This window comes from Peromyscus californicus, unplaced genomic scaffold, assembly GCF_007827085.1.
Source record: "Peromyscus californicus insignis strain IS unplaced genomic scaffold, ASM782708v3 Scaffold_20__1_contigs__length_68692818, whole genome shotgun sequence".
NCBI classification, from domain to species: Eukaryota; Metazoa; Chordata; class Mammalia; order Rodentia; family Cricetidae; genus Peromyscus; species Peromyscus californicus.
In genome coordinates, this window is record NW_026294503.1 from 62,495,957 (window position 1) to 62,565,327 (window position 69,371).

The 69,371-nt window shown below is 53.6% G+C and overlaps 2 protein-coding genes and 1 long non-coding RNA gene across 12 annotated transcripts; 2 read left to right on the top strand and 1 right to left on the bottom strand.

Moving 5' to 3' along the window:
* Positions 1-1,760: 1,760 nt before the first annotated feature.
* Slc48a1 (solute carrier family 48 member 1) lies at positions 1,761-10,657 on the top strand. The gene is made up of 3 exons (XM_052748809.1): positions 1,761-2,014; positions 8,648-8,815; positions 9,446-10,657. Exons 1-3 carry the CDS (start codon positions 1,879-1,881, stop codon positions 9,580-9,582), a joined length of 441 nt encoding a protein of 146 aa, XP_052604769.1. The 5' UTR covers positions 1,761-1,878; the 3' UTR covers positions 9,583-10,657.
* Positions 10,658-10,677: 20 nt separating this feature from the next.
* Positions 10,678-48,492, bottom strand: Hdac7 (histone deacetylase 7). 10 transcript variants are annotated; one of them, XM_052748799.1, is made up of 25 exons: positions 48,279-48,492; positions 28,378-28,568; positions 28,198-28,288; positions 27,791-27,902; positions 27,151-27,266; positions 26,664-26,789; positions 26,188-26,279; positions 25,887-25,997; positions 25,577-25,757; positions 25,191-25,387; positions 24,799-24,993; positions 23,596-23,797; positions 21,443-21,576; positions 21,192-21,312; positions 20,883-20,932; positions 19,495-19,602; positions 18,683-18,738; positions 18,480-18,567; positions 17,176-17,295; positions 16,895-16,992; positions 15,796-15,914; positions 15,039-15,172; positions 14,728-14,812; positions 12,839-12,974; positions 10,678-12,647 (listed from the first exon to the last, which is right to left on the bottom strand). In XM_052748799.1, exons 1-25 carry the CDS (start codon positions 48,295-48,297, stop codon positions 12,602-12,604), a joined length of 2,928 nt encoding a protein of 975 aa, XP_052604759.1. In that variant the 5' UTR covers positions 48,298-48,492; the 3' UTR covers positions 10,678-12,601. The 10 variants fall into 10 exon arrangements, with proteins under 10 accessions (XP_052604759.1, XP_052604760.1, XP_052604767.1 ...); XM_052748800.1 differs by having other exon boundaries at positions 24,799-24,972; positions 48,279-48,491; XM_052748807.1 differs by lacking the exon at positions 48,279-48,492 and adding an exon at positions 47,866-48,168.
* Positions 40,707-44,378, top strand: LOC128117025 (uncharacterized). The gene is made up of 2 exons (XR_008220684.1): positions 40,707-42,484; positions 44,048-44,378. It is a non-coding gene; the product is annotated as an uncharacterized LOC128117025 (long non-coding RNA).
* Positions 48,493-69,371: the final 20,879 nt, after the last annotated feature.

The window sequence follows — 69,371 nt, forward strand, 5'->3', positions numbered from 1 at the left end:
CATGAAACTGGCACCACTGCTGGTCATGGACTTGATATTCTAGAAGGGCGAATCAGGCAGAACAGCAGTCCTGAAGACGTCCGCATCTGAGTCCCTACAAGCTCCTGCGAGCAGGGAGTACCTTGCAGGAGTTTTGCTGAAGTGAGGAAATTAAGGATCTTGAGATGGAGAGATTAGCTTGGATTACTGTTGTCCTTACAAGAGAAAGGGCGGGGGGGGGGGGGGGGGGGGGGAGGGCAGGGAGTCTCAGCAAGAGGGAGGGGGAGAGGACAGGGAGTCTCAGCGTGTCTGCACTGCCCAGAAGCTGGAATAGCAGGCAAACAGCTGCTCCCTGCCACCTCCCTGGGGAGGCTGCTCTGGAGTCTCCTTACTTTTAGTACAATGACACTTCTCTTTGGACCCTTGACCTCTGGTCTGTAATACATTTGTGTTGCTTTAGACCACAACGTTTGTAGTAACTGTTGCAGTGAGAGGAAATGTTTGCAAGGAATTCTAGTTTCTTACACTGAGGGGGATGTGGGAGTGTGGTTGGACCCGCCAGAGGATTCTGGGTCCTGGGGTGCAGAGCGCGGCTTCTGCTTTGACTTTTCCTGTTAGCAGTACACATTTATGAAGCTGGGCTAGTGGGAACCGTGGAATTCTGCCATGGATGCCCTGCAGAGGCCAAGACAAGCTCGCAAGGAATTTGGGAGTGAAAGTTGTGAAGACGAAAGGGAAAAGTGACGAGCGTGTGGAGCAATCTTGTGTGATGTATGTGACTCTTCGGGGAGAGGACTCACGGCTTAGGAATATGGGTAGAAAGAATTTTTTGTTTTGTTTTGTTTTGTTTGAGACAGGGTTTTTCTGTGTATCTCTGGCTGTCCTAGAACTCATTCTATAGACCAGGCTGGCCTTGAACTCCCAGAATGCCCAGAGATCCACCTGCCTCTGCCTCTTGAGTGCTGGGATTAAAGGCGTGCACCACCACCTCCTAGTTCGTGGAAAGAATTTAGGTTTTTTTTTTTAAATTTTACTTATTAATTTAGGGGCAGCCAGGGAATCAAACCAGCTGTCCAGGTTGGTTTTGTGCCCCCGGCCCCCACCCACCCATCCCCGACAGAGTTTCCCTTGCCTTGGTCACTTTTTTCCCCAAGTGCCCGGATTATATGTATGGGCCATCACACCCAGCTGATGTTTTTTCCTTGTTGTTTGTTTTGGGTTTGTGACTGGATCTCATTGTCTAGCTCTAGCTGCCCTCGAACTCACAGAGATCTGCCTGCCTCTCTGCCTCTGCTCCTGCCGGTTTAAAGGCATGTGCCAGTATACCTGGCTAGTTTCTACAGTCGCAACTAGAAATTTTAATCTTAAATCTTATATGCTGTTGAGTTTCCCATTCAAAATTTAATCTCAGAACTCAGGAGGCAGAGGCAGGGGGGGGTCTCTGTGAGTTCCAAGCCAGCCTGGTCTACATAGAGAATTCCAAGACAGCCAAGGCTCCGTAGAGGGACCCTATCTCAAAAGATTTCAAAACCTATTTTAGAATTTAAAAAGTAACCATTGCAGCTGGCTCGGGTAAAGCCTTATTTCCAGGCCCGCCAAGGACCCGCTAGGTAGCTGGGGTCTGGGGATGAGCTCAGGACCCTGCTCTTCCACCAGGGGTCGCCGGCCTTTGCCAAGCCGCGGTGGCCGGGTCAAGCTTGTGTCGCGAGCGGCCTCCGGCCGGGGAGGGCGCTGTGCCGGCGGCACCGGGGGGCGGGCTGGGGGCGGAGCGCCGGGCGCCGGCGGCTCAGGCTCGGGCTCGGGCTGGGGCTGGGGCTGGGGCTCCAGCTCGGGCCCTGCTGCACCTGTGACTCGGCGACGCTGCTCCTCCGCCGCTGCCCCGCGCGCGCGCGCTGCCCCATGGCCCCGTCCCGGCTGCAGCTCGGCCTCCGCGCCGCCTACTCCGGCTTCAGCTCGGTGGCCGGCTTCTCCATCTTCTTCGTCTGGACGGTGGTCTACCGACAGCCGGGGACTGCGGCAATGGGGGGTCTGGCAGGTATCTCGGGGGGCCGCGGGGCGGGCAGGGGGTGGGGTGGGGTGGAACTGTCAGCCGCTGCGCCGCGGCGGCTGGGGCGGCGCTGTCCCTGGGGCGGGAGCGTTGTTTACCCCAAAGAGGCCAGTGGCAGCGCAGGCCCGGGTTCCTGGGCATTGCCGGGGCCTCTGGGACCTGGTGCCTTCTGAACGTGGCGCGACCTAGGGTGCCGACTGCCGGACGCTGTCGTCTGCACGGCTCTGCCGCGCTGGGGTTGTCGCGTCCCGGCACCCTGTCGGTCTACCCTCCGCCCAGGGGCCACTACCACGTCCTCCGCGCGCCCACTCCCTGGCCACCCTCGCTCCGGCAACACACACACACACACCGCTTCTGCGGGATTCCCGCGTCTCTTATACTAAGTGGGGGCTCGCGGGGAAGCCCATCAGCCGGCCCCAGAGGCCCTCAGCGGAGACCAGGACCGTGCTGTGGGATCTAGTGTTAGTGGACATTCCCTTTGCATCCGCGTCCGTCTGCTGTGGATCCTCAGTGGGAATTTGCTAATCTCCCAAGGAGGGGACAGGAGGCACCAGCGGTGAAGGCCCACTGTTCAGCTGTACTCTGTACTTGATGTGCAGTTTTGGTCACGCCGTTTAATCTCTGTGCCAAAGAAGTGGCGTGAAGGCCAAATGTATTAGTTGTACTTAATTAGCATAATTTAATACTTTATGCTGTGCTAAGCAATCTACTCCCCTTATTTCATCTAATCCGTATATCAGCCCTCTGAAGGTAGGCATCGTTGTGCCCATTTTACCGTTAGAAAAAGAGAGGCTTAGGGTAAATAGTTTGTCCAGGGTTACAACAGTCACAAGATGGCCCAGCCTTGAAAGCCTGGCGGACCTGAGTTCCATCCTTAGAACTCAGGAGAGGTTGGGTTCTTGAGAGTTGTAAAATTCAGATTAGCATACTAAAGGCATTAAAATTCCTGCTAAGAACATTAACCCGATTGTACAATAGCTGCATGAAACAATATGTATGGGGAGAAGTATGGGTAAGGATAAAATTTTAATATACAATGATCTTATTCCATGACTAACATCCTTGGCCAAAAGATCCGTAAATGGAGTAACTAAAAATAACGAATTCACACTGGGCACAGCGGTACTCCCCTTTAATCCCAGCACTTGGGAGGCAGATGGCAGGCGGATCTCTGAGTTCAAGGCCAGCCTGGTCTACAGAGTGAGTTCCAGGACAGCCAGGGCTACACGGAGAAACCCTGTCTTGGAAAAACAAAACAAAACAAAGAACCAAAAAACCAACCAAACAAAACAACAAAACAACAACAACAAAAAAAACAAAAAAAGGAAAAAAACACTCATTGCCACGGAATGCACTGAGTGCCACCCTGAGGTGGAGAAGGAGCCATAGGTGTTTCTGTCCTATCAAAGGGCATGCATGGCTCCTAAACCAAAGCCGTGCCAAGCAAGGTCCTGGGGTCACCAAGAAGGTTCAGTGTGATGCCCTGGCTGGGAGTTCTCAGGCCTGCCACCTGTGGACTCCTGACCTTGCTGGGACAGCCAGCACTGACGGCTGGTTTGTGCTCAGAGCCTTCCTCCTGGACGCCCTCCTCCACACTTCCTATTGGCCCCGTTGCCTCTGGGTTGGAAGGCACTGCCAGGGCCCAAGGCTGGATGCTGAGACTTGAGATAAGCGCTTTGGCTTCAGGGAGGAGGGAGGGCATGCCTGGGATCAGCTGGCTAAGAGTCTGCCCTGTGGAAGTAGAGGTGATCTCTGCCTAGCTGTGCGAGGCATGGCAATCAACTAGGCGTCAGCTTCCTCTTCTAGAAGGAGTGGGAGGAAGGAGATGCCGCTTCTCCTCTAGGTCTGCAGGGCTGTGTGCTACTGTCCACTCTCCCCGGCTCTGTGTCTAGCTGTTTCCTAAAGAGCAGGGGAAGGTCCCAGCCCCCACTCCAGGCAGCCACCGGGGCCTCCCTCCAACCCATTCTCTGCCTTTTCTTTCCTTGATGGCCTTGCTTGGCCAGAGGCAGGCTAGCTGTGGAGCTACCTTGAGAGACGGGCACTAGGTTAGCTAGAGCAGGGGTTCATCTTCCAGCTAGTCTGGTCTCTGGCAACCATGGCCATGGAAGAGCCATAACTGCTCGGTGGTGGTAGCTGGTGGGCAAAGAGTTGTCAGGCCAAGGCCACACTCTTTCCCCATCCAGCATGGGTTGTAACAAGGGGTCCACAGCCAGCCACCCTGCCCTTCTTCCTCTTTTGGGGTGAAGTGTCAGCAGCCTTCTGATTTGCAAGCACCCCGCTACTGACTCAGCATTTCGTAGTTCAGAAATTGCTGAGTCACAGAGGTCGTCCCATCGGGTTTTGTACATGTTGGTCAGCTGTGGCTGTTGGGCATGCTAGCTTCTGGAACAGGGTATGTATGGGCGTTTGAGGTGGGGACACCCTCTTATCCTGGCAGGAATCTGGGAGGAAGTGACTTTGCAGAAAGGCAGTGACCTAAAAAAAAAAAAAAGGGTGGGTTCAGCAGAGAGGCCTCATTGGAACCCCACTCTGGCTCTGCACTGGGAGCCCTCGTTAACATGCCTGCTCCATGTTTAGAACACCATGGATAGTAATGCGTTTGTACCCCCCGTCCAAACAGCTCCATACTCTTCACAGTTGAGCTTTGATAGAGGAACTCTGGCACCCTGGGTCTTCTGTGTCCTCTGGGCTGGGCAACAGGGCTGGAGTGTGTCCTCAGAGCCACATACGAAGTGTCTGTATTACTCCACAGGCTCCCTTGGGTAACTCCAAGCCGCCTATCAAGCCCAGCATCTATCTGGAGGTGCTTTCCCTATTCAGGCCTATGAACCCAGAGGCTAGGCAGGCCTAGCCTTGGAGCAGTAGAGTGGAGCCAGGATGAGGTCGGGCTTGCTCCTGTAACCCGATGGAGCAGGGGACTCGTCCATATTGCCCTGAGTTGTATAGACCAGGCATCCTGGAGTCCTTGAGTATCCTAGGAAAGGGAACAGAGCAAGACAGGGAATTGCTTTCCTCGAGTATAGGAAGGGACCAGGGAGGGACACTTCCTTGGTGACCACTTGTGGAGGAAGCATCTCTCCAAGGAGGGCCAGGGTGGGAAATGGCCTCCAGCCTGAGCGCGTTTCCGTAGCATGAATACTGGACTGGGTTCAGGGGAAGTGCTTGGCTACAACCTGGAGCACCTCCAGCCACCCTCCTCCTCCTCTTCTTGTTCCCAGCACTTCTGCGCATATGTGGGGGTGAGAGTTTGGGGGAACCCCTGGGTCATGCTGGTGGTCTGAGATGACATCTTTATACTTCCTAGTTCAGCATTTTCTAACCCAGACATTGCTGAGTCACGGAAGAATTGCTCTGACCTTCTTTCTCCACTTTAAGCCAGCTTCCAGAGTCTTCCAGTGGGAAAGGGTCTTAGAACTCAGCTATTGCACCCCCTTTTGTGAGAAGAGGAGGGACAAGTCACTGGAAGGATCTGGTCTGTCCCCGAAATGCTCAGTGACAAAGGCTTCATCTCTTGGGGCCATTTAAGAAACCAGATGCAGCCGGGCAGTGGTGGCACACGCCTTTAATCCCAGCACTCGGTAGGCAGAGCCAGGCGGATCTCTGTGAGTTCGAGGCCAGCCTGGTCTACAGAGTGAGTTCCAGGACAGGCTCCAAAGCTACACAGAGAAACGCTGTCTCGAAAAACCAAAAAGAAAAAAAAAAGAAAGAAAGAAAAGAAGCCACATGCAAGTCTTAGGGGTGGAGCTCCCTGTGGTAAAGCAAAGATTGTGCACAGTACCCTGGGTTTGATTCTCAGTGCCCCTAACAAGAGAATCCAACCAACTCCCTGCTGGTGAAAACTTCAGGAGGTTTCTGAGATAAAAATCCAGATCATGGAGGCTAGAGCAGAGATTAGTATTCTGTCTACCTCTGGCCTGCTGCAGCTTCCTGCCAAGACAGAGATGGGAACATGTTTGTTTTCATCCGCCCACAGCCCAGGGGTAATGGGCACCCATTCCAAGGAGGAAGACTGAAGGCCAGCTAGGGCTGAACCGAGAGAGAAAGGGGGTGGGGAAGTGGGGTGACAGACTGGCAGGTGGGGAGAGCTGCGTGAGGTGGGTGGGTTGGTGGGCTCATGCCCACACAGGGAGGAGTCCAGGTTTCCCTGCTTATCCAGGCTGGCGGGGCCTCAGGACTGGACCATTGTTACATTTGGCAGCACACCGGTGCCCGGCCCCAAGTTTCCTGGTTTGTATTACCCCTGTTTTGATTTTGCCCTGAGTGTGATCATGAAGCCGGTCACCATAGCCTCCCGATAACTAGATTCTTCTGCTTGCCACCCCACCCTTCTGTCTTATAACTTTAAAAAGTATGAAACATTTCAGGCGTGTCAAGAGGAGGAACAATTTAACAAATGCTTGTGCTCATTCCCCAGCCTAAGAAATAAAATGTTTGGTGGCTTTCAGAGGGTCCCTTTGCTTCCCCCTGTCCCTGAGACCTCCTTCCCAGCCAGATGGATGTCTGTCATTCTGAGAGGTCACAGCACTTTTACTGTATGCAACAGAGGATGTGAAAGGGCTCCCACCTCCTGGGTGCTGGCAGCCTGGGGGATCTGCCTGCGACCCGTGGCTGCACTGAAAATACTTCCAGCTGGCCATCCCTCATCTCTTATTCTTCGCTCACCTGGCTTCATGACCCTGCTCTAGGTCCTTGCCAACGGAACTGGTGTTTGCTTCATTATGGGATCCACACCAGCAGGCACTGCCTGGCACTGAGGGTTGTTTTGTGTTCTATTGTGTTGGCTGAGAACATCCTAGGAGAAGCGCCCACCAGGCGCCAAGAGGGCAGGCCCAGAAGGGTCTGGGATGGTAGCCTGCCCTTTGCCTCACACTGGAGGGATGGCATGAGGCCTAGCCCAAAGCAAGTAGGCCACGTGGGTGCTGGGTGCTGGGTGCCCTTGGGGGCCTCATGACAAGGCTCTGTTTTTCAGCAAGACCAGTGTAGAATTGAGAAGAGCCCTGCTGCCCAAGAATTCAGCTGCGGGCTCCAGGACCCAGAGGACCAGGCAGAGGAGGAGTGTGGGAGGGGCATGCTCCTCCACCTCTATGGCTTTGGATAGGCATCAGGAAGTCTCATTTCAGGAGCGTTGTATGTAAAGTTCTCAGAGTGAAATGCCAAACAAATTCTGTTTAGGTAGAGGCTATCTGTGGACATGTGCCATATTAGAAACTAAAACTGAGACCCTTTTAAGCATTTTACTTGTATACATATTTAACCTTTTATTTATTTATTTAGATTTTTCAAGACCTCTGTGTAGCCTTGGTTTCTCTGTGTAGCCCTGGCTGTCCTAGAACTCACTCTGTAGACCAGGCTGGCCTCGAACTCAGAGATCCACCTGCCTCTGCCTCCCAACTGCTGGGATTAAAGGTGAGCTCCACTGCCCAGATAACACAGTATTTTCAAGGTGGATGTGGTGGCACATGCTTGTAATCCTAGCACTTGGGAGGCTGAGGCAGAAGGATCACAAATTCAAGGCTAGCATGGGCTATATAGGACTTTGTCTCAGCCTTTTGATGGCTCATGCCTTTAATCCCAGCACTACAGGAGACAGAGGCAGGTGGATCTCTGAGTTTGAGGCCAGCCTCGTCTACAGAGTTAGCCAGGACAGCCAAGACTATACAAAGGAAACCCCGTCTCCAAAAACCAAAAAGAAAAAAGAAAGAAAGAAAGAGAGAGAGAGAGAGAAAAAAAAAGAAAGGAAGGAAGAAAGAAAGAAAAGAAGTGTTGTTGGTATTTTACCCTTTTTAGGGGGCCCGCCACCCAGCTCCCAAATAAATCCATACACAGAGGCTTATTATTACTTATGAATGTCTGGCCTTAGCTTGGTTTAGTTTCTTGCCAGCTTTTCTTAACTTTAAATTATCCCATCTACCTTTTGCCTCTGGGCTTTTTCTATTCCTGTATACCTTTCTTTGTTTCTTACTCCGTGGCTTGCTGTGTACCTGGGTTGCTGGCCCCTGGGGTCCTCCTCCTGCTCTGGCTCTTCTCTCTCCACTCCTCCATCTCTTTCCTCCCCTCTTACCCAGATTTCTACTTTGATTTATCCTCTCTGCCTGCCAGCCCTGCCTGTTTCTCTCTCCTGCCTCACCATTGGCCTTTTAGTTCCTTATTAGACCATCAGGTGTTTTAGACAGGCACAGTAACACAGCTTCACAGAGTTCAACAAATGCAGCAGAAACGAAAGTAACACCCCTTACAATGTTATTCTACAACAGAAAAGGACCTTGTCTCTGTCAAAAGAAGTAGAAGAGGAGGAGAAGGGGGAAAGGAGGAGAAAGTTGGTGAAAGTAAAAATTACCAAGAATGGCATGGTTTTGTTCTCCACAAATCTCTTTAATGCTTGGCTTTCTGGAAGGCAGCTGAACTCCCATGCTTCCATGTTAAAGTGGTAACATCCCATCCCATAGACATCACGCCACTGTCATAAGGGCCAGTCTTCTTAGTGTCACTGTGTGAGTAGATCTGGCCGAGTGGACTTAAGGGCCCTAGTATCGGGGCCCCTGGGTCTCTAGGCCGAGTGAGAGGGGGCTACAACATGGCAGGCAAGTGCCTGGGTCGTGCTGACTGAGTCTGTCCCGGCAGGTGTCCTGGCATTGTGGGTCCTGGTGACTCATGTGATGTACATGCAGGACTACTGGAGGACCTGGCTCAAAGGGCTGCGGGGCTTCTTCCTCGTGGGTATTCTCTTCTCAGCCGTCTCCGTCTCTGCCTTCTGCACCTTCCTGGCACTGGCCATCACCCAGCACCAGAGTAAGGACCGTCCAGGGAAAGGAGGAAGAGGGGAGGGCTCCGGGGTACGGAGCAACCTGGGACTATACCCTGGGACTCCTGTCCAGTTTCTGTAAGTGCTATTCTAGGGACTGAATGTATCACTTGACCTCCCCTGCCGGGGTTCCTGACTGTTAAAATCGGGAGGACGGGAGCCCACACCTCCTCAGGGACAGGAGGATTCCAGACTGGTGGGAAGTATTAGGGACAAGCGTGGCCCACATGATCACCTCCCACCCCAGAGTTGCTGGGGTCCTTTATTCTCTGCCTAGCTCCAGGAGGGCAGCACCCTCTGGTGGCTCTAATAAGAAGTAGCCAGAGGCCGTCCCCTGTCTGATGCAGGTTGGAAGTGGCCTGTGTGTGCCACAAAAGGGGAGTGGATGGTACAGACCTTCAGGCGAACTCTGACCTCCTCTCATGCCCCAGCTTTGTGACTACACATGCAGGGGTGCCCTAAACCTGCGCTAAGCACCAGTCTTTCATTTGCATTGGTTCAGAGGCCCGGAGGCTATAGGGATGTGGAGTGGGAAGGAAGGGGGGTCCTGGCCTTGTGGCCGGCTGTGTGGTATGGGTAGATCTCTCAAGTTACCATCTGGCGCCTCTCCCCTGCAGGTCTCAAAGACCCAACCAGCTACTACCTCTCCTGCGTCTGGAGCTTCATCTCCTTCAAGTGGGCCTTCCTCCTCAGCCTCTACGCCCACCGCTACCGGGCTGACTTCGCTGACATCAGCATCCTCAGTGATTTCTGACCCAGGGAATGAGGTCACCCCAGCCTGGGGTCCCTCAGGACTGGTACTCAGCTTCTGAGTCATCAAGTGAGCCTGGGGGACTCCAGAACCATGGCAGAGCATATCCAGCAGGGCCAGTTCAGTTTCCCAGAAAGCTGTCTGGTCCCCTTTTTGGGGAGACAGAACTGTTGAAGGGGCACTGCCAATCTGCCCATTAGCCAGGCTAATGGGCAGCTTAGACCTTTCCAAATGGATCTATTTTCTTAGCACTCTGAGAAATCTTTGTAAGTAGGGACACAATAATGAACTCAAGGTGTCAAGGGGTAGGACTGTGAGGTCTGAACGTCTGGTGAGTGGCAGGGTTGGAGATAGGCTTCCTTGCTGCCTAGACTTCATTGAAGCCGCGTGTGTGGGAGGCATCTGGAAAGGTTTGACCAAGTAAGGAATCTCCAGTAGAGATCTCCAAATCCCACCCCAGCACCTCCATCCTGTTGTCCTCAAGGGTCAGGTAGCTGAATCCATCAGTCCCTAGGGAAGTGACAGTTGGCTCTGTCCCCAAGCTGCAAGACTGAACAGAACCCAGTGTCTCTCCCCCTACCCTTCCCTCCAGAGTTTTGTTTCCCACGAGGGTGCTAGAGCCAGCCAACCATTCCTGTGTCACACACATGCACAGGTGACCACACGTTACCAGAGCTGGACTCCGCCGATGAGGCTGGACCTGAGGACCACAGGAAACACACCCATGCACCTAGAAGGGCTTTGGGATAAGAGGGCAAGCTGGTGGGGGCCAGAGAGAGCACTACACCTCTACTCCTGAGTCTCCAGCCTTGCACGCTCACCTGACCCTCACTGCACCAGACCACCCCGACCACGAGGACCTCTCCCTGCACCGAACCCCAACATTGACGCTCATCTCTCTCCTGAATGGACATGGGCCCAAGGCCTTACCTAAGTAGAGAGGGAGGGCAGGGGCTGCCACATTTATCCTTTCTTGTTAGGTTGCCATTTTGCACGTCCATTTTTCCACCAGGGTCCTGCCCCTCGCTCTCTGCCTTACACTGTCACTTTAGCAGAAATACAGCGGCCATTTTTATCAGCCTCAGGGTGTTTCTTTGGGGGGGGGGGCGTCTTGAGAGGGGACTGTATGAGTGGGCGAGGTGGGGGCTCTACCTGTCTGATTATATCTCTAAGGTAAGCTCTGGGCAAGCGGGCAGCCTGCCCTCTTGGCATGAGGAGACCACTAACTCAGACCTCCTTTGCTCCCCCAGCCCTGCCCTATGGGGCTAGGATGCTCACAGCCTCAGCATCCCCTGCAGATTCCATGTCCACCCCCTAGGTCAGAGAAAGGGAATCTTTTTTTGTTCCCCCCTCCTACTCCAAACAGACTGCTTGGGGCTCCAAGGTATATGGTGACCAGGCTGGGCAGACTTAGAACCAGAAAGACAGGAGCTGGCAATACCTCCCTACCCCCCGACCCCTGGTTATTCTGGGCACGTTTTTTCTGGCCTCTTGTCTCATCCATCCTTTTACTTTACAATATATGCTTAAAACGTCATGGTAAGGAACCAGAAGCCATGTCCACATCTAGGGCCATTTACTGAAAGATCCAGGAGGCAACGACTACAGACACAGCAGGACTGAAGCCCAGGTGTGTGCTTCATGACCTTTTGGAGTGTCTTGGCAAATGGAGCCTGAGAACTTGTCCCATATCCCACAGGGCCCAGTCTGTAGGGCTCAGCCCGGCATCATCTCCTTTTTCACCTGGGTTGGTGGTAAGCATATATTTGGAGTGGGGTCTTCCTGCATGCAGTAGCCGTGGGAGGGTAAGGGACTAGAGAGTCTGAGTTCGGCCCAAACTTGCCCCCTTTCTCAGCCCATTGCAGGGTGCCGGGTGCACACCCACCCCACTGATGATGTCTCACTAACATCCAGGAGGCGTACTCACAGGGCCTTTAAAGCAAATAAAACATTTATTGTTCAGGTTTTTTTTTTTCCCTTTTTTTTTCCTTTTTTACAAAAACATGCATACATACACAAGGTATGGCAGGTCTTGGGAAGACATACACGCACACACTCTTGCACGCACACGCGCACACACATACGCACAAATACTCTTTCTTGGCCCCAGGCCTAGACCGCAAAAGCCTTGAAGACTTCTGGGGGGGGGCCTCCCCGCCTCCATGTTTTTCTACTCCCCTACCTTATCCCGCCTCTGCCAAGCTAGTCCTATGTGGAGCAGCAGTCAGAGCTGAGGTGGGGGAAACCCCAGAAACAGAAGGCAGGCTCACACTGGGAGCAATGGCCAGGCATCCCTGGGACTGTGTTGTGCTTTTAAGGGGAGATGAAGGTTTGGCACCATTGGGTCAGGAAGCACAGGACTCGGAGAGCACCTGTCTGCTGCACCAGGGCACTGAGATGGTCCACATAGGGTGGCCTCTGGCAGAACAGTGACCAGATGGGAGGCTTGCTGGTGACTGACTACTCACAGGGAGAGAACAGCTCAGAATGGCTCTCTGAGCCCAGAAGTACTACCAGAGGACAACTGAGGAGGAGGTGAGAGGGACTCTCCTGTACTCAGGAATAGGGGACCCGTGGCTCCTCCTCTTCCCCTAGCCCTTCAGAACCTGGGAAGGGCCGCCCTGGCTGAGGCCAAGTTCACATTTCTGTATGGAGCCTGGGGCGGTGTGCAAAACCTGGGGTCTTCCAAGTTAAGAATAGTGGTAGTGGTGGGCCCACCTGAAGCAGCCCTCCTCTGTGCAGTCCTGAGGGATGGAGGCCACAGCTAGGGGCCTGGACACCAGAGGGCTGGGTCTGTTCTAGAAGAGTCCAGCTGAGCCCTAGTGCCCAGCCTGCCTCCTCCCAGGATCCCTCCTGGTCCCCATCCCAGACCCAGTGGCCTTCTCAAGTTCCCTGGGGTAGCTGTCAGGGTAGGTTGTGCTCTGGACCTGACTACCTGCCCAGAGGGTCTCTGCAGACCCAGGAACAGGGTTGACAGGTGAGGAAAGCCACGTCTGAAGGGTAGGTGATCTGTCCTGACGTCCTAGAGATTCATAGGTTCTTCCTCTTCCACCAGCTGCTCTGAGGGCCTGAGTGGGTGGGGCAAGGGCAGGATGTTGGAAGGCCAGAGAGCTGCGGGCAGGGCCTTAGTGGCCTTACCCTCACAGCCCTACTTCAAAGGCGTGAGACTATTAGCTGCATGAGAGTCTGGGGTCTTCAAGTTGGGAGGATCCAAAGGCATTAGAAGGCCATGGGCCTAGGGCTGGGGGTCTGGCATTACCTGTCTTCAGCCAGGATGCCCACGGAGAGGGACGCCAGTGCGGTCACGGCTTCCACTTCTGCATCAGCCCCTGGCATTCTGGGCAGCCAAGAATCTGGACGGGAGGCCAAGTGCTGCATGCAGCCCCAGTATTTCCCTAGGACAAGAAGCTGGGTCAGAAAGACAAGCTGTTTGAGCTATAACCTAGACTGATACCAAAGCTAGGGTCACGGGCCCAGAGCCCAAGAATAGTGGCCACATCATCAGCTTGGGGTCAACTCCCCTTCCTGCCCTCACCTCTCAGCAAGACATCTCCCAACTTACCCATTCCCTACAGCCCTGGGTAACAGCAGATTCAACATGGCTATGAGGCTATCTTCACAGATAACCAAGCCCCTTTCCTACCCTCCTTGGCTAAAATTCCACCCTAGAGGGCTGGTGAGATTAGATCAGCAGTTAAGAGCACTGGCTGCTCTTCTAGAGGACCTAGGTTTGATTCTCAGCATCTACATGGTAGCACAAAACATTCTGAAACTTGGGGTCTAGAGATTCTGATGCCCTCTTCTGGCCTATAAGGGCATTGTATGCACATGGTATATGGCCATACACACAGACAAAATACCTCCACACATAAAAAAAATAATTAAAAAATATAAAGTAAACCAGACACACACCTTTAATCCTAGCACTCAGAAGGCTGAGGCAGTCGGATCACTGAGTTCAAGGCCAGTCTGGTTTATATAATGAGTTCCAGGACAGCCAGGGCTATATAGGCCCTGTCTCAAAAATCAAAAATAAATAATAAAAGACCATTCCATAGGTGTGTGGATTCTAAAAGCACCAGGAGGGTCCACTTGTCCCTACATCAGGTTTATGTCAACACTTGCTCATATGCCCTTGTGCCTTGGTTTCCTAGAGCACAGGGTCCCCCTCATGTGGCCTCCATAGTGCTCAGGCTACCCCTAGGAGGCTAGGCATGGTAGTAAAGTAATTCCAGCAGGTAGAGGCTGAGGGTAGGAGGCTCACATACTAAGAAGGTAGCCTGGGCTACACAGTGAGACCCTGTATCCAACAAAACTAAACAACCCAAGAGCTGGGGCTGCAGCTCAGCAGTAGAGTGAAATTCTAGCATGTGTAAGACCCCGGGTTCAATCACTAGTACTCAAAAGGGAGGGTGGGGGGAAGGTAAGACAATCATGGCACAGAGCAGGGGCAGGCATCCCCACGGCTGCTCTGCACAGCCACTTCTGGTCCATGGAACACTCATCATCCTGCTGTTCTGAGACAGTGATAGACATGGACCAGCTCAGTGCAGAGCTGGCCCATGGGAGGTTCCGTAGGCAGCTGTATCTGTGGCTATGTGTCTGATTTCCAACCGAGCCCCGGATGTGGGGAGTCTGCTTTATTCATCTTCGTATCCCAGTGGAGGTTTGGGGCCTTCACAGAAAGTGCTCAACAGATAGATGCCTGGTTGAAGTTAAATCTTTTTAACACGTTTTCCAAATGTGGGTTATATTCTGAGACCCAGGTAGGCCCTCCCCACAGCTCTGCAGTCACTGTGACCAGCACTGATGAGGTTAAACTAAGCCTCCTTGGCAAACAAGGCCTGAGTGGTGGTGTCAGCGTGGCCCCTGGCCCAAGATTATAGCCAGAGATGGGAGGCCAGTCCCGGCCATAAGGAAGCCACTGTTATGTCCATGCTGGGTCCAACTGGAGGGCTGAGAGGCTACCCACTCATGGGGATATGCCCACCATTACTCCTGGAGTGGTTCCTGGGAATACTATTTGAGGCTGTCAGTGTGCCTCCGGCCTGGCTGGCACTGGATCTCTGAGACTTCTGCCAGTGGGATGGTGGGCCCTGGAGGCTCTCCCAAGTTTGGACCCAACAAGTATCCCAGGTCAAAACTCACTGTGCACCCTGATCACAGCTTCCAGAGAGCGGATGGCATTGGGGTTGGGTTTCTGTTTCCAGCCTTCTTCTGAAAGGGGATCCACCTACAGAAACACTCCATCAGAGACCCGAGGGATCCCAGGCTCAGCCTGCACGGACAGACATGAGCTGCTGGCTCTCTGATGTCAGAAGACACTGGCCCTGGACCTGACCCGGGAAGGTTTCCACTCTACCATCTCGTCCCAGCCACACCCCTTCTCATCTTCTGTCCCTGCTCTTTGTCCCGGGAAAGTCAGGCTCATCTGCCTCATTCAAATATAGATGGCTCACCTTGTTGCCCAGAAGAGCAGCCACACAGGCCTCTGAGGCATCACAGATGGCTGTGAGGTCATGACCACCCTCTAAGGCCAACACCACCGCGCCTCCTGCCAAGGTCATTAGCTGCTGTGTCATGTACCCGAAACCTAGACGGTGAGGTGGGAGAAAGAGCAGAGGGCTGGAGCAGAGAGAGGCAGACTCATTCCCGACCTCTATCATTTCCCTGCTTGCCACCTGCTCTGTAGACAGTGTCTTAGAGATGAGAACCCCATGTGAAACCCATTCATAAGGCTTCATTCCAAGCTCGGAGAAGTTAAGGGTCTTATATACTGGACCCCACAGCTGAGACTTGAATGCCAGCATCATCACCTCCAGCCCCAGTCTCTCCCACTGGGCCACCTCTTTGTTCCCAGGCCCTGTGGCAGAGTGGACCGCACTGACCGTCTGTTCTGAGAACGCGGCTCTTCTAACTTCCTCTGAAGCAGCCGAATGGCCCAGTCTGGAAGCCTGGCTTCTACAACTGGACTTCCATCTGGTAGACCTAAGTCTCCAGGGGTCTGACCCATGGAGATCTGGCCTGGTCCTGTGCTGTGCTAGGCTGGGAGAACCCAGGGAATTCCAGGGCCTGCAGCCCTACTCCAGACTTTACACGTGGCCCTAGACTGTGGCCGCTGCTTCCTGCCCCTTTCATTTTGGCAGTACATTCCTGTCCCCACACAGCCTGGCTCTTATTCCCCACATCTCCCCCACAGCAGGGGGACCCCCTTACATTTGGCAGAAACATGGTAGCCACCCAGCGGGGCTGGGTGACCCTCGGCAGCATCAAACCCGGCGGACACCAGGACCAGGTCCGGAGCGAACTCTCGGGCGATGGGCATCACCACTATCCTGAAGTTGCAAGGAGAGGGCGTCATCCACTTGGGCCCAGCACATGGCACACGGCAGCCCATGCTAGCCCCTCCTGCCTACTTCGCTGAGGGCACCAAGACAGTCTCCTAATGGGATTAGCCGAGGCCCTGATCTCCATCACCCTGGCTGTGGCTCTGGTACACCAGCCTCAGAACCCAGCCACACAGAGAATTTCACCAGCAAGGGGCAGAACGGAGCAAAGGCTACTATGACGGGATGAGAGACGTGCATGTTCACATGCACAGTATGTGGTTTGCAGCCAGCTGCACTGGGGCTTGCCCTGCTCACTAAGCCCCAGGGACTGGAAACATTCAGCACTAAGTTTAGAGCTGAGCCAGGCAACTCGCCACCTGAGAATGAACCCGGGCGGCTAGACCTGAGGCCCTGAGCTGCCAAGTTCCATCCTTCATCTTCTTCCCTCTGCCTGCCCCAAACCCAACGCTCGTGTCCCAATTTAGGCATTTAAGCTTGGCACAGACACCAGGAAGTCCCACTCAGGGCACCTGAAGAATGAATTCTCATGGAGAGAACCTCCAGAAAAGGACTTCCGGGTCTAACTGTAGGGTTCTGTTTTCCCTAGAAACAGACTGGAGTGAAGGACTCCTTACAAGAGCCCAAAGCCCTTTCCAGAGCAGTGTCTAAAGTAAACCCATCCCTCCTTGTGGACAGCATTTAAGGACACCAAGTTTCTACTCTCGCCGGAGACCCCATCACCTCCAGGCAGCATTCTTTGACTAAATGTGGCAGATTTGCTCTACCCAAATGTCCCCAGGAGGTGTGACTCTGACTTTCTCATTCTTGTGTATGTCCTATTTTCTTACTGGAGCTGGCTTACCATGTCTAGTAACCAAGCATGAACAGATTAACAAGCCAACTGGCGGCTTCCAACCCAGGGCTGTGGGAAAGGGAGGAGAGGCAGTCCAGATGGACTGGCTCCCTCTAGACCCCAGAGTACTTACCTGAAGGCAGCCAGGTACTCAGGATCCCCCATGGGTGGATCCAAGCCCCCAGCCCAAGCCACATTGACATTGAAGCCTTCACCATTGCCGGTCCCCACCTGGAACACGAGACGGAAGGAAGACATGAGGAGAACAGTCCCAAGTTCATCTAACTCCTTCACTTCCAGAAGCCGAGGACCGGAAAGGGTTAGCCGCTTGCTCAGGACCACACAAGCCGGGGGCAGAGAGGGTCCAGGAAGAAAAGGAATGTGCCGGAAGAGGCCAGCCCAGCAGGCAGTTACCTCATCCACAGCCCCACTGCCTGGGAAGAAGTTGCCGCCATCATGGCGATGCAGGGAAATGTAGAGCACGCTGGGGTCCTGGTAGAAAGTTTGCTGTGTGCCGTTGCCATGGTGAACATCCTGCACAACACAGCAGACAGTTGATCAGGGGAGGTCCAGAAGCAGAAAGATGGGGGTAAGGGCACACTGGAAGGATTTCAAGGTCGGTACCATTCCGAGTACTGGGATGTTAGGCTGACGTAGGTCAGGAAACCACAGTTTCTAGGATCACATGACTGAGTTGCCCCAAGTAATCTACTGTCTGGCAGGGATCCACCTCTCCACATGGAAAGACGTCCTGTCTTGAGCTAGGGTCTCACTATGTAGACCAGGCTGGCCTTGAGCTCACAGAGACCCACCTGCCTCTGCTTCTCAAGTACTGGGATTACTGTCACCAAACCTGGCAAAGACTCTCTATATAGATTGTGTGTGTGTGTGTGTGTGTGTGTGTGTGTGTGTGTGTGTGTGTGTGTATGAGTCACGTGTATATGTGTGTGAGTTGTGAGTTGTGTGTGTATGTGAAAGAGAGAGATGTATAAATCATCTCTGTGTAGACATAGTCTTCCTTGCACAAAGTCATGAGGCGGATCATGTGGTCAGTGATCGAGCTTAAAGGGACCCAGACTCAGTCCTCTAGGAAGTGCTGGGCTCTGCCTTCGACTCACAAGACCACACACAGGTTCCTATGTGCAAAATCCCCCCACTGTTCTCAGCGTCTGCCTAGAAATGCTCCTTTCCCACCTGTCCATGCAGATGAGACACGGTAGTTAGATGCATACACTCTAGAGCTAACTGGCCTGGGCTCCGATCTTGGTCTTACATCTCATGAGGTGAGTGACTACTTAAGACAGTCACCTCTGTGTGTACTTTCCTCATCTGTGAAATGGGTGACAGTCAGGACCAGATATAAAATTGTCAGCGTCTAGATATGACTGACAGACTGATGCTATCAGATACGGCTGGTATGGTGACTGTGTGGAGAGGAAATGGCTCGCTCTGCCAAAAAGAAGCCAACAGAGGCTAAAGACGGCACATGAGAACCCCCGACCCCCGCATAGGCAGAAGTCTGTGAACACCAGCACCTCCCACAAACCATCTTTCTGGGCCTCCTGACGGTTCTATGATATGGGTGCTGCATTCTCCCAGACTTTGATGAGGTAGAGGCTAATGCCAAACTCGGACCTGCAGGCACATCTCTAAGGCCAGCCTCCCTCCGGGTTCTGCCGGCAGGCCTCGGTCTGGTGACACCAGGAACCAGGACCTACCCAGTCAACAATGAGGATCTTGCTGGCCTTGCCTTGCTCTCGTAGCTGTCGGCAGGCGATGGCCACGGAGTTGAAGAAGCAGAAGCCCCTGGGGGAAGGAGAGAGGGTCCGGCCAGTCCATCCCCACCCTTTTCCCCCTACGGGAAGGCTCTGGAGGCTGCCCCCACCTCACACCACACAGGCCCGCCTTCCCATCGCCTTACATGGCTGTGGAATGATCTGCGTGGTGTCCTGGGGGCCGCACCACAGCAAAACCGTTCTGGAAGGGACAAGGCACGTATCACTCAAACAGCCACCCACCTCTCCACCCACATTTGCCTGAGCCTGGTTCTCGTCCCAGCCTCTTGCCCTGAGGAGTCAAAGGCATGAGTGCCAGCATCCCACCGGAGTGTCCACACACTTCCTATATACCGCATTTGCCTCTCACAGAACCTCTAGATCATAAATGTTACCACCCCCAGTTTATAGATGAGAACCCAAGCCACAGGGAATTAAATAACCCACGTTACGTGGCTGCAAATGGCAGTGCCGGAATTTTAAAATCGGGGCGATTGCCAAGTGCCGCCAAGCCCTTACGAGGCCAAGGGCACAGGCCTGCCTCGGCCTATGAGCTCTCAGACAATGAGGCTGTGAGCTTCAGGCCGATCACCCCAAAGCACCGATCTTAGAGCAATGAGCATAACCCCGACCTAATATGCAGGATCCCATCACTAAAAGGAGCCAACGGGCCTGTGGTACTCAAAAATGGCCATGATGCACCTATAGCCACGAAACAGGCCTTAAGTGATGTCTGATGGTCAGGACCGTCTAAGTCACCACAGCCCTAGTGCCGAGTGGCTTGATTACCTAAGTGACATGAACTTAGGGGTCAAGCCTCACCTTGGTTTCAGCCCTGATTTCCCTTTCAAAACCTTGTAGCAATACCCACAAGGAATGAGAGGTCTGAGGCTTGGGATCTGGACCCGCCACCATCACCCCGGCACCTCCTCTGTGGTTTGCCAGCCTTTAATCCTACCTTTAGCTCTCGGGAAGCTACTTTGAAGGCAAGGTCGGTGACGCTGCCCGCGGCCCAGCGGGCTGCATTGGAGGAATGCAGCTCGTTCCAGATGGTGTCAGTGTCTACCTGTGGGGGCCAGGGTCAGGGACTGCATCATCCTATGCTTTCCACAGGAGACAGGGCCCAGTGAGGCAGTACCCACCCCATGGCCAGGACCCCAGGGGCAGGGAGCTGGGCAGACAAAGCTGCCTCCCCAGTGCCCCACCGCCCAAAGGCAAGGCCTCCTGTGTCCCCCAGTCCCAGCAGGATTTCTTCCCAGCACCAGCTCGTGTGTGGCCAGCACTCTGCCTCCCCAGTCAGGGGAGGGGGCATGGCGTTACCTGGGCGGGATTGGGGTTTGGGCCGGGAGGGGTTTTAAGCCCCAGCTGATTCTGCTCAGGCCCTGCGGGATGGTCGGAGCTGGAGGGGCCGTCTGCACCACTGTCTTCCACTCAGGGCCCCTAGCCCAGGCTGGGAGGCCCCCCAAACCCAGTCCCTGGGCCTCAAGGCTAGGGAGGGGCCGGGGGCCATGATGGGGAGATGGGAAGGGCGAGGCGGACCGAGAGAAGGCGAGGAAGGCAGAAAGTTTCGCAAGAGGCTGGAGAGAGAGAGAGAGAGAGAGAGAAGGACAGAGAGGGAGGAGGGGGGGGAGGAGACAGAAGCAACAACAGTTGGAAAAACCAGAAAGTGGCAGGAATGGGGAGTTGTGAGCAGGGCACTGACTGTCTCCCCAGCAGCCCCCCCGGCAGCTCCCACTGCCTTCCCGTACTCAGCCTCCATCTTTCCTCCACACACCTTGTCTGGCACCATGACAGGGGCCTTTTGAGGCAGGGAGGGCCATGCCAGAGGTAGCAGAAAGACCTCTCTACCAGGTGAGGGAGAGGTGAGCAAAGCTGGGGGGCTGGAAGGCTGTGTCCTGGGTAGGGAAGTTCTCAACCTCTAAGAACATGGGAGGCACCCCATAGCCCCACACTGGGCAGTCCAGTTGGGGTCTGGAGGTCAAGTAGGGCACACCTCAAGTGCCTGAGAGAGGCCCAGTCCTGGGCAGGTAGAGCTGCCAACTCTTGGGACACAATCTCAAGCCCTAATGTGACCCTGCCTTGAGCCTCACTCAACATCCACCAAATACCTTCTAACTGTGAGGCACTGGGCTCACTCCACACTCACGGGACGCTAACGGGACTGGGCTACATCTATCCTAAGGAGCTTCCAGCCAGCAGAAGAGCATAATGGGAAAGACCCTGACCTACCCAGTCTGGAAGAACCACAAGTCATAGGTGGCAGAGGGGCAGGAGTGGGCCAAGAAAACCGAACGGAAGGCTGAAAGCCCTTGGCAATGTCCACTTGAGATCTCTGGGCATACTTACCCCAACCCCGCCACAGGGTAGCATCACAAACATCCGCTGTGCCAGGAGTCCTGTGGGGAGAGACCCAGGTCACGTGAGTGGGGAGCACAGAGGCCCTAAGAGGAGGGAGAAGCAATCCAGGAGATAGGCAGCAGGGGTGGGGTGGGGTGGGGGGGTGTGCAGACGGGACCCACGGACAACACCAGGGCAGCAAACTGGCATAGGGATGTCCAGGAAGCCGGGTACAACTGAGGCAAGAACACAGAAGTGGGTGAGATGGGCAAGCTCGGGGTGATTCGGGGCCAGACATCATCCATCTCCCTCCCCTACCTGTCAGCTTCCCGTTATCCAGTTTGAGGCGGCTGAGGGGGTTGGTGCCGTAGAGGAGCACATGCCTTTCAGAATGGACTGATTGCAGCTCCTCTAGGGAGGCCTTTCGGCCTCTGAGACACTGAGGAAGGGCCCACAGAGCTCCTGAGGTTTGCTCACCCTCCTGCCACCACCAGACCACCCACTCTCTCATCCCTTGTTGACCCCCAAGGCCTCTCACCCCCCTCCCTTGCACAGCCCCACTGCCTCACCTCACACTGGCTGCGGAGACCCCGCTCCTGCAGCCGGGACCAGATGCTCTGGATGCGGCCTGCATGCTCGGGGTGTTTGCTGTTATCTCCACAGGAGCACTGGTGTTTCAGCATCACTGAATCATAGACCAGCCCTGCAAGAAACGGCCATCAGGGCTGGAAAGGTGAGGGGTGGGGGGTAGGCTGGAGGGTGGGGGCAGGGGGGAACTCCACCACAGCTTCGGATGGAGAACAACCCACACCCACAGAGCCCTTACTGACACAGGTGTCTGCATTCCCTTCCCAGCCCTTCTGTGGAGAGCTAGCCCCGTTTCCCTATGCACATGCCTAGATGCCTCCGACAACCTGACAGACACACCAGGGCAGTGCCTGCCCATCTTGCTCTGCAGGACCCCTGCCTTCTTGGTACGCTTACTCCCCATAAGGCCCAACATATCTCCTATGCCCTTGAGAGTTCATGCCCTAAACCCAGAGAGATTTAACACAGGACATCTCACTCTGGGTGTCACAAACCCAGAGAGGGTTTGTGTCCCAACACAGAGAGGAAAAGCAATCCCAGGGAACCCTCAAGACTGGAAGAGGGGGTACCCACGATGTTACTGGCCGTGTGGTCAGTCTCCCAACTGTACATGGAAAACACGCAGAAAACTGGTTTACCTTGTAAACAATATGCAAACAGCATGGAAACTATTTACATAGCATCTGCATTGCACTGGGTAGGTATTAAAAGCAAAACAGACGTGATTTAAATATGTGGAAAGGTATGCATAGGTTAAACGCAAATACTATGCCGTTTTACATGAAGGACTTGAGCATCTGTGTATCAGGCAGGCTGGGGTCCTAGAATCAACTCTCGGAGGGACGACAAAAGGCCTGGATTTCAGCCTACCCCAAGGAACATCTCCAGAAACAGGCCCTGTACCTGCACACTGCTAGTGGGAGGGTCACTGTCTACACATCTCAAGACACCGGAGACTTTCAAAATGCTCACACTATTTGACCCAGGAATGCCACTCCTTAAGAGTGACCCTGGAGAGAGAATCCCGGACAGAAGTACAGACGGACACATAAGAAAATTCAAGGACAGGTATGATGACCCACACCTTTAACCCCAGCACTCGGGAGGCAGAGGCAGGTGGATCTTGTGAGTTCCCGGCCAGCCAGGACTTCATAGTGAGAGCCTATCTCAAAAAATAACAACAAAGCAAATTAAAACCAAAGTCGGGCGGTGGCAGTGCGTGCCTTCGATCCCAGCACTCAGGAGGCAGAGGCAGGCGGATCTCTATGAGTTCGAGGCCAGCCTGGTCTACAGAGCAAATTCCAGGACAGCCAGGGCTACACAGAGAAACCCTGTCTCAAAAACCAAACCAAAATAAAAACAAACAAACAAAAACAAAAGGAAAGATAAAAATTAAAACTGAGCTGGGCATGGTGGTTCACACCTGTAATTCTAGTACTTGAATTCCTAGCACCATCAGCAAAAGTTAAAAAGGACTCAGTCAAGCACGATGCAAAGTACAGCTCACATGTCTGTGACATTAGAGAGGTACGGAGGCTACCTAAAGCCTGGAATGAAATACACAGAGCTCAAGGCAATAAGATACTTGGTGATTTTTTCATTCTTATATTTCCCGATATTTCTCGAAATGTTTGAAATACTTTTGAGTTCCTTTTACGAGTACAGCAATAGTAAGTAATAGTTTTGCTTTTTTTTTTTTTTTTTTTTTTAGGTTTTTCGAGACAGGGTTTCTCTGTGAAGCTTTGCGCCTTTCCTGGATCTCGCTCATCTAGACCAGGCTGGCCTTGAACTCACAAAGATCCGCCTGCCTCTGCCTCCCGAGTGCTGGGATTAAAGGCGTGCGCCACCACCAAAACAAAAGGCTGCTTTTGTTTTAAAAGGGTTGGTCACGGTAGAAGGGGACTCAAAGTCCTATCCTGGCCCAGCTGCCGGTTCTGTCGCTTAACCATAAGTCACTGTCAACTTAGGCTTCCTGAGTCATGATGTCCTCACCTACTTCATCGGCACCACGGAGCTCAGACAAGATTCGGTTAGTGCTCTATGGCCTCTGGAACTGTCTGAAAGCCGGCCCACAGTCACGGACTCACGACCCAGCCACTTCCTTCTGCCTCCCTGAGTCTCTTTTTGGTCTTACCTGTGGCAGGTGTCTCTGAGCTGTTGAGGACTTTAGTCTGACAGGTGGGCTCTGGGCTCAGCAGGGAGACAGGTGCCGCTGGGGAAGACTGGGTTCTGGACAGGGGCCGGTGTCCTGCCTGGGCCAGAGGTAGCAGCGCAGGGTCCCCGGGGCTTCCCTGGGAGAGCCGCCCAGCGAGATGCTGCTGCTCCCAGAGAGGCACCTGAAAGAAACCCCGCCAGTCTCCAGTTTCTCAGATAGACCCCCTTTTCCAGAAAAGTTCCAGATGGGTGCTCTGGCCTTCCAACTCTCCGAGCTCCCTGAAGACCCACACCCAGACCGATGCCCTGATTTTGCAAGAACTCCTCGGGCCCTTGAGTCTATGCTGACGGAGATCACCTCTCCTAGAACTGTGCTACTACTACCTACAAGGGGACCTGCCTGAGATACTACACGTGGGTGAAATGTCACCACCAAGTGCTGTTGGTAGAATCCTGTTTCCCAAATTCATAAAGTCTTAAGACTCCCCCATCTCTGGAGACAGGTTCTCAGCAGGAGGAAATCAAGTCTTCATTTGAAGAGGTTTGCTGTCCTTGTAAGAAGGGAATTTGAGCAGAGGCCTCCAGACACGCCTTCCTTCACAGCCCTCAGAACACACAACCCTTGATTTCACCTTTTCGGCCTTCAAAGCATCAAGGTGACCAGTAAGTGCCTTTCAAGGCCCTTGTGTGTGCAGTCCCTGCTGCAGGGCCCTGGCAAATGAACGCTGCCTTCACCCCCATGCTATTTCTCTACAACCCAGGGGACTAATGTCTACTTTTTCTCCCAGCTACCTTGGGATTAAAAAGGACAGTCAGACCAGGCAGTGGTGGCGCACGCCTTTACTCCCAGCACTTGGGAGGCAGAGGCAGGCGGATCTCTGAGTTTGAGGCCAGCCTGGTCTACAAAGTGAGTTCCAGGACAGCCAGGACTAAAGGACAGGCAGTTGTAGGGAGAAGTGTGAAGGAAGGAGCATGCGTGGCTCTGTGAAAAGCCAAGAAGCAGGCATAGGAACAGGGTCTACTTGAGAAAGCAGACTGCTGGAGTATGCGAGCGCGCGCGCACACACACACACACACATGCATCTATGCATTCGCACTTTGGTGTGGGTCTTATGGTATCCCCTTCCCTTCCCCATCCTATGAAGCCCCGAACTTTCTGCAGAGCCCTTGGGCACAGCCATACCTGTTGGTGCTGCTGCAGAGAAACAGGGCATCTGCCCGAGGGAGGCCCGTGGCCTGACTCCTTATGTTCCAGGCCATCGTTTGCCACAGGCCCTGCTCCCCCACCGTCTGTCTCTAGGTCCTCTGCTGAGGGTATCTGACGCAGTCGGGGCTTCTCACTGGGTTTGGCAGGCCTCTGGGGAGGGGAGATGGCTGGCTGAGAAGTGGGATAGAGAGGAGGGTGGGTGGCAGGGCATGGGTTGGGTGAGGCCGCAGCCTCATCTTGTCAGGTCCCCAGCAACCACTTCTCCTGTCCTCCAGGCCTCTCCCCTCCCCCGCTCTGCGCCCTTCTTCCAACCCACAGGGGCTTAGTTGGGCATGCCCTCAGCACCTCCCCTACCCAGTTCCTCTCACCTTGATCAGCTGGACATGAGGTTTGAGCCGATCCTGGCGGGGCTGCAGGGGGCCCAGCAGAGGGGAGGCAGTGGCGCTGGGGGGCAGGGGCTCTGAGCGGGTCCGGTTAAGTGGCCGGTGGAGGCCTGACCCAGAGAGCCGCTCGGTGGTCAGTAAGGGCTGGGCAAAATGGAAGGGCAAGGGCCCAAGCCCAGGCACTGGAAAGAATGGGACATGTGTAAGGAAGGGGTCCTGGGAGCCAGGAAAGAGGCGGGGCATGGAGTAGAGGCAGGGCTTTGCAGGGGGAGACACACAATGAGGGACTAGGAGGCGGGTCTTTCCCAGGGCCCGGCCCCTTGGCAGGGTGCACAAATCCTGCCCATTCTGGGAGAAGCAGCAAGACTCACCAGTCCACAGTGGGGTATGGGAGACTGAGGGATCCAGCAGGAGAATGGGCTGCAGGCGAGAGGGTAAGGTGCTCCCAGCCTCTGGCTCCAGACCATGGTGCAGGAAAAGCGGAGCATGGGTGTTCCCCAGGACAGGACCCCGAGGGCCCAAAGTCGAATGGGTCCTGCGGTCACCATCAGCCTGAAAGAAAGGTAAGAAGTCAGAGTTGGACGGGATTCCGGATGAGGAAGAAAAGGACAGGCAACAGGACAGAGACAGGAAAGAGGCTGGAGGAGTGTGGAGTGGGGGCAGGGCGCCCCAGCCACTCACCCTGGCAGGGGCAGGCAGCCCCAGTGTGATTGCGGGCAGCAAGGACATGGTCGGCAAAGCGAACGGGGCCAGAGAAGTCTCCTGCAGCCGCAGCCGCTGGCCCAAGAGCGCCTGCCATGAGGAGCAGGGTGACGGGTCACCAGTCCTGGAACTCTACCCCTGGCATGCCTGTCCCCAGAACACCCAACAGGCCTTGCTAGGGGCTGCCCACACCCTGAAGCCTCAGGCCAGGTCCCACATGCTAGAAAAAGGCCCGGACTCGGAACTGCCCCAGGAAAGCCCAGCCCCAGCAAGGCCTTACCTCCGAGCCCAGGGCAGGGTTGGGGCCATGCTCGCTGTCATTGGGGGAGCTGCACCCCGAGGCTGGTGTACTGCTGCTACTGGGGGAGGAATCTGAGGGGAGAGGAAAAGGGAAGGCGTAGTCAGGGTCGGGAGTGGTCAACCCTGGGCAGGATTCCCGGGCACAGTTCCTCCCCTCCTGGGATGTATTTCTGCTTTCTTCCTAGAGGAACAGAAAGCTGCCAAACCGCCACCAGCCTATGACATCTTCAGCCGTTGTTTTTACTGTAGCTCCCATTTCCCCAGCAAACGTCGACTGAACAGACCCAACAGGGTTAGGGTTTGGCCTCCACTCGCCCTCTCACGGGCAGGTGTGTGGGGTACACTCTGCACAGCACCCAGCAGTTCCACGTGGGAACTTCCATCTGGGTGGAACCTGGTCCCAAGGGACACCAGCAGGGGTTAGGAGGGCAACTCCGTGGCCCTGTTGGCCCTCACCTCCAAGGGTCTCCGCAGGCCGCCGCCGAAGGCTGGGCGGGGCACTCTCCTTTCTAAGCAGGGGGTTCTTGCGCCGCTCCAGGGATTTCTTGGGCTTATAGCGCAGCTTCAGGTTGGGCTCAGACACTGTGGAGGAAGGGGTGCCACCCCATCACTATGCCAGCTACCCTTCTCTTCTCCTTTTTTTTTTTTTTTTTTTTGAGACAGGGTCTCACAACATAGACCAGGCTGGCCTTAAACTCACAGAGATCCACCTGCTTCTGCCTACTGAGTGCTGGGACGAATGGCGTGCACCACCACCCCAGGCCTATTCTGTGCCCTTTAATTTCCCTCCCAGTCACCTCTATGGGTTAAAAAGAAAAAAGGCAAAGGGGGGGGGGGGGGGAGGACGACGACACCGTCCCAGGCCTCCCTCAACCCCATACTCCTGACCTAAATCTAAGGCCCATCGCCTCCTCCAACCCTGCAAAGGTCTGCCCCCGCTCACCTGTTTTACGCAGGGGAAAGTGTTCCGGGGCTTCAGTGGGCAGGCTGGTCACTGGAGGCAGGAAGCTGCTAAGCATGGAGCGGGCAGCACCCTCTGTATCCAAGGGCTCAAGAGTTCTGCAGGGTGAGCGTCAAGGCTACTTCAGAAGCCCCTGACGCCCCAAGGCCCTGAAATCTCACTCTGCACAGATGCCCCCCCCGACCCCCCCCCACCCCCCCCAACCCCCGCGCGCGCGCCAGGAAATTAGCCACCAACAGAGCTGGGCAGCCTGGAGCCAGCACGACAGGAGTCATCTCCAGGTGGCAGTAGTGAGTCACCCACGCTAATGCAGATGTTCTGCTCCAGGTATAAAACCCAGGCCTGGGCGCTTAGGGCCCGCTGGAGACTCGGTGTCTCCCGTGGTAGGGGCCTTTACTAGGAACCAGGACTTGTGCGCACATAAAGGGCCTCAGGGGAGACAACTAAAAAGGAGAGGAGGCAGGTGCTCGTGGAGGGGGACTTAGGGGATTTAGGGGCACAGTAAGAAGTAGGTGGTAGGTGTTGGGGAGGACAGGGGCCCTAAACACACGAGTGAGCACACTCACAGCTGAGTACGGAGAGAAGAAGGGGTACAGAAAGGACCTGAGGAACAGTGAACCACCTGTAGGGAATACTGGGGCTGCTGGGATGGACTGTTCTCTCAAGGGCCGCCTGCTGCTTCTTCAGGATCACCTCAGCCAGCTTCTGCTTGACCACGCTGCTGGCTACCGCACCTGCAGGGGCACCGACATGAGGAGGCTGGCAACGGGCCGACAGGAAGCCTCTTAGGTGCATTCTCTGCCCACTGCCCAGGCCACATTTTCAGTACACCGCGTGTCCCCGGGACTCCTCGGGCAAGGGCGCTACACCTGAGGCCCCGCCCCTCCTGTCCAGCCTCTAGACACTCGCACCCCGACTCCTGTCCCCATGAGAGGGCATCCCAGCAAATGGTGACCCTCCCACGCACCCCTCCCAGCCCCACGGCGGACCCCGAACGCCGGGCAGTGGACAGGGCAGACAAGCCCTTACTTCGCTTGCTCTTGTCTTTATTGAGAAGTTGCCGCAGCTCCTGCTCCTGCGGGCCCCCCTGCAGCTCCGGCATGGGTGCGTCCATTGGGAGCTGTGGACAGAGCCGGAGGGAGGGCGGAGTGAAGGACAGAGCTAAGGTCTGCGGAGGCTGGGATGTGTCTAAGGAGTTCTGGCTTTTACCCTCATGGGCTCCGCTGGGCGCTGTGGCTGTTGCAGGCCCGCCAGGAAGAGACGGCGGTGCAGGCGCTGGGGATGCTGCAGGGCCAGCAGCGCGGGCTCCGGCGGGGGCTCCACTGGGGGCCGCTGGCCCACTCGCAGATCCATGGGCTGGGACTGAGAGCCTGGCGTGTCTGGCCGGAGGGCGGGGCAGCCTGGGGACACACAGCAGAGTCAGGTGGACGGCCAGTCTGCAGGAACACCGTCACAGACGACTGAACCCTCTGGGGCTGATTTAACATCAGTAAAAACACCCTCAGGGGACCTTTTCCTCACATAAGCCTGTCAGCGGCGAGCTACAGGTGGGTCCTGGATTCCGTTCTACCCTCGAGAAAGGAGGTCTACAGACTACAGACAAGCTCCCTTCCAATTGCTGATGGCGAGAAGTGAGCCACAGGTCTGTAAGCATGGCGTCTCCCCCTAGAATGCTTCTCCATTGGCTTGGAGCTAAGGCGACGGGGTTTTCTGAACCGGTGATGCCGTTTTAGGCTCTATACTCTTTGTCCTTCTAGGAATGAGGTCAGCCTGGCTCAGGGTGGGAGGGAGAGACCAGAGAGGTAAACAGGTCTGCTCTGCTCAGCCCCCAATCTCATGGGCCTCACCATCCCTCAGGGGCCATTCTCTCATTCCCACGCTCTGTACCGCTCGGGTCCTGGGGATCCAGAAACAATGCCTGGAGCCCACAAGCAGCCCTGGCCGGCCACCTAGGGCCTACGGAACCCTGCTCTCAGGACAGGCTCCTCAGCTCACCAGGCCCATGAGCTTGTGGTGCAGACTCCTGCTTCCCATTCGAGCCAGCTGTGGGCCTGGCCTGGCAAGGACAGCAGCCTCAGCTGCTTCTTCTCCAGTGTCCTCTGCACCCACGCCAGGAGCACCTTGCCAAGGCCGTGGGTGCAGGAGCTATTTATAGCTCACCAGCAGACCAGGGACTGGGCCAGCACCGCCAGCTGGCCAGGCTGGGCTCAGCAGTCAGGGATGCTGAGACGCTGGAAGGTGGAGCTGCCGGAAGAGGGGGGGTCCTGGGGGAGGGGAGTCCTAGGGAAGGGAAAGGATGAGAGTACGAGAGAGGGGGAAACGCCCCACAGGGGCCTTCTTCAGGCATCCCCTCACAGAGCAGCCACAGCTGTCCTCAGGGTCTGGCACTGACTGGGAATGGGAAGATTCCCCAGCAAAGGACCAATGGGAGAGGCAGGAAATGTGGTCCGTGGTCTGATGCAACCATAGGAATCATAACCTTAACATCTGTGGTGCATGCATGCAACAAAACCCACTCAGCTCCCAGTCCACCTGCCCTGGATGCTAGTTATGGCTGTCCTTTACCCCAGATGAGCTAAGTGAGGTCCCAATGTGAAGAGGACTGCCTAGAGTCACCCAGCAAGGGGCAGACAGAGGCTGGAGTCTAGTCCTGTTAAGGCCAATGCTCCATTTCCCCACCAACACTCAGGAAATCACCTCCTTTGGAAGGGGCTCCCACTGGGCAAGGGAAGAACTCATGGGACGTTGTCACTAAGAGGTGTCATTCTAACACTGACCGTGAGATGAATATGAAGAAGAGTCGGGCCAGGCCTGCTGTGGCCCTCCAGAGGTGACTGTGCATCCAGATGCCACCCATAGTAAACAAATGCCAGGATTTGGCGCCCTCACTCCTGTTCCCATGCTACGCAAGAAATCATTCTGGTTGAGTGTGGGCCTCCATTGGCAACACATCCCTGGCCCATGAGAGGCCCGTCTTCCCTGGTTCTGGTGTACTGGCTTCCTGAGGCCACTGCCTCGATGGTGCAGGGATTAGGAGAGCCCAAGGTGGGGCACTCTACCTGAGGCCCGTGGCTTCAGCCACAGCAAACGAGGAGCAGCCACGTAAGAGCTGCCACCACCCCTCACTCAGCATTGCTACCGCCAGCGCCAGAGGATGCCAGGAACAGAGGACGGACTCTGTTCAGAACTTTGGGAAGGCCTGCCCGGGTGTCTTAGCATTTGGGAGGCTCCATAGGGTAGCCCCATGACATCGTGCAGGAGTGGGGAAAGTTCTCTGGGAAGCCTCCTTCGGGCATTTTCCCATGAACACCCACATCACCTTGGTCTCCTCCGTGTGAATAAAGCCACCGACTACTCAGGCAGTGCCTTTTATCCCCTAATAAACCCAGAACCTTTTATCCCCTCGTCTCTGGCTCACAGCATCTCCTGCCAATGCTGGCCTCACCCCTACACTCTGCTTTCCCAAACTTCACCTACTGCTCAAAGCCCGGCTGCACCTGGGCCAGTGTGAAGCAGCCAGCCCTTCCTCCCGGACTCCATGTTGGATGCTCACAACATTGTAAGCTTGTCGAAGAGCAGGACCATGCCTGGTTGGCCTTTGGTTCGTCATTGCTCATCATCCTAGGACTTAGAATACCGTAACATGGCGTAAGGTAGACACTCAATAGACACAGAATCCTGGGGAAAGCTTGGTTATTTTTCCTCAGTGGCCTAGGACAGTGGTTCACAGGGATGGGGTTCATTAATGATTCCGAGTGACAGGATGAACTCATGAGTCACGTTTCTCTCATTTAGCACAGGTCACACGTTGCTACCACTATTTTTCCCCTCCTTTTGTGTGTCCTGTCTTCCCAAGCTTTGGGACAGCTGACTAAGATCTTCTGGCCTTTCAGGTCTCCCCTGCTGTGTGGAATCACTACAGACTTGGTAGATCCGGTGACTGGCCCCCACCCTCACCCCGGGAGTTAAGGAAAGACAGCTTCAGACTTCTATCCTAGACCTAGGCAGCAACAGAAAGTCCACTGCAACCCAGTCTTCCAGATGAGTGACAGCAGACGGTCCAGGCCAGCAGGGAAGACCCAGAGAAAGCCATCTCATGCGTGAGAAACAGCGTTCTTCCCTGAAGGGCCCCTAAGAGAATCGAATGACTTGCAAACAAGAACATATATCTCTCCTAGCCTAGATCCAAAGATGCCTTTCCTATCCTCTTTCTTCTGGAGACCTAACTTTGTCCCTTCCCTGGGACCCTGCCCCCTCCTTCTAACTCTCTAGCCCAGCCACATCCCCACTTCTTCAAACCCTCAGGTCTCACCTTTCCCTGGCTGTTTCCACCCCTCATCCCAATCCGCCACCAACTCATCTCTCTCTGGCCTGACTTTCACCTGTGCCAGGGGGACTGGGGCAGCGGGTACCCAGGCTAACTTGGGACCCGCCTGTAGAAAGAAGAGAGGTGAAGGTGTGTCTGGGAGGGGGGCGGGGGGTGGATGGGGAAGAAGGGCTACTGCCTCTGGAGGGGCCAAGCTCCCTGCTGCTCCAGGCTGGCTGAGTGGGATCTCCAGCTTCTGTGGCCAGCTACTGCATGACTCAGCTAGCTACCCGGCTGCTTGGACACAGTGCACAACAAGAACCCAAGGAAGCCCCAGCTCACCCCACAATGCCCTCAGCCCTCCCTCATGTGGTCAGATACCATCTTCCCTGGGCAGTCAGAGCACACTCCCAACAGCCTGAGAGGGGGAAAGCAGGCTGAAAGGTGCGCAGGGCCAGAAGTGGGAGCATGTGTCAAGGGAGGGCAGGAGAGAGCTGGGGAGAGCAGACCTGGAGAAGCATAGAGTAACTGTCATGAACAGGAACCGTTTTCACAGTGGGAAAGGATTGGGCTGTGGCCGCAGGTCAGGAGAGATCTGGTAGGAGCTGTGAAGTAGGGGAGATGCACACCCCAAGGCCCCCAGTGTAGGGTCCTCTCCTCCAGCTGCTCCATTCTGTGTCTGGCCACCTTGATTGTCCAAGAAAAAAGACCCACTAAGCCTCTCTGAGATAAGCAGGGCCAGAAATCTCTTCTTTGGAAATGGCCACCTCTCCCAGGCTCCTAAGCCCACTCAGAACCCACGAAACTACAACAGGAGCTTGGGTTGATTGGCAACAGACAGACCCAGGCAGGCTGGGCAGGGGAAGCAGATGGGAGTTCTTAGGCCACCTGTCCACAGTGAACACCCTTTGCCATGCCAGCTCGGGGCCCAAGGGACGGAAGGCCTTCCCGGAAGGGTCAAGGAAACTGAGGGCTTTCTACAGGCAGCATTTAGTGGCTATGCTCCTCAGACCAGACCTGAAGGCTACTTCCTGAAGGGAGTATTGGTGCTGCTTTCTGGACCTATACTGAGCGAGCAGCTCCAGGTAGAAAGGGACTCCAACCAGTGGCCCATCATACATTGGCACCCACGCCTCAGTACACAGTTCTGTGTGGACATGCCACCCCACCCATTAGTTCAGTCACCTTTGGAGGTCTGCCCAAGCCCGTGTCGTGACGGGGCTGATCCATCTGTTCTCCTCACTTCCCATGCACCCACAGTGTCCCCACACCTCAGCACAGCATTAATTATGCGTGGTATCGATGGTGGTGTGTATCAGCCATCATTACCTGCAACAACATCTCCTAAGGCACATGAGGCCCCCTTTGGCACTGATGAATCACACACAATGATCCTCTCCCGACTCCCTGCCTAAGACATGAATATTTCTCAAGGTTTGTGATCCCCAAGGAACACCTATCCCAGAAGCTGCCTCCTCTTCCTAGGAATAGTCTTCATTCTGGGTGTCTTGGGATCCCCTTTCTTCTGGGGGCCCCGGTCCTGAGAGGTTTCTGCACTGACTCTTAGTATGGTCCCTGTGTAAGAGTTAATCTTGGTTGTCAACCCGACATACCTGGGAAGAGGACATCTCAGCTGAAGGATCACCTCTGTCAGACCGGCCCGTGGGCACGTCTGTGAGGCTTTGTTTTTTTTTTTTTTTTTAATGCTAACTGATGCAGGAGAGCAATGCCACTCCTAGGCAGGTGGTCCTGGCTTGTACAAGGAATGTGTCTGAGCGGGGCAGAGAGAGCTGGTAAGCAGCGCTCCTCCAAACTGGAGGTTTCCGCCTCCAGGTTCCCGCTTGACTTCCTTCCGTGACTTCCCTCAATAATGGCTGCACCATGGCATGGAACGGTAAGCCAAATAAACCCTTGCCTCCTCCACGTTGCTTTTGGTCATGGTGTTTACCACAGCAACAGAAACCAGACTTGAAGAGGCAGTCAGGCCCAGAGATCCCCTGCATCCCGGGAATCAACTTGCATTTCCCCTCTGCCCTGGCCTACACGCTTGCGAGCAGTTAAGACCTTCGGCGCCTCACGCCCCTGGTAACCACAGGTTTGGACACCATGCACTCTGTGGAAAGGAGAAGAACTAATAACCTCGGGCCTTGTGGTTTGTTACGGCGAGTGCAGGGACAGTCTGTGGTGGTGACCTATGACGCAAGCTCTACTCTGAAGAGCCACATTGGATGTGTGTGCATTCATGACAGCAAAGAGACCAAATCCAAAAGCACTTTCTAGAAAGAACCTCTCTATTCCCTGGCTGTCTGCTAAGAGCCACAGAGTTCAAAACTCCTAGGAATGGCTCACTGCTTGAAGAGGAAAGGCATCTCATGGTGCCATGATGAGGGCTGAGCCGGAAAGAGAACGGAGATACCTTGCACCCCAGTTCCGGCCCGAGTTTCGGACTCCCACTTCTCAGTGACCTTGCTACCTTTCTCAGAGGGGGGCTATCATCCATTGAGGGTCAAACCACATGAAAAACAAGGAGAAAATTGACCTGAGGGACCAAGAACACTGTCCAGGGCCGGACCCTTCACACGGCTCTTGGTTGGGGGCTCCTCAGGAGCCTGGCTACCCACCCCCTACCCATTTCCACCTTTTTTGGGAAGCAACTGCAATCAGGCTTTAGCAGTTTACTCAGTGTGGGGAACCTGGACTAACCCGTTTCCTTCCTACTCCAGAGCATCTACCTCTCACCCAGGACCAAGCATCTCAGATATCCTGTCTTGATGGGTACATCACAACCTGAGCAATCTCCAGACTAGGTATGAACATCATGGGGCTCCAACCTCAGGCCCCCTGGACAAGCTGGGTTTCTGCGTCTTACCTCACTGCCTCAGACCCCAGTTTTGACCTCATCTGTCCCACATGGTGACAGGAAGCCTGAGTCCAGGTGACTCCCAGTTCCCTGGTCCCCGGCTATTAGCTACAAAGAAAGCTGCAGGAAGAACAGGCCTTAGCGGCAAAGGGAAAACAGATAGAAACTTCAGGACAAGGTCCTGGGTTCCAGGCTGAGCCCCTAGACCCCAGGTTGCGGCCTCAGAGTCTCTAGCCGTGACACAAGAAGGACAAAGCCTGACTCCTTGTGGGGACTGGCCGAGGAGTTAAAAGGGCCCCACGAGAGTCCAAGAATAACCAAGGAGAAGGCATGCCATGGTTGTCAGGCCTGGAAGGCCTGTGAGAGCCATGGAAAGATGGCTCTTCTTCCAGGCATCTGACTGAACCTAGGATCACTCAGGCCAATGCTGTTGTGGCAGAGAGAGGTGTGAGAAGGGCATTAGCTCACCAGCAGGAGCCCAGGAAGGCCCGTGTGAGAGGTGATTCCAAATGCAGGTGCTGACCCCCTCCGGAGGCTGAGCTGGGGGCCCAGAAGACACAGCTACCCAGCCCTGTTTGCTGCTTTCAAACAGTTTCAAACAGCCCTCACCTGCAATGTGAGGCTGAGACAGGGGAATCAATACTTCGAGGTTTGACTGAGCTACAGAGTAAGACCCTCTCTTTCAAAATCAGGCAAGCAAGCAAGCAAAGAAACATGAAATACAGCTCAGAATCTTAAAATACCGAGGCAGGGTCTCAAGATGCAGCTCAGGCTGATCTCCAATTCTCAACCCTCCTGCCTCAGCTTCCTGAGTAATGAGATCACACGTAGGTAGAACACAGAAACATACCTCATCTTTAGTTAATTATTATTATTATTATTATTATTATTATTATTATTATTATTATTATTATTGGACAGGTTTTCAATTTCAGTACGGAGCCCTAGCTGACCTGAAAATGACTCTGTAACCCTGGATGGCCTAGAACTCACTATGTGACCCTAGCTAGCCTCAAACTCAAACCCTTCGCCTCTAAGTGCCAGGATTACAGGCACAGGCTACCATAACCAGCCTTTAGCTGATTTGTTTGTTTGTTTGTTTGTTTTGCTTTTCAAGACAGGGTCTCTATGTAGCCCAGGCTGTCCTGGAACTCACAGAGGATCTACCTGCCTCTGCCTCCCAGGTGCTGGGATTAAAGGCATGTGCCATCACCACCTAGCTCCTTTAGTTGATTTAAGGAAAAAGAAAAAGAACATATACTTCTAGGGGTGAAATGTGCCTGGCTTTAAAATATTTGGGGGGGAGGGGAAACAGGGCAACAGCTTGGTTGGTAAACCCCTGGTGGTGTAAAGATGAGGACATGCGTTGACTCTCCAGCCATCCACATGAAAAGCTGGGTTATAAGGGCTGGAGAGATGTCTCCATGGTTAAGAGCGCTGGCTGCTCTTTCAGAGGACCTGGATTTAATTCTCAGCACCCACATGTTGGCCCACAACTGTCTGTTAGCTGTTTCAGGGGATCAGATTCCTTCTTCTGGCTTCTAGAGGCACTGTACACACATGGTACACAGACATACATACACACAAGCCAAACACCCATACGCGTGCAATGCCAGCTGGGCGTAGTGGCATACATTTACAATTCAGCACTAGGGAGGCAGAGACAAGAGGATCCCGGTGACTCACAGGCCAGCCCCAAGTCCTAGTAAGAGACTGTCTCAAAAGAACATGTCTTTTGAGAAATGATAGGCAAAGCTGGCCTTTGCTTCCACACACATGTGCACCCCATACACATGAACACACACACCTGCACATGTACACACACACCTTCATGTGAACACACACATGTATGCATACACAACTGCATGGGCACACACATTTTTTTTTTTTCAAGACAGGGTTTCTCTGTGTAGCTTTGGGTGTTCTGGAACTCACTCTGTAGACCAGGCTGGCCTCGAACTCACAGAGATCCCTCTGCCTCTGTCTCCTGAGTTCAGGGATTAAAGGAGTGCGCCACCACTGCCTGGCACACACACAATTTTTTAAAAATGTATTACTACTTTATATTATAATCTAAAAAAAAAAAGAATTTTTTAAAATGTATATACTATTTACAGTTACTAAAAAATTCAAACAGCCTAAAATGTATGACAGAATATAAATTTCTCACTCACCCCAGACTCCCTATAATTTTATTTGGATCAGACCTTTTAAACAGTTTCTGTGTCCACCTTCCCCCCTTCCAAAACTTCACAGTCTTGGCTCTGAACTGCTTCTTGCTCAGATTTATCCAGAGCCGCGGGACAGAGAGTAGTAGGCTCTCACATGAAGCCTACGAGGGGAGCAAGGGTCCCAAGCACTAAGGACCTTGGCTAGCACACCAAGTGGGATGAACCAGATATGTATGACATCTGGTAGAGCTTCAGCTGCCCCATCTGGAATCTGATGAGAGGCCAGCTGTGGTCAGCCACACACCGTCACGGCTGCCCACTATTCCTGTCTGCTCCAAACCTGGAAGAGCCCCCATTCTGGCACTAACAAATCGGGGGCCGGTCCCACTGCACCCTCCCTCCTCAACCACGGGCATGTGCCTTGCATGTGCCCCTCCCCCATCACTTTCCCCTCCCCCTCCCCCAACAACAGGGGCTCCCCTTCCCCTTCCACCCAAACTGCTGTGAGGTGGCACTAGTTGCCCCAAGTGCCCATCATCTGCTAACTTGCCCGATGCTTGTAACAAGCCCCACGAGGTGACTGGTTTCATCTCCAGTATATAGATGGGTAGACTAAGACCCAGCAGCATTAAATAACCTGAGGTTAGGGGCTGGAGAGATGGCCCAGGGGTTAAGGGCACTGCCTGCTCTTGCAGAGGACCCACATGGCAGCTCACCACTGTCTGTAACACCAGTTCCAGGGGATCCCATGCCTCTTCTGACCTCCATAGGTTCCTGTACACACACTTTGTGCACACACATACACTCAAGCACATTTTGCATGTGCAAAGGACCTGAGGTCACATAGCATGATGACTCTAGGATCCTGCTCTCAACTAACACATGCCTCTTAGCTGGCCAGTGCAGGGCAGACAAAGGCAAAAAACGTTCTTCGCCTCCAGAGTGTGCCTCAGAGTGTGCCTCAGAGTGTGCCAGAGGCAAACCCCGTCCTGTGCAGGCCAGAGGCTGTCTCATTTACCTCTTGGTACCCATGAAGACAGTCCCAAAGAGTCACCAGCAGTAACTGGCTTTGGTAGAAGCCAAGCAATAACGGGACTGTTGGCCACAGCTTTGGGGCCTCAGAGGGGATTCTGCTCCATTTTTTCTGCTCAGTGGTACCCTGCTTCGTCTCCTCTCTAGATCAGCGGTTCTCAACCTTCCTAATGCTGCGACCCCTTAATACAGTTCATCATGTTGTGGTGATGCCCAGCCATGAAATTATTTTCATTGCTACTTCACAACTGTAATTTTGCTACTGTCATGAATCGTAATGTCAATATCTTGTGTTTTCTGATGGTAGGTGACCCCCGTGAAAGGGACATTCAACCCCCCAGGGGCTGCGACCTGCAGGTTGAGAACCACTGCTCTCGAAGCTTTCAAGCTCTCCTATAGCCTCTTACAAGAGGCCCAAAACAAACTGCACAGATCCTGTGTAGACACAGGCTCAGCTGGCAGGTGGGCAGCTTGGGATGGGTGCCTATGCAGATGGGGGTCTGGGGGCAGCTGTAAGGGGACAAGGGAAGGGAGATCACTGGCATGGCAGCTAGACATCCAGAGATCGGAGGGCTGGAAGTGCAGGCTTCAGGCTGCCCCCCCTCCCCCACAGTGAACAGGCCCCTTCCCCTCCACCTCTGGGTGGCTGGGACTCTAGGGCAGTTATTTTTAGCTCTTGACACCTGGGTATTTTGCAGCCACAGGATGTCCGGTTTGGAGTCTCTTTCTGGGAATCCCACATGCGGCTGTTGTAAACAGCCCCACGTAGTGGTAGCCTGAGCCAGGAGCCAGCCTTTCCACCCCCCTCCACCCACCCCCTCACCCCGCCCCGTTTGAAATTCATCAAACAGGAAGTAGATGTAACCATGGCAGTGGCAGCTCAAGCTTCCCAGGAGTGGCCGTGTCCCCCTGGCTCTCTGTCACCTACCTCTGCTGGCCTCTCTCATGAATCCTGAGGAAGAGGTCCCGGGTCATTTGTATGAAGCAATGGCACCTTTAGAGCTTTCCTGCTCCCTGCTAAAGTACAGTGAGATCCTGCGGCCTCCGTCCCCTCCCAGGGCCTCTTGGACTCCTTAGCCTTTCTGAACTCCCTCTGTAGACCAGAAGCACACACCTCCTCAGGGTGGCTCTCCAGGCTTGCCACCGCTCCCTATCTCCAGGGCCTGCCTTGCAGCCTGGCCTGCTCTGAAATGCCCTGTCCACCTAGGGAATTCCTGAGCAGACAGGCTGCCTAGTCCAGATTGCTCTGGTATTTCTAGGCACTGAAAACCCTCGGGCATGTAAGTTCTGTCCACAACTCCCTTGGTCCAGCAGCTCTGATCTTACTGGAAGTTCACTATAAAGTCTAGTCACTATTTTTTTTTTCTATCACAAGGAAAACATCCTAAGCAGGCAAGATTTGAGACCCCCATCTGTAATGTGGGGGCTATAAGTTTAGTTTATAAGTCAGCCTCTGCCTTGTCTCCCCCGACACCCTCCACCCTCCACCTCCCCACCCCCCATCCCCACCCACCCTGTGCCCATTTCACCCAGCAGCCAGTCCCAGCCAGCCTTTCTCAACTGCTTGCCCCAACAGGAAGCGCCTTCACCACCCCAAAGCTGCCTCTGGGGGTGGTGTCTTTTCCCCCTTGAGGGTTGCCGTTGGGCTGGGCCTATCTGTGCATCCCACTCCTGCTTGCTCCGGAGTCCTGCCTTTCCCTGCTGCTTGTGTGCCTGGAGAGGCGCTTTCACAGTCCCCGCCACCTGAGCCGCCCAAAGGTCTCCCCCAGTCTAGTCCTGAGATGGCAGGGAAGAAGTCCAAGTTACTTAGTATATTATTCTAACCACTAATATGAATCATTTTAACCACTAATATTAATAATGACCAGCAGGCATATACAAACGCTGACAATGTATTCCTACCACAGTCCTTAAAGTTGGTGCTATTACAAGGGAAACTGAGGCTAAAGAGGTCAAGAAGCATGCAAAGGGCAGTGTGGCTTAGCCATAGAGAGAGCTTGTCTAACATGACAGAGGCCCTGGGCTTATCCCCAGCGCCACAATAGACAGAAGAGAAAGGAGAGAGAGCAAAAGAGAAGGGAGGGGAGGGGAGAGAGGAGAAAAGAAACTTGCCTAAGCTTCCAAAACCTAAGCTCATGATCAGCACACTGGCATGGACACCTCCTAATAGGTAGTGAAAAGAAGCCGCTGAGGGGCACACAGGACCGTAGACTAAACCCCAGCCCTGGCACGCTTCCACAAAGCATGAGAGGCCCTATCCAAAACACACCACATAACAAACACCACCCCTGTCCACGGCGGTCCTCCTGCGCCTTTGTCTGTCTCTGGGAGGCTCGTCTTCACTTCCTTACTCATCCTGTATTTCCCCAGTTTCTTGAATGTGCATCTTACCATTTTTTTGGCTTATCCTATAAGCTGCCTCCAGCAGGGGATAACTAAACAAGCAGGACCTCCCAGGGCTGCCTTGGAGCATCACACGCTGTAAGAGCACTCTGGAAATTGTCAAGTCCTGTAGAAAATTCCAGTTGCATAACCAGGGCAAGTCACCCTAAGACGGGTACTCAGAAGGAATTCCTTTGGAAGGATGCAGCCTCTCCCTCATTCCCAAGCCTCTCCCCTGGGTAGACTTTGGGCAGGTAGAAGTGGAGGCACCCGCTTTACAGAGAGGAGCACCCTCATTCAGAATAGCCAAATTAACCCTAGTTGGGGGGGGGGAAGGTAGAGGACATTGGCCACCACAGACCCTGTCCTCCCACTGGCCTGGGGGTGGGCTCTCAGTGCAAACCAAGAAAATGGGAGGCATCTGGAGTCTGGGAATAGCAACAAGCTATGAATGCTGGCACTTACTGAGATGCCACATTAATATTAATGACAGCAAATATCCCAGACATCCCCAAATCCAGTCATGCCGTGGTATCCTCCTCCTTCCGCCTGTTACTTTTGGAAAATGGCAGAAGTCTATCAGGCAGGTTCTGCAGGCGATCTCACTCCCTTCTGTGGCCAGGGCTGCCCTTGACACTTACCAAAGATCTTTCCAGACCACAAATCCAGCTAGGGTGCTTACACAGCCATCAGGGAATTCAACTGGTGTGAACGAAGGAACTTCAAGGACAATTTCTAGCCAAATAGGGACTGGATGAGAATGATACTACACAGGAAGGTGGAGATTGCTGACTGAAAAAAACAAAACAAAACAAAACAAAACCAAAAACCCCAGCATGCATCATGCAATCTCATTTCAGCAAAAAAGACAGCTTTAAGGGGCACGTGAGAAAGCGGGAGGGCATGTGCTGAGGGCCCAGGGCCCCCCCTCATGGTAGAGCTCTGCAGTATGTGCTACTTTCCATTAGCTGCCGCCCTGTATGTCTGTTTCTGCAGAAGTACCCTTGTGGTAACGATTCACTGTGCACGCACATCCATGTGCACACCCTGGAAGCAAAGTCAACACATGACCAAGGGTCTCCAGCCCACTAGGGTTACAGGGCTTTCAAGGATTCCACATATTCTCGGACCCCATATCTATCAGGGAATCCGTGTTATCTACACGCTCTGGGCATTTGCCTCTTGTGAATCACGCTGAGGGCCGAGCCCAGGCTAGGCAACGTCAGGCCTTACTTAATGAATGCCTGTCAGCTGAATAATGATATTTCCTGAAAGCAATGCCTCAGGTCTCCTCCAGGGCCAGTGTGCTGGGAATACTGCTGATGTCACTGAGCTGCCGACCCTCCTCTGCTTCACCCTCCTCTTAAGGGCTGCCAGGGAGGAAGCTAAAGGAAAGGTCAGTCACCAGGGTCACCAGCAGGAGATGTTGGTAAGGTACTCCACACAGGAGGCCATGAAGGGGCTCTCTGCCCAGCATGGCATGGCAGCCCCTTGGACGAGCCAGCTGGCTATGAAGCCTGGGGTCCTCCCTCACCCTGCTTCTCTGGGAAGGGAGTGGACGAGAGAGAAGCAGGGGTCCACCCTGTGACTGTTGGCGATAGACTCCTGCTGTTCCAGGCCCACAAGGGTGGAGGAATCTAGAGCAGGGAATTTGGCCTGGTTTTTCGATGTGAACTGGGGCTGGGCCCCGTTCTGTCATGTCTCCAACATTCTCTATTTCTGACCTTTAAAAATATGAACAATAACATCAATAATAAGGATGAGTATTCGGCGTGCACCGGTTTCCTACTAGACATGGCGTAAGTCACGTACACGATCTCCTTTCATCTCTACAGAAACTCTGTGAGATTGAGAACGTAATTATTTTCACATTAGCGATAAAGAAACCGAGTCACAGAGAAGAAGGTGCCCAAGCTTTGCCTGTTGCTGGAGAAAGAGGGATTCAGCCCAGACCAACCATTCTTTCCTCTTGTCCCTGCTCTTGCTGGGTTTTGCCACTGGCGCAGGGTGATGCGACCTGACATCTAGGGGATGCTTTAGAGTCAGTCCACCAAGAGTTTACACTCCCCGACTCGGGGTGGGGGGTGGGGAAGCCAGGAGCAAACAAGACTTTGAAGCCTCGGCATCCTCACACAAGCCCCCAACAGCTTACTCCACTAGCATTCAAACCCAGATCTTGGGCTTCGGTCTTCTCCATTTCACACAGCGCCCTTCTGGCTCAGAGCTTTATCTCCTTTGAGCCCTGGGCTCCCTGCGTGCAACCCTGTGCAGAGCGGCAGGGTGAGGGTGCTCAGTCTGCTGCCTCACCAGCTCTCCACGGTGACTCACTCCCGGACCCAGGGGAAGCACAGCCCCGTTTGCCGCGCCTCCAGCTCCCCGCCTCCACATTTGCTAACCGAAACCCGACTGCTGCTATTTTTAACCCTCCAGCTCCCCCTTGCCTGGGGCTCCCCCCCTTTCCCCCCCACCCTCTTGCCCCAACCCGGTGGCACCAGTCTGTCATTCTGAGAACACTTCTACAACCTGAAGGCCCCGGAGGGCGCAGCGGATGCCCCGGACGTGCAGGTTTGTGGGGGCAAGCAAAACAAGTCGGTTACAGCCCAGTCTCCGAATTCCCCCACCCCGACTCTTTCCGAACCTGTACCTCCCAGCCTGCCCTGCTCCTGCCTGCCATCCAGAGGGCTGCAGAAGGGGAACCGGACTTCTGGGTTGAGGGCTACTGGAGCACTACTGGAGGAAAAATGCGTGGGCTCCTTGGGATCCGGCTCCGCAGGGAGCTAAGCGGAAGGCAAGGGGAACGGAGTTCCCTGGTTCTTCCCTGCTGTGGAAGCCAGACAGTTTCGGACCGCTCAAGTTTCCCATCTCTGCATGGCAATATGAGAAGGAAAGTGGCCTGGGGATAGGGTAGGGACCCTGAGTCCGATCTGCTCCTCCACTCCCCCACCCCCAATAGGAGCCTGCAGCTGGGGCAGGGCAAGGCTGGGAGGCAGGGGCCAAGGAATGAAGGCACTTGAGGCGCTTGAAGAGAGGACCAAGCAAAGGGGGAGGGACGCAGACCTCTTCTCTTCCTTCTAGGCTCCTCCAATCCCTCGGGGGCTGCACTTTCTTGTGCCAGTGGGAAGCTCAGGGTCTCCCAGGGAAAACCCTCTACTGAGGAGAGAGAGAGAAGAGATCTGAAGGCTGCTGGCTGACAGCAGGAAGGTTATGCCCAAATTGCTGATGTGAAAGTTAACCTCTTGAGAGACGGGTGTAGGGGCAGGCCTGCAGGTGGGCCCAAGGGGGTACTTCCTTCTGGCGGAAGTAGAGCAGGTGGCTTGAACCAGACCCCTCTGCCCCTCTGGTCTAAGAGTCATCCAGCTCAGGGAGCAGATGTGAGGGCATAGAAGAACCTCCTAAGCTCAGGCCTTCCCTATACGCTCTTCTGGTCCAGGCACTGCTGGGCAGCTTCCTCATGAGCGAGTGTCTCCTAAGCTCAGGTCTTTCTGGCCCCTCCCCGTATCCCCTCTTCTTTTTTCTGGTTCTGTTATAGCCCCAGACCCTGATCGGCTCTGAGCCTTGACCCGCCCCCTCTCCTTGGTAACCCTGAACTTGATAAATAAATCCCAGTGGCCATAGAGGCAGTCAGCTATACCCAGAGGGGAGAGACCTGGAGGCACAGTGGGTACCAGGTTGGGAAGGAAGGGAATGAGGTGGGAGGGTCAGGAATGGGCGGTGCTTGGGAGCTCCTGACAGAGTCTGCCATGTTCTTAACCTTCCCCCAGCCCTATTTGGCTGCTCCTGCTTCTCTGCCCCTCTGTCAACCTGGGGGGGGGGGGCCTCCATGAGGAAAGAAGAGCCTGCTGTCTACCAGGCCGGCAGTCCAGTTCCAGCCCTCAGCTAGAGCTCAGTTTAGACCCCTCAGCTGGATTCAGGGAGCTTGCAAGCATGGTTTAGCAGGTTCTGTAGACTTACTTCCAGTCTGGGGAGAAAAGGTGTCGATGTCACTTAGACCTCCCATGGCCTGTCTAAGGAAGTCCCACCTTGTTGTTTTTTTATTGCTTCACTCAGTTCATTTCCTTCGTAGGACTTATCACCAAGTGTAACTATTCACCTCTTCATTCCCGCCCATGCTTTCTTGGTCTCCTATAGAGTGGTAGCACCCCGAGAACAGATGCATACCTTTGTGCTCACTGCACATCTGTGCCCAGTGCATGGCACAGAGCTCTGCAAGTCTGTAACAAACGGATGAACTGTTGAGTGACCAGCTTGGTAAATGAGGTTCCCGGGCTGCCAGCGTGATTCTCGAGAGTTTCGGGGTAACAACAATGAGACCAGAAAGGCTGGAAGCCCAAAGGAAAAGTCAGTGCCACTCTGAGGCAGCATCTCCACCAGACGGCACCACCTGCCCCCTTCACCATGCTGGCCACGAATGTGCACACAGGTCCCCGCATTAAATCATGGAGCAGCCTTAGGAGGCTTAGGTGGTTTCTGAGTTCTTTCTCTAAATATCCCAGTGACCTCAAACACACCACACACCTGCAGGCCTGTCTCCTCCATTAAAATAAATGAAAAGATTGGCCCAGGCCTGTGCTTTTCCAGCACAGCTTGGCACCAGAATCCCCCACCAAGCAAGTAAAAATGCAGGTTCCTCACCCCACTCCTGCAGAGTCTGAGAGATGGTGGGAATAGGGCCTGAGGACGTTTTTACACATCCTTCACATGATCCTGAAGCAACTGGTCCAGTAACTGGCATGGACAGGAAGCTGGACATGGTGGCACACACCTTTAATCCCAGCACTCAGGAGGCAGAGGCAGGTGGATCTCCGTGAGTTCAAGGCCGCCTGGTCTACAGAGCTAGTTCCAGGACAGCTAGGGCTACACAGAGAAACCTTGCCGTAAAGAAAGAATGAAAGAAAGAAAGAAAGAGAGAGAGAGAGAGAGAGAGAGAGAGAGAGAGAGAGAGAGAAAGAAAGAAAGAAAGAAAGAAAGAAAGAAAGAAAGAAAGAGAGAAAGAAAGAGAGAGAGAGAAAAGAGAGAGAAGAGAAGCCCATGGACAGCGCTTTACAGGTTAACATCTGGACACCTGTGAAAAAGCAGCTTCTACATAGGTTCACATCCCCGAAAACTTGCCCACAGGCTCTGTATACCCCACACAGAGCCATAACTTATAAAGGTGCCTAAGACACAGAAGACACACATCTGTGCCACATGTGTGCACACCCCCAAACACCCAACAGAGCCAGCACATGGATCACAGATTGCCACGGAACCACCACATAGGCATATCCAGCCCTGGGCAAACACAGACACCCACCACACACCCAGTGCATACACACATATCACATGGAGACTCATACTAAACAGATGCTATCCTGAATTTATTTTGCCTCTGGGAACAAGTCCAGAACCAAAGGAGCTATGCTCTGCGGATGAAAACATCCCTCCTGCCTCTGCCACCCCCACCCCCTTGCCCCAGGCAGCTCTCTGTCCACCACCCCTTGAATGACTGACTGCAGGAGGCCGTGGAGAGAAAGATCCGGATGAGAGGAGGCAGAAGCTGAAGTCGGTGTTTTCAATCTGCTTGGAGCCCTCCCCCAAATCCAGCCTACTTCTCTTCCCTTGGCTGCCAGGAGAGATACTGTGGGGCCTCTACTCAGTCCCCCCCCCCCCCAGTCAGTGCTTGGTCAGACCACTTGTCTGGATTTCCAGGCCCTGGTCCTACAGAGCCAAAAAGGATTAGGGAGTAGCTAGACCCTGGGACTCCCAGTACGTGGGCCACTAAGGAAAGGGCTGTCTGGAGCACCTTCCTGCAGCCCTAAGGCCTAAGGCCCCCACGGAACGTTACCACAGAAACAGGGCAAATATTCTAAGGGACACAATACCCGGCGGCGGCGGGGTCACCTGCTGACCATGCTTCCTGCTGGGTTCCCCACCCCCATCTCAGGGCACCCAGAGCCTTCTCCAGCCTCAGCCTGGGCCTCCCAGCCAGAGCTCTCCTTCCTGCCTCCCCTGGACTAGGGAAACGGCCTCCAGCAAAAGCTCTGCCCTTCTGAGGTTCCAAACAACATGAGGGATGGCCCCGTGGGCCCCCCACTCCTAGTCTCTACTCCCCCAACACAGGAAATCAAGGCTTCCTGCCCCAGAGGAAGTGCCCCATCTAGCGAACAAATCCAACATATACAAATGTGTAGTCGTGGAGCTGGCGCCGCCAGGGGGGCATGCCCTCAAGCCTTGCAATACCCCATACTCCTCTGGAGGCTCCAGACCACATCTCACTACGGAAGAGTTTGGGCAAGAATGGGCCCTGGCAGAGGCAGAAGGTCTGGTTGGTGCCATTCCCCTGGCTGGGTGACCCTGGGTCTTGCTTCAGCTCATCTTTCTCTCAGGCCTCCACCAGCTTCGAACTACTGGCTCCCAAAGGAAGGCCAGGAGGAAAGGAAGCAGAGAAGAGATGATGGGCTTCACAGGTTTTCATATCCCCAGTCCTGGGAAGTGTGCCTACAGCTACGAAAGGGTCCTCATTCCCCATCCCATCCCAACTAAGCCACCAGGCACCACAAGTGACAGCCAGGACATAATACTCCCCACCTGTCTCCCTACTCCCTACTGAACACTGACTGGATATTTGGGGTTAGTCTCTCTGGTTCCAAGCTCTGGAAAGGGGACTTAGGATCCCCGCTGCTTGATGTCAGTTGTGGGGAGAGTGAGCTTAAGTGGGGTGACCAGTTTAGGTGCAAAACCTTCTCCGCCTCAAAATCTCAGCTTATGCCCCTGATACGCAGAGACATACCCCCCCAAGGGGCCGGACTGAGTGACAGAGAGTTCAGGTGCACAGTTCCCAACCTTTCCAAAGCACAGCTCCTCCGAGCTCCTAGCTTGGGAGGGACACCAGAGGACTCAAGGCAGAGGGACCAGGACCAGCCCGAGTCCCAGCGGGTCCAGGACTTGGTCCAACCTCCCTTATCTGGGTACCACACTGTGGAACCCCTTTGTGCCTCAGTTTCCCTCAGGAGTGACTGTAAGGAAGAAAATGACTTGGTTACTGAGCAGAGATGTCAAGGAAATGAGGGAGCAAGGAGGTGGAAAGTGGAGGGATGATCAGCAGGGGCTGGAGAAGAGGCGGGGAAGGTGGGAGAGGGTTGGCATAGAGGGGAGGCATGTATGGCAGCCTACCGGAGTCTCTTGGGAAGAAATGGGGCACCTAAGTACAAGTTAGAGGGGAGGAACCAAGCAGAGTCATGGTCTCCAATGGCTGGGGCAAGGAATTTGAGCAAAGTCCCACAAGTCTATGCAAAAGTCTGGGGCACTCTCTCCTGATTCCAGAAGTCACGCTCCCATCAGGGCCACCGAGGGCCAATGTCCTATTATCACCCTGAAAATTGGCAGGCAGAGCTGGGCCTCGAGCAGATGCTGAGTTGGGATGTGGGAAGGGATCGTTAAGCAGCAAGCAGCAAGCCAGCCAACGCCAGATGCAGGAGGCTTTGGGGAATACTGGACAGCCAGCAAGGACAGTTAAGGGCCCCAAACTGGCAGCCAGTGGGGAAGGAAGTGGGGCACACTTCAGTGACCTGCAGGACCCAGGTTTTCGTCCAACTTACTGGCCGAGAACTTGTGGTAGTGGAAAGACAGCTCAGCTGCCAGATTTGCCCCGGTTCTCAGCACTAACAGACCCGGGGGCCACACATTCAGCTTCCCACCTTCCCACCGCTCAGTGTACAGCCCGCAGCCCTCACTTTCCTACACCTTCCAGGGTGCTACCCTCACAGCTCAGTTGGGCACAGGTGTCTCTTTACTCCGATGGGTGATCAAGGCTAAGGGTTGATGCTCAGAGAAATCTCCCAGCCTAATACCCCTCCAGGGGTCGTTTTCCCGGGCCACTGGATCTAAGGAGGGCCCGGCCCAGCTACGCGAGATGGGGGCGCTGAGGTCCAGCCCCACAAATCCGGCCGCAGTTCAGTGGGTCCTACCATTTGCCCTCCCGCTTCCAAACCTTCCGCCACGGAGCACCGCCTCCTCCCCGGGCCTCGGCGGCCGTCCGTGCCTCCCGGATTCCCGGGAGGAGAGTGAAGGGACGCCCGGCCCATGCACAGGCGGCCCCGGGCCTCCCACAGTCTCCCCGGGGCCTGTCGCTGCCCCGGAGCAGGCGGATGTGAGCACCCCGCAGGAGGCCGGAGTTCTCTGGCCCCGGAACCAGCCCCGGGCCCCGGAGCGGGCCAAAGCACCGCCGAGCGGGCGCGGTCGGGCGCGCACGGAGGACCCGGCCAGCCGGACCAGCCGGAGCCCCAGCCGCAGCCGCTGCTGCCGGAGCCCGGGGCGGGCGGCGCAGGGTGCCGCGCGCAGGGCGGGGCGGGCGGGGCGGGGGCGGCCGCCCGGTACTCACCCGCGCCGGGGCTGTGCATCCAGGGGCCGGGGCCCTCAGAGCCGGGGGCTCATGGCGGGCGGGGGGCCGGGGCGCCGCCGGCCTCACATCCCCCCCGGTCGCCGGAGGCTGCAGAGCGACTGTGAGACGGCGAGAGGAAGGGAGGGGGCCGGGAGGGGGAGGGCCCTGGCAGCCTGGCCGGCCGGGTAGGATGACAATGGAAGGAAATGCTTTATCTGAGTCTGAGAGCGGGCCAAGGGGGAGGGGAGGGAGAGGGGGGGGGGGGCCGGCGCTCGCGGCCCTGGGACACACCACCCCGGCAGGCTTTGCTCAGCCGCACACAGGCTGGCGGCAGACACCGATCGCGGTGGGGCGCGGCACACCGCCCCGGGAAGCAGCGCCGAACCCGGAACGCGGGACGCTGCCGGACCCGCGCGCGGCCGCCGAGCCCCGGCCGCCGCGCGGCGCTGCGCCCAGCGCACAATTCCCGGAAACCCAGATACCTGAGTGCACGCACCCGTGCATACACAGCGTACACGAGCGTGCATCCATGTTTACACAGGCCGGGGTGATTTACACCTCGGGGAAGGACTCCGGTGCACACATCTACGCACATAGGAAGTTTACCAGAAGAGAGCTGCACCATACAGAGGCACAGAACACGCTTAGGGTCCCAAGCAAGGCATCCCAGACGACACCCCCGCCCCGTTCCACCCCTCTCACACACACACACAAGCAGGACTCGCCTCAGGAACGCTTCAGGATCTGATTTGAATCACTGCCCAGTCCAACCCCAGTGGCAACCCCCCCATGCCTGCCGAGGGGAGCTGAAGGGTCCAGCCTGTTCCTATTAAAAGAAAAAAAGGGGGTGGGGGTGGTGCAGTTTTTGAAAGTTTTCTTTTTTCAAAGACATTTCTCAAGGGATTTCCTTCCATCCTCTCCTCTTCCTCTCTTCCACTCCTCTCCCTCCACAATGACCCCCCTTTGCACCCCCTCCCGCCCGTCCCTATGAGTCAAACTTCAGCAATGTGCCCAGTGTCCCCCAGTGCATTACAGTGGATCACAGAAATGTTCCAGTCTGTGAGTCGGAATGCAGCCGCCTCCAGCCCTCCCTCAGCTAATAAACTCAGCTGAGGACTGGCTTTGCACTACAGCCCTCCCTGCCTCTCCCCCAGTCTCTTCTTAGACGACGGAGGTCAGATTCAAGGGTCAGGGGCTGAGGACCTTCCCACTGCGCTGCCTGGCTTGGCTTATCAGTCCGTTGCCTCCAGCAATCTGTTGGGTCAGAAAACTGGGACCTGGGACGGGGAGAGGTCATCCACCAGGAACACTGGGCTCCCCTGCATCTGAGGTGCCCAGCCACTGAAAAGGCAGCTTCTTTCTGATCACATTCTACTCACTGAGTCCTAGGAACTCCCAGCATCTTTAGAAAGGGTAACGGAGACAGAGCTAGAGATGAGTTGAGTCTTTCACCATGCTGCTGAACAGCTTCAGTGACAGGCCGGGTCTCCCTACCTGTCCATCCCTTGATGTTCAGCAGCTGACTTTAACCCCTCTCGACCCATTCATGTGTACCACCAACTCTTTAGCATCCATGGCCTCTTGCAATGTGGTACCACATGCATCCCTGCCCAGCGCTTCCTGCTACGTTCCTCAACTGAATTGACTGTTATCACTACTTTAGCCAGCCCTGTCTGCTAGCTGCTCCCCATTCCGTCCTCACACTTACCCACTTCCTAGCCTTAACCTGAGACACTCCCTACAGAGCAAATGCCCTCTGCCCCCTTTCTCCCGTGTTGACATCCCTTTACTTCGCAGTACGACCTCCTTTGAAATGTTCCGTGATTCCCATAGCCGAGAGGGTTTTCCTTTTCCTTGAAGGACTCCACCCCAGCACTATAGGTTTTTCTCTCCACACTGACCTTCACCCATCTAGTCTAGTTGTCTTCCTCACAAGCATTTGAGAAAAGACGCCAAGCTTGAAGGTACTCCCTCAGCCGTGGCTGCCTTTCTCACAGTGCTTTGCACAGAATTCAAACTCAGTGCGTTCCTTGGTTGAATGATGACACATGTTCATGGCCTCCAAGGATCATCTTCCGGCTGGACATCTCTGATGCACCCTTCAGTCCAGTGATTTAGCCATATTATCTCTGCAAGACACGCTTGCCCTTCTACTGAGCCCTCTTTCCAAACTCCTCTTAGGCCTGCAGCCCTTCAGAAAAACCACTGATTAGAGCAGACGGCCAGTCTCTCTCTCTTTACTTCCCTCCTCCTGTAACCATACATCGTCCCTGGGCACCTGTCTCCCTTTCCTGGGACTGTCACAGTGCTCAAGTTTTTTATCTCCTTGTTTGATTTCTGCAAGTGCAACATTCATGTATTTGTTTGCAAATCCGCCTTTTCTTTTTACTCTAACCACTGACTTCTGAGTGATTGGAGTAAAGATGGGTGGCTGCCTGTCTAGGTTCACAGTGCCTACCTAACCTGTGGCTTTCGGCACACACCAAGACTCACTGCCCCCAAAGTGTAGGCAGAGAGGAAAACATCATGTACAATAAGTGTCTGGGATGCTGAACTGGGTCTCTCCTGCTGCTGCCAGATTTACCTATGACTCCAACAGCTCCTGCGCTACAGCGGCTTCCCAAGCCAGTTCTAACCCATGTTCCCTAGTGGCATATGTTAGCTTCCAGGAACCCCTAGAGATATGACAGAAAAAGGCAGGCTACCTCCTTCTTGCTATGGTGGGTGGTTACCAGGGGAGGTGTCTGAAGAACTCACGTCTGGACTTCTTACAGCCTGCTCAGTTGGACACCTGGTGTAAGAGACTGGCCCCATAGGATCCACCTCGGGTTCTTCGAAGCTCCCCTCACTCTCTGGACAACACAAAGCCTTCAGGTGCCCCTTTCTGTTTGCCTGTGACTTAGGGCCTACAGGTCCTCCTCTTTGTCCCTTCCCTTTTCTTCTTGCCTTGGTAAGCTACCTTCTACCAAGTGTTTACCAAATATCAGCCCTATTCTAGCCTTCGGACAGATATCAGGTCGCTTATTATTTTTTTTAAGATTTGTTGATTTTATCTTATGCACATGAGTGTTTGTGGTCTGCATGTATGCACGCTTGTGTCCCTGGTGTCCACAGAGACCAGTAGAGGTTGCCAGCCTTCCTGGAGCCAGGACTTTTTCAGATAACTGGAGTTAATCTACCAGCGGTTGTGAGCTGCCCTGTGGGTGCTGGGAACTGAACCCAGGTCCTCTGCAAGAACAGCAAGTGCCTTTAACCACTGAGCCATCTCTCCAGCCTCCAGATCCCTTATTCTTAATAATCTTTGTTATGCTCATGAACAAAATATGGCCCATTAATGTGAGGAAACCTGACAGAATTTGCTCAACAAGTTACAGGCCATTTGCTCATTGAACAAGTGCTGTTGGGAGCCTACTCAAGGCCAGGATTCCAGGTTGCAGAAAGGCCACGGGTCTAAGTGTCAGGACACTAGGGACCACACCTGTCCCAGCCTTCCACACATGCTGACTGCAGCTCCAAGTCTTCCCCCAGCCTGCACTTCCTCTCACACATGCCTCACACAGCCAACCAGAGCGTGTTCATTCCCCAGGGCCCCCGGGGGACCTCAGGGTCCAGCACTGAGTGGAACTGGGATTGAGCCGAGGATCAAATGCCAGCTGTTTGTGGGCTTTCAGATTAACAGGGGAGGTTAAGTTCTCAACTCCAAATAAAGAGTTTCCTGGGACTAAAAATAAGAAATAGAAGGAACAGGCAGGGCAATTAAGAAAGACATTTGTGCCAACCTCGGGCCTCCACATGCTCCTGCACATAGGTGTACCAGCACCTGTATACACATGCACCTGCGTATGTGTATACGGGCCCCTGTATACATATGCACCCACACACATCCAAGCACCAGGCACACATACACACAAGTACCCAAAGTAAAAGAAAAAGGAATAAGGAGCCGGAGAGAGAGTTCACTAGTTCAAAGTGCTTAGCGTCCTTGCAGAGGACAGAGTTCGGTTCCCAGACCCCAGGTGGCTCACAACTACCAGGTCTAGGGGCTCAGACACCTTCTCTTGGCCTCTAAGGGTACTCCGCACATGAATACACACATAAATGAAAAGAAATCTCAAAGAGAAGAAATAAAGGGAAGGAGCAGAGGAGGGCGAAGGAAAGTAGCTTAGTCTTCATCGAACACCTTCTGTGTTTCCTACATGCTTTTCACTCACGGCTCACCAGCACACCATTGTTTAGTGAGCAGACCCGAGTTCAGAAAGAGGAAATGATTTTCCCGGCGCCACAGAGCCAGCAAACGGCTTGACCCTAGTGTGCCTGATTCAGAGCCGTGCCATTTCTCTGGCAGGTCCAGACAGTAGAGAAGCTGTGCCGGGGTCTTCCGCTCCGGGGTGGCCTGGTTACTTGAGGTTTCTGTTGACCTCTGCATATCACTCCAGATGACCCGTTTCCTGCCTCACTGAACCCAGACATATGGACCCACCTCTGTCCTCCACCTTTCTCTGTTACATTGCACAGGCAGGATCAACAGGCTGTGTGAGTATTCTGGGTAAAGTTGGCAGGTGTGGGTTTGGAGTGCAAGCATGCAGGCAGACCCCACTCTAGAAGTTCAAGGTCTGAGACAAGAAGTGTTACATGTTTTTAGGCTGGAGTTGAGTGGGTGGATTAGGAAGGCACTACAGCCATGGCTACCGGTCCAGATAGCCCAGGCTAGGAGGACTGATGACTGGGGACTAGCTCAGGCTGAGAACTACCCCAGTCTCTTCCCTCATCCCCTTCACCTCCCTCCAGAGTCAACAGAGGTGATGTGGTTTCTCTTGTGGTCTGTTGCCCTAGACACCTGCAGTTCTGAACATGCATGTGTGTCTGTGTGCCAGCAATGTGGTGGGGGACACAGGGAGAAAGCACTGGGACAGGATGGGGAGGGGCAGGAAGCCAGGGACAGAGTCTCTTCAAGCTGGTGTGAAGAGAAAATGAGTGCAAACACTGGCAGAGGTCACCCCTTGAGGACCCCAACAAAGAGCTCAAGGAACCACCGGGCGGTGGTGGCACACACCTTTATTCCCAGCACTCAGGAGACAGAGGCAGGTGGATAGCTGTGAGTTCAAAGCCAGTCTGGTTTAAAAATCGAGTTCCAGGACAGCCTTACACAGTAAAACCTTGTCTTGAAAAAACCAAATAAATAAATATAAATAAAAATAAAAAAAAGAGCAAGAGCTGGGAGAGAAGCATTGTGGATATTAGGGCTTTAGGCTGAGATTAGGGAAATGTAAGTTCTGGGTGAGTTCAGCCATGAACTTCTTGGGTGCTGCCTACGTCTCAGTTCCCCCGCTCTGTAAAACAGCAAAATCTTGGCTACCTACTTCACCCAACGTGTCAGGAATCACATGAATAACATATGCAAACATTCACACCACCATCTTGCAATGTGTGTCCTCCCTCGGGTGGCTTGAACAGTAGGCTTCAGAGTCTGTCACCGTGGAGTATGGGTGGTTAGAAATGTTTACTGTAGTTCCTGGATAAACCACACACACACACACACACACACACACACACACACACACACACACACACACACTGGAATGTGGAGACAAAGGACATTAAACATAAAAACAAAAACATCCCTGTTGATCACAATGTGTCGAGGAAACCAAACAAACACAGCATACTTGAAAGCCCCTTACAAAGCCCAACTATTTGAAATCTCTTGGTCTGAATGATCTTGGCTCAGTCACAGCCTCTTTGGCCTCAGTTTCCCCCTCAATCGCATGCGTGGGTCGCTTCGAATCATCGCTCCTTTTCTCCGAGTCTAAAGCCGTTTTCCCATTCTGTGATCCCAAGTGTAAAAGAGTACGTGGCAGAGAGGAGAGGCTCAAGGAGACCAGAGCTACAAGCAGCCTGGAGAAAGGAAGCCAGTCCTGAGCTGAGCTGGGTTGTGATGGAGCCCAGAAGTGTGAATCAGTGCAGGAGAGCAGCCGGGCGGGGGGGTGGGGGGGGGTGTTGGAGGGGTGCTGGGGGGGGTGACATTCCAGGTAGGGAGAATGGCATGTGCAAGGGCGAGGCTAGGAGGCTGAGGGGTGGCAAACAGATTAGCAAGGCTCAAGAATGAGGTTGGCAAGAGCCGGAGGGAGGAAGTCGGGAAGGGGCAGTCCCCAGGCTCAGCAGCTAAGCTGGGAAAGTGGGGGAGGAAGGTGGGTGGGGGAAGAGACTCTCTCAGCCCAGAAATTGGTGCCAAAGCGCATCTAGCCAAACTCCAGTCACCCCTGCCAAGAGGACCCACCCACCAGGGAAGGCCCTTCCCACCCCTCCCTGCTCTGCTCTCTCAGCCCCACCCCCAACCCTGAGGTGAGCCAGGACCCCTGAGGCCAGGGCCTCCTTCACCAAGGAGCAGATGAGGCACCACCCCATCCTGGAGGCAATAATGCAGCAATAAAATAATAATCGTGGGTAAGAATAATGACAAAATAAATTATCTCCTACCCGCCCGCCCTCTGATAAAGCCAGTCCCAGAGCAGCAGAACCTCATAGTGTGACTATTGTGTTTACTAGAATCTGCTTCTTTGAGCAACAGGAGATTTATAAGGTCATCTAACCTACCAAGTCCCCTGGCTGGACATGACCTTAAAGTTGTGAAATACTCCTAGGCCCCCTTGTATGCTCTGAAACTCTCAGGTCACTGTGAGTGTTGGAGGGTTTAGTTTGGAGTTCCCGGATCTAATCCACGCCATTTCTTGCAGACGAAGAAACTGAGGCACAGGGGGAGAGAGCTTGCCAGCAGTGACATGGTTAACAAGTGATAGGGCAGGCAGAGGTTCCCTGCTCTGCCTTCTAGGTCAGTACTTCTTCCACAGGCCAGCAGCCCGGCCCCAGCCACCGGTGCCAGCAGCGATTAAGGTCAGCGAGGCAGCCACTGGGCCATTCTCTAATCATGAGAAGAAATTCATCTGAGTTGCAAAATGCCTTTCTGCATCCAGTGTGCAATTACTCGCTCCAGTGGCCCCTACAGGGACACTGTGGTCCACCCACTGGCCCGCTTGACATTGGCCTTGTCATATCTCCCAGCGTGACCCTCTGTTGCTAGCGGCTCTGTTGGCTGGAGGAGGGGCCCGTCCTGTACAGATCTCCTCTTTGGGGGTCGTGGATTTCAAGGCTCAGAATGTCAGGAGAAAAGAGAGAAGGTCTTGGCCCGGGGTCCACTCTCTTTTCCCCCTCGAAGTGTCTTCTAAAATGAATTTGAGTTGTGTTTGTGGACGTCCGTGGAGAGGAGGCAGCAGGGACAGCGTGAAGTTAAAGTCAGGGATAAGTGGGGTTGATGAGCACCAAGCTAGGGTGAAAATAAGGGTGTCCACGCTAAGCTTTTAAGATACCTCACCCAAGCAGACACTCCCTCACTCTCCCCTTCATCTGCTCACAGGAACACCCAGTGTGGCATACTTCTCCAGGGTACCACTCCAGGCTCTTCCACACAGAGGCTGGATAAGCTGCCATCTACCATGGAGGAAGCCATCATCACCTGAAGAGAGTACAGTGCCGTCTAGGAAGAGAACCTGCAGCTCAGAAGAATGCCCAACAAGGTCAACATGGGCTATAGAGAGAGTAGTGACCTGAGAGACCCCAGAGTCCCCCTTTGGAAAGGGTTCCACCAGGTTATGAGGCCATCGTGGGCTGGATCACGGAGGGGATTCTGTTTTCACCTGCCCCTCAGGCTTGGTTATTGGAGGGAGGCTTAACAGTGAATCTAGCAGTCTCTGCCCTGCCAGAGCTCTCTTGCTGGGTCCAGGGGGTCAGGGTAAAAGGACTGGGAAGGCTGGGTATAGACAACTCCTCTTCCCTTCAAGAGCCCTGTAGTCAGGGCTCTAGAGTTTTCTAGAGTGTTTGAAGACGTAGAGGAACAGAAAGACGTGGAGGTGTTGCACTGTGGCTAAGGGTAAAGATTTGGAGTCCTGGGCTACAGTTGGTCTCTTCCCCAGTATGTAAGGCATATCGTCTAACCTGGAGGAGCCTTGGCTCCCTCTCTGCAGACCGGGGCCAGTGGTGCTGCCATATTAGGGCTGCTGGGAGGCTGTGAGATCAGGACATGCAGTGCTCAGCACAGAGCCTGACGCAGGCTGTGCTCTGCTAGGGCTGGAGTGTGGATGCCAGCATCAGGAACAGAAGAAAGTCTCTTGTCTCCTCACCTCCCTCAGCCTGTGTCTCTGCAGATTCAGTCTCAGATGAGTCCTGACCTAATTTTTGCAAGTGAATCCAGTTGGGGCTGTAGGGTCTGGGCTCCTAACACCCTTCTGGGGGACATAGGGGAGCCTAGCAAGGCGAGGGGAATAGAAAAAAATGGTACAACACTTCTGATGCTCCTGAGATACTCAGTGATTTTTCTTGGCCTTGAGAGGAGCCTGGGCCAGACTCAGGGGACACCATATGAATTGCAGAAGGGCCCTGGCCTCTTCTCCAAAATGTGGCACTGCACATCTGGAGTGATCTGCGCATCTGGCTGCATCCCTGGGGCAATGGCCACAGCTGCTGACATTTGAGGGAGAGGGCCAGTTCCTCAGTGGGGCCTGGGGGGGGCTATAAATAACCAGCTAAGAGGGCCAAGGGAACCAGGTTGACCTTTGGGGGGCAGGAGCTCCAGGCAATGTCCCCCTCCCCCTCGGGTCCAGAGCCAGAGATTTAGCAAAACAGGAAGAGGCAGTGGCAGTTGCTGGGAAAGTAAGAGTGGCCCCCCTTCCCCCACTTGCCTGGAGCCTTAGGATCCCAGCCAGGACCTGGGAAAGGTGGAGTCAGCCAGGCTGGAGGGAGGGGCAGGCAGGGCAGGCAGATGGGCCTAGTCCCTGCCCTCCTGTGGCTCAGCTGGGCACAGCTGACAGAGAAGGGCAGCCTGATGGGGTGTGCCCATGCTCCTCCCTGCCACCTCTTCCTCCTCCCTTTCTATTCCCCATCAGAGGATGAGAAGGTTAGGCGCGGAACACAAAATGTACCTAGATGCAAGTAGTGTATTTGGAGGCTCAGGGTCAAGGTGAGCTCACTTCCATCTCTCATCCTCAACCAGCCTGTAGGTAGGCTGAGACTAGAGAACTCCAGACAGGCGAAAAGACACCTCCTGAAGGGGGCCGGGACCTGGTTTGAGAGGAATGGCGGAGAACTGACCTGTGAGCTGTGAGGAGAGCGAAAGCTGGGCTGGTCCTGTGACCTGAACACAGGACAGACTCCTGGAAGCTAAACTCCAACTCAGAAGCAAGTCAGACTTGAAGGAATTTCCAATGTGTTGCTCTGCTTTGCCTTGGGAAGGCTGGCCACTGAGAAGCTACAGACATCTAGTAGGTGCTTTTTGCTTGGCTCCCATCTCCAGGGAGCTTGATACTCACATCCACTGGGTCATCACTGACACCTTGGCCTATAGCCTGAGTGTTGTGGAATATTTAACTACACAGAGATGTGTTACATTTGTTTATGCTGCATTTGCTTAATTATGAAACAATGTGTTGCTGTTTCACCTTGCCTGCCTAAGACACCTGATTGGTCTGATAAAAAGCTGAACGGCCAATAGCTAGGCAGGAGAGGGATAGGCGGGGCTGCCAGGCAGAGAGAATAAATAGGAAAGAAGAAGAAGGGAGACAGAGAGGGAGACGCCCAGGACCAGCAAGCCAGACATGCTGTGGGATGTTCTGTATGGCAAATGTGTTGCTAATTAGTCAATAAATAAAACACTGATTGGCCATTGGCTAGGCAGGAAGTGTAGGCGGGGCAAAGAGGAGAATAAAGCTGGGAAGTGGAAGGCTGAGAGAGAGACACTGCCAGCCGCCACGATGAGAAACAGCATGTGAAGATGCCGGTAAGCCACGAGCCACGTGGCAAGGTATAGATTTATAGAAATGGATTAATTTAAGCTGTAAGAACAGTTAGCAAGAAGCCTGCCACAGCCATACAGTTTGAAACCAATATAAGTCTCTGTGTTTACTTGGTCGGGTCTGAGCGGCTGTGGGACTGGCAGGTGAGAGAGATTTACCCTGACTGTGGGCCAGGCAGGAAAACTCTAACAACAAATGGCGTCCAACGTGGTGGCAAGAGTTTCCACCTAAAACCTGAGAAAAAAGATTCTAAAACGGAGCTAAAAACAGCTTCCTAATTGTCTCTCTCAAATGAGCGGCAGCTGCCGGTTTGAGCTACTGGCGGGTTCCAGGCGTGTGCGCTCGACCTGCTGCCATATGGCGGGAATGAGGCCTCTGCAAATGGCACATTAAGCTGCTTGGTGGATTTAGCCTTTGCTAGTACAAAACAAAAAAAGAGGTTTCTGGGCTACATGCTGCTTGGATAAAAGCATAGACCCACGATGGCTCCCAGAGCTGGTGGTAAAGTACCACTACCATGTTGGAAAGCTGAGGTGGGCGGAGCCAGCAGCCACAGCTGCTGCAGTTTAAGGCAATAGGTTCACAATAAGACAGATTCAGATGTAATAGTTTAAAATGTGTGTAAAATATACGTAGGCTTGAAAGAGATTAAAAAGGTGATATATACAGTTACAGAAACAAATACATAGTTTTAAAAAATAAAGTCTTTAAAGAGACAGTAAAATTAATATAAAAAATAAGCCCTGTAAAGATGGATATCACACAGAGAATCTGGATTGTGTTGTCTTTGGGATTCTTAACTACAGAGAGATATTTGATTGTAAAGGAAGCTGAGTTAAACCAATATACATATTTTAAAGGTACCTTGACTTCAAAATTTGGATATAAGGATATGTTACTTTGGAAAGGAGACTCTGCTTTTGTTTCCACAGAAAGCCAGAGGCTATGGATTTGTTCCAGATTAAGACGCATCAGGTTTGACCAACCAAGACCCCCTGAAAGGTCTCCGATGACACCATGGCCCAGATGATCCAACATCCAGAACCGTTTCAAGGCAACTGGCTCAGACGAATACACCCTCATGGACTACTCCATAATCCTAAAATGTTCTTTGTATCCCCATAAGACACAGCGCCCCCCTCCAGCAGGAAGTAGTAAGAGAAGCTACGCCCAAATTCCCAAATTATATGTAATTTTACTTTGTTAAGGTTAAAACCTTCCTTTTTGAAAAAAAAAAAAAAAAGGGAAGTGCTGTGGGATGTTCTGTATGGCAAATGTGTTGCTAATTAGTCAATAAATAAAACACTGATTGGCCATTGGCTAGGCAGGAAGTGTAGGCGGGGCAAAGAGGAGAATAAAGCTGGGAAGTGGAAGGCTGAGAGAGAGACACTGCCAGCCGCCACGATGAGAAACAGCATGTGAAGATGCCGGTAAGCCACGAGCCATGTGGCAAGGTATAGATTAATAGAAATGGATTAATTTAAGCTGTAAGAACAGTTAGCAAGAAGCCTGCCACGGCCATACAGTTTGAAACCAATATAAGTCTCTGTGTTTACTTGGTCGGGTCTGAGCGGCTGTGGGACTGGCAGGTGAGAGAGATTTACCCTGACTGTGGGCCAGGCAGGAAAACTCTAGCAACACAGACAGACATGGACGAAGCAGGAAAAGTAGGGCATACAGAAAGAAAAGGTAGATAAACTTAATTTAGGTTAAAAGAGCTAGCCAGAACTATGAGCCTAAGCTAGGCCAAGCATTCATAACTAATAAGAAGTCTCTGTGTCATGATTTGGGTTCTGGTTGGTGGCCCAAAAGAAAACGCCTGGTACACCTATGTTTCCCGTGCTTGAACAGTCTAGACCAGAACCATCCAGTAGAAACAGGGTAAGGGCAGCATGTGTAGCTCCACATACTCTAGTTGCCATCCCACCAAAGCCAGGAATAGATGATTAAATAGTATATTTACTCAATATATTGAAAATATCATTTCATATATAATCAAAACGAAAATTATTGTCTTCTTTTTTCATACCAAGTCCTTGAAATCCAAGGTGTGTGTTACACTTACAGCATATCTCATTTCTGACTGGCCACTATGGCTGTGGCTACTGTAGGGACAGCACAGGTTTATGATTTTGAGCTGAAGCCCTTTGTAAGGCCCTTCTTAGTAAGAACCCAGAAGGAAGCCAGCAAGGTCAGTGTCATGGGTGGATTTACTTTTGGAGAACGGCCGCTCATTTAGCTTTCAAGCACGTCTCTCTAGACCTGAAATCAGTCCTAATACATATGTAAGCTGGGAAACTGAGTCACACGGCAGCTGGCATTCTCATCCTCTTCCCAGGCCTCTTCCTCTGGTCTGAAGGTTGGCAGGATCTTACTTCTTCGTTAAGAGCTCTTGTTGCACTTGCTCTTCCTGAGGACCCTGGTCCAGTTCCCAGCACCCTCAAGACAGCTAACAAACACCTATAACTCCAGTTCCAGGGGATCCAACATTATCTTCTTCCTTTTTTCCCCCTCAAGACAGGGGGCCTTGTATGTAGCCTTGGCTGTCCTGAATCTCATTCTGTAGAGGAGGCTGGCTTTGAACTCACAGAGATACCCCTGCCTCTGCCGTTGGGATCAAAGGCGTGTGCCACCACTGCCCAGCCCAACATCCTCATCATAACCCCACAGGCACCAGGTACACACGTGTTGCACTTACATATATGCAGGCAAACTAATACAAAAAAATCTTTAAAGAAGATTTGCAGGGAAATGTGGACTCAAGCTAGGGACAGGTTTGAGGTGCTTGGAAGACAACCAGAAGACATGGAGGGGCCAGTTGTTCTGGAGCTCAAAAGAGGAGGGGAGGCTTGACAAACCAATGGGCGAGCGGAAGAATGGAAGAGAGTGGTGGTGGTGGTGGTGGTGGTAGGGAGGCTGAGAGGAGCGGGCAGAAACTGAAATAAAGCAAAGAACGCCGGGTCAGCATCTGGAGAGCAGAGAGAACGCACAGGAGAGATTTGCAGCCACTCAAGAGAGATTTGCAGCCCTTCCACTGACAGCCTTTAGAACCTCTCCCACAGAGAGAGAGCACACAAATCGATAGGCGGCCCGACGCATCCGCATCCGTAGACCCACCACGTTCAAAGCGCAGACAAAGACTCTCCAGGGAAAGAGGAAACGCAGGACGTTAAGGGGGAGCTCAGCCTGAAGGTGCTCAAAAGAACGTCAGTCGAACAAAGAGAAGGCAGGTGCCATTTCAAACACCAGTCAGTAAGAACGGTGAACCGTGCGTGCTGTTCGCGGTGGCAGACCTCTTTTGAAGTCAGCTTGGCAGTGCATGGTGAGAACTATGAGATGTTTTCACCCGTTGCCGAGTTACCCCACCCAGTGTACTCCAGACCAAATATCTGTAGTCAAAGGTTAGGCACGGAGGTAAAATATGTGCACAGTGACGTTCACCATCAAGCTGCTTGTAATACGGAAAATGAGAAATAATTTGAATACCTACAATTGGAAAATGATGAAATAGAGTATGGTATTTCCACTTGGTAGAAAGTTATAAAGCTGTTGAAAAGATATTTGTGACTGTGATACAGCATCATGGGAGAAGACAAAAGTTGTGCATGCCCTGTGATGGGAACCATATAAACATTGGAGCAGAAGGAAGGGATGGGGAGGAAACACTCAGAGCGGGACGTGGTGCACACTCAGAAGGTGGAGTCAGAACAGTTACAAGTTGAAGGCCAGCCTTGACTACATGGAGAGACCCTGTCTGAAAAAGAAAAAGAAAAAAGCGAAAGAGGAAACATGAGTACTAGTTAATGGGGCTGCGGGGCAGTGTGCATGTTTCTCTTATCAGTTAATAACTGTTGACACTGAGAGGCTGTGGAAGCAGGATGAAGGCTCACCAAAGCCTGGATTTGGCTATAAGAGGTTACGAATTCATCCATCCAGAAAGCCTATTTCTTCAGCCCAGTCCTCATGTCCTAGCACCGTGGACATGAGCTTCATTTTATTTATTTATTTATTTATTTATTTATTTATTTATTTAGTTAGTTAGTTAGTTAGTTAGTTAGTTAGTTAGTTAGATAGTTAGTTAGTTAGTTAGTTAGTTTTTCAAGACAGGGTTTCTCTGTGTGTAGCCTTGGCTGTCCTGGAACTCCTTCTATAGATCAGGCTGACCTCAAGTTCATAGAGATCCGCCTGCCTCTGCCTTCCAAGTGCTGGGATTAAAGATGTGTGCCACCACTGCCCAGCTGAACTTCACTCTCATGATGGCAGAAAGCCCACAGCAAGGGAAATAGCCCGGGACTCCCCTAGACTCCCTGCCTGGTCCTAGGGTGCTCTGACCATAGGCAGGAATGGAACTTCATTGTCCCTTCTGCTGAGGACAAGGCCGTGGTCCGAGCTTAGAGGGACAGACAGGGCAGAGGTGCTAAGGAACGGCATCTCATGTGTCTGCAGTAGTGGCCACAGCAACTTAGGGAAGGGTTGGGGGATTCACCAAGGAGCTGAGGGAAGAGGCGGGCTACAGTGCTCTGGGGGAAGGGCTGAATGGTTGTGGTTGACCACCTGCTGTTTCACATCACCCTGAAGGTGACAGAGATGTGCATGAGCCATCACCTCACTGTTCCCCACAGGAACTCTACCTGGGCCCCCACCTACAGACACCATCCGGCCTGAGAAGCTCAGGTTCCTCCCTGCTCGCCCGCCTTCTTATGACAGACGCGCTGGGGCCTTGAAATAACACATCTTCATTTTCACCATCATTTCCACATCATTTGCCTATGATTCATTTGTTGTCAAGAGGCATTAAAACCTCCAACCCCCAGCTCCCAGGCACCCACTAGTCCCTGTCCCCTCTCCCTGTGTCCCAGTGCTCTCCTCCCCATAATGCCTTGCAACTGCCAACGCACCCTATGGAAGCCTTCTTCCTACAGATATGGCCTCCGCCACCGGGGTTTGGGGTGAGGGGGGCTGAGTCCACTCCAGGTTACCTCCACCTACTTCCCTGCCCAAGATTCTGGCCTCAACCCTGGTCTCAGGTAGCTCTGATGGGAAGTTTGGGCTTGAGATGACCTCATGAATACAAGAAGTAGCCCTGGGAAAGGAAAGAGGCATCTCATAACACTGCCCCCCGCCCCCCCCCCCCCCCGTGCCCCGCAGCCCCCAGTTCCAGAGGCTATGCTTTTCTGAGAGTCCCCACCCCCTCACTTTATCGTCATACCTTAAGGCCTGGGCTGGGGTCCCTTCCCTATCATTGTTTCCAACTGGCCTAGAGCGTACATTTCCATCCTCTCTGTAACCATGCGCACATGCTGAGGCGGAGCAGGGCTGACTCTCACACCATCTTTTCCCACGAGGGCTTTAGGTCTCCTGGACCTCCTCTGGGGGCTTTCTCGGTGCACCAGACACTAGAAGGTAGAACAGCCAGGGGAGGAAGAGGGTGAGGGGTGAGGAGGAGAGGAGGGTGGGAGCAGGTCGGGTGAGGGGAGCCACTGTGGTTGGGTTATCTGATGTGGGAACCAGGTGTGCTGCTTCAGGGCTCCGGGGTGGGGGAAGAGCAGCCTGAGACGGGAGACGTTGCAGAAGCAGCAGAGACGAGAGGATGGGGCGAATGAAAGGGAAGACATCTCCTGTCAGGAGCTCCTGCCATCCCGGTCCCTGGTCTCCTAGGCACTGGGGTGTCCCCTTCCTCCCCGGCTTCTTCATTCTCAGAGAGACAGTCAGCCTGTTCTCAACACATGTGGCCGAGGGAGGGGTGGCCACGAAGCGTGTGGCAGTGGGGACAGGGTCTAGCCTTATCCTGAATCAGAGCAGTTGGAGACAGTTGCTGGTCTGTCATCTCGGTTGGGGGTTATGGGTGGAGAGGGCTTTGCAGGAGGAGATAATGACATGGAGATAACAGTGCCTAGGGCCGGATACCCCTCAGCAAGTTCTCCAGCACCGGGTCCTGCGGCCTCTGCAGAGGCTGCCCTGGCTCAGGCCCTGATTCTGGGGCATGTGGCATGGCACTGGGTGTGTCCGGCTTCCGGGTCTGGTTGAGTACCCACTTAGTCCTTTACAAGAGCACCTTAGAGGGTGGACCTCGTGAGTTCCAGCTCCTGCCCCTCCAACCGTGGTTTGGGGGAGGAGCTAGAGAGGTGGTTGGAAGGAAGACATAACTGGGGAGAGGAAACCATCCCGGGAGGGGGAGGAAAACATCACAATGAAGGCTGACATGTTCCAAGCTCTTACGGACAGATGAGGCACGACTCTCAGGGTTCTTCACGTCGTCATTACAGGACTTTTCTTCAGAGAACAACGACACTCCTTACAGAAGAGACAGGGGACATGCCCTGAGTACAGGCAGGGCTGGGTCCCATCCTACCCCTGGATGCTGTTTCTGCTGCCGTAGTCAAAGCCCTACTAGGCATCATGCAACAGTCCTTCCTTCTGGTGTCTTTATAAAGACTCTGTGTTGCTGGCCATAGGTGAGGAGACTGAGGCTCAGACAGCCCAAGCCATTTCCCCCAAGATTACTTGGACACTACCAAGATGACCACCTCTTATTATTATTATTAATTATTATCATTATTTTTTTTTGAGACAGGTGTCACTGTAGCCTTGGCGGGCCTCGAGCTCTATATGTATACAGGTTGGCCTGGAACTCACAATGATCCACCTGCCTCTGCCTCTGAAGTGCTGGAGTTTATTTGTATGGGGATGGAAGAGAGTTGGGGGGTAGCAGGCATGCGCGATACAGTGCAAGTGTGGCAGAGAACAGCTTATGAGAGTCCGTTTTCTCCTTCTCCCGTGTAGGTCCCAGGGACTGGCCCAGGTCATCAGGCTTCATGGCTATCTCCCTGGCCCAGGAAGACCAACCCTTGAAGCCCATGTCCTTTTACACTAATTGGTTTTCCCAACCAAGACTGGGGAGACACGTGGAGGAGGGCAATAAAACCACAGAGCTCATCTGCCTACGTGGTCTTCATGGCCCAGTACCACGTTCAGTCTGTTGTAGGAAGAGCTGTAGTGAGCGTTTACCAAGTAAACCAGCAAACAACCAAATGAACAATGATGGGTGATCTTCCAGAGCAAAGGACTGGGCAGGTGTTGTGTATCAGTCTCCTCTAAGATGAAGACATTCCATCTTGAAGGGGAGCTCCTTGAGCAGGGAGGTTAAACAACAAACTAGCTTCAGGAAGTCCCTGAAACTGACTGGATTCACTATGCCCCTCCCCGCCAGAGCAAGCAGAACCCAGCTGCGAATAGTATTCTCAGACAAGAAAGGCTACCAGGAAGAGTCAGGAAGCAGCAGAGCTGCTTGGAAGAGGGTTAGACCAATTGAGGCACCTGAAAGGACACTCTCCAACTTGTCGAGCTGTCTGCAGGCTCCAGGTTCCCAGCTTTGTCAGCTGTCACCATGCTGGGGTGGGCTTACGTGATGCATCTGTCTTTGAGTCATTCTTGCTCCTGTAAGTGACCCCTCACCCCTACTCCTATAAACTAACTCCAGTAAAACTCACTGCCTCACCAAGTTGGACTTTGGTGGTATCTGAACTCTGGTCTGTCGTGGGTTTCCTATCTGGGGTGAGTAGATGCGTGTGTTGCATCTCCCCAGGAAACGTTTTTGTCACACAACAGCAAGTGCCACCGCTATCCCGAGCCACCTCCTTGTTCTCAGCTCCAGCACCTCAAGTCCTTCCTATAAACACAGCAGAAAGCAGGGAGTCCCTTAGGGTGGGGTTTCTATCAGGGAGGAAGTGGAGCTGGCTTCTCACCAACTCTTTTTTTTATCATCCCTCCCACCCCCCGCCATCCCCCTTTTTATCACCCAGGGCTGATTCAGAATCCACTCCCTTGTGCCTCCTGGGTGGGAGAGGGTACCGCACTGAAGTCAACATGGACCTGGGTAGGGACAAGCACCAAGGACATGACCCTCTCGTGCCTGGCCTGGTTGGCTTCAGCTCTCAGACCTTGCCAGGACCGGCTTGCCTGGGGTCCACTATCAGGATTGTTTGATCTAGCTGGCTGTGCTAGAAGGCAGTGGGAGACATGACAGCCAGGTGCCGACCAAGGTGGAGAGACCGTGCCCTTTCGTCTGCCCAGTTGACACAGGTGTTCACAGATGGCTGCAAGAATTTCAATTAAATGGGTTTGGGTGAGGGTGGCGTGGGCCTTTTCAGAGTCCTGGCACTGAGTACCGGTGAAGAGGGAAGAAGGGAGAACTCTCTCCTCCTCCGAAGAGAAACGGGAACTGTCAAGTTGATCACTCCCCTCCAGGGTCTGGACATCTAAGGAGCGCTCTGCCCAGAGCCCGGGGCTGCCTGGGATTTCCTCCAGCTTCCTTTAATCAGCAGCTTAGGACCGAGGAGGCTGCGCCTTTCTTTCTGGGCCCAGCTCAGAGGAGATTTGCAGCTTGGGGTTTGATACTTGATTTTTCCCTTCTTGAGTGTCCTGCCTCTAATAACCCTGGGTCCCGACCCTCAGTTCAGATCTGGTCTAATTTACAGGTATCTGTATACACTTGGGGTATAACGGTTGGGCCCCAGGAGCACTGATGAGCTCCCCACATTCCTGCAGAGATTCTAATTTTTCCAAACGTTCTTTTTACCTGAGAATCCACCTCTCCTTACCCACCCCTTCCTCATCAGTGCTGTATTCAACACTGAACCAGAGAGTCCCCAACTAATGCACAAAGGCTGACCTGCAGGAAGGTTGGCCATGACTCCATCTCCTTCAATACCAACCTAAGCTTTGGAAGATTCAAAGCCTGGAGAAGTGTCCTGATCATCAGATGGAGCTGGAGAGATAGCTTAGTGGTGAAGAACACTTGTTCTTGCAGAGGACCCTTGTTTGATTCCCAGAACCCCCATGGTGGCCCACGGGCATTTGTAACTCCAGACTTAGAGGATCCAATGACCTCTTCTGACTTCCCTGGGCACCAAGCAAGCACGTGGTACACATAGGTACATGCAGACAAAATACGCATACACATAAAAAATAAATATGAAAACAATTAGAGAATACTGGATGACAATGCGGGAGTCAAAAGATTCAAGCAGGCTAATATGGGATAAATTGCTGAGTTCTCAGTCGGTACAAAACCCAATGTGGCCAAATAGTGAAGGAGAAAGATAGAGTAGAAGCCTTACGGAGAGGTGTCAGCGTACGGGTTTTGAAGCCACGTGGACTTAACTGTTCAGTTTTCCAAGTTCAAGGGAAGGGTTTACATTTGCATAAGCGTTAGCATTTCATTTTCTTGCAGGGACCCCAGCAAAGCATTTGTTTGTTGGTTGGCTGGTTGGTTGGTTGGCTGGTTTTGAGAAAGTTTCTTGATACAAAGCTCGGGGTGGCCTGTCCTGGGAATCCTTCTGCTCCTGCCTCTGCAGCACTAGAGTGACAGACCTGTGACACCCTGCTGGCTTCCAGAAAACTCTTTAAACTTGATGTTTATTGTGAAAAACAGATCTTCCCAAGGCTCACACAAGTGGGTGGCACATCGTGTTGTGCTCATTCATCCCCATGTTCAGCGGGATCTGCGGAAGCTCAACTTTGTTCTAGTCTGGGAAACAAGCTTGAAACACACACCAGACTTCCTTCTACGGCACAGTGAAAGTGTGATTTTACCCAAATGGGGTAAGCGGGGCAGGATGGTGAAGGGCAGAGGAGAATCTGGGAAAACCATGAATCTGAGCTGGAGATTGAAGGAGCAAAAGGAGGCTGTCTTACTGGGGAACTCAAAGGGTAAAGAACAAAGGGGGATACCACAGGGGGCGGTGTGCAGAACAAAGGGGGTCCTGCAGGGGGCGGTGTGCAGAACAAGGGGGGGTTCTGCAAGGGGTGGTGTGCAGAACAAGGGGGGGTCCTGCAGGGGGCAGTGTGCAGAACAAGGGAGGTCCTGCAGGGGGCGGTGTGCAGAACAAGGGGCCCTGCAGGGGGCGGTGTGCAGAACAAAGGGGGTCCTTCAGGGGACAATGTGCAGAACAAAGGGGGATCCCACAGGGGGCGGTGTGCAGAACAAGGGGGGCCCCCGCAGGGGGCGGTGTGCAGACCGAGGGCCCTGCAGGGGGCGGTGTGCAGAACAAAGGGGGTCCTTCAGGGGACAATGTGCAGAACAAGGAGGGTCCCGCAGGGGGCGGTGTGCAGAACAAGGGGGGGTCCCGCAGGGGCCAGTGTGCAGAACAAGGGAGGTCCTGCAGGGGGCGGTGTGCAGAACAAGGGGTCCTGCAGGGGGCGGTGTGCAGAACAAAGGGGTCCTGCAGGGGACAGTGTGCAGAACAAGGGGTTCCTGCAGGGGACAGTGTGCAGAACAAGGGGTTCCTGCAGGGGGCGGTGTGCAGAACAAGGGGTCCTGCAGGGGGTAGTGTGCAGAAGGTATACAACATGGGTCCCAAAGTGTAGTCTGCGAGACCCCACAAAAGCAAATGCTGCAACTCTTTTTTATAACACTATTTACCTTTTTTTATTCCTGTTCCCGAATATCCAGTGCCTCCTCTTCCCCCAAAGCGGCTTCCATGATGATGTGGGATATCACCCCGGGTTGAATGCAGACACTGATGAAGAATGTAGCTGGCTTCTGCTAAGCTCAGCATTAAAGAGCTTCGAGAAACAGTATTTTCGTCCTTAAATTAGTGCTGCTCCGAATTATTATTTGCTGCTCAAATAATAATTGCTAAATATTAATGTCTAATAGATTCATTTTTACTATATTTAGAAACTTAATGAATATGTACTTTAAATTTCTCAGTTTTGGGCTGGAGAGATGGCTCAGAGGTTAAGAGCACTGGCTGTTCTTCCAGAGGTCCTGAGTTCAATTCCCAGCAACCACATGGTGACTCACAACCATCTGTAATGAGATCTGGCTCCCTCTTCTGGCCTGCAGGGACACATGCAAACAGAACACTGCGTATGTAATAAATAAATGAATCTTTAAAAAAAAAATTTCTCAGTTTTGATTTTTTACATCATAAATATTGCTAGACTTTTTTTTTTTTTTTGAGACAACGTCTTATATAGCTCAGCTTGGTCTCAAACTCTCCCTGTAGCTTAGGGTGGCCTTGAACTCTTGATTCTTTTGCTACCAAAATTTCCTAAGTGCATCACACCTAGCAGCAGCTACATAGAATTTATGTAAGTAAAAGTTCCCAGGGCTCCTTGTTTTTAAGAGGTAAGGGAGTTCTGAGAACTTCTGGGCTGGCAAGCTGTGAGAGGCACAGGTAGAGAGCTGGAACCTGTTGGATACAGCGGCTGCTTAGGTCTTAACATCTGGTGCAGAGACTCCAGG

Coding starts and splice junctions, on each gene's coding strand:
- Hdac7 (XM_052748799.1), bottom strand. Junction 18,568..18,682: donor GCAGATCATTCCACAGCCAT/GTAAGGCGATGG, acceptor TCCTTCCCCCAG/GGGCTTCTGCTTCTTCAACT. Junction 12,975..14,727: donor AGCTGTGATCAGGGTGCACA/GTGAGTTTTGAC, acceptor TTCTTGTCCTAG/GGAAATACTGGGGCTGCATG.
- Slc48a1 (XM_052748809.1), top strand. CDS start 1,879: ATGGCCCCGTCCCGGCTGCAGCTCGGCCTCCGCGCCGCCTACTCCGGC. Junction 2,015..8,647: donor GGCAATGGGGGGTCTGGCAG/GTATCTCGGGGG, acceptor CTGTCCCGGCAG/GTGTCCTGGCATTGTGGGTC. Junction 8,816..9,445: donor GGCCATCACCCAGCACCAGA/GTAAGGACCGTC, acceptor TCTCCCCTGCAG/GTCTCAAAGACCCAACCAGC.